This window comes from Mastigoproctus giganteus, chromosome 4 (assembly GCF_048544385.1).
Source record: "Mastigoproctus giganteus isolate SK-2022 chromosome 4, ASM4854438v1, whole genome shotgun sequence".
NCBI classification, from domain to species: Eukaryota; Metazoa; Arthropoda; class Arachnida; order Uropygi; family Thelyphonidae; genus Mastigoproctus; species Mastigoproctus giganteus.
In genome coordinates, this window is record NC_143578.1 from 16,672,414 (window position 1) to 16,744,502 (window position 72,089).

The window sequence follows — 72,089 nt, forward strand, 5'->3', positions numbered from 1 at the left end:
TTTCAACCTGCCAAGTAACTGTATCTTTCAGGACGACTCTGCTCCTTGTCATCGGGCGAAAAGTGTAAGTATGCACTTCTGTAGTTACTTTAGCTTCATTTCTGCATTAGAGGTTCGACAGTAATGTGTTTACATTTGTTACAGATGAAAAAATGGTTGAAAGAACGGTCCATTACAACTCAGTTGGCCAGGAAACAGCCCGGACCTGAATCATATAGAGAACTGTTGGCATCGTGTGGAATCTGCAGTTGCCAGAAAGAAACCAAAGACCCTTCGTGAACTTCAGGAAGCCATAATTCGTGTGTGTGGAACCATGAACCAACAGTTGATTATCTTCAGAAATTGATCTTGTCAATACCTCGACGGTGTGCTTCTGTCATCAGGGCCAGAGGCGGTTAAACTAAATATTAGTTTGTACCTGGCGAACTTTTCATTTTGTTTTCCATTTAAAATGGTAAATTGAAGTAAATTGAGTGCTTCTCTTAACATTTCAGCCATAATTGTCGTGTTCACCAAAATTGTTGTATAAAGGTTGCAAATGCTCATTTTGAAATATTTTGAGAGTACATGTCAAATATTACTTAGCTTTGCCTTAACTATTAATAAATATCTTTTGTTTATATTTCTATTTGCAATGCTAATCATTAATGTAACATACCATCACGAAAAATGGTTAGAAATATGAAATTCCTGGGTGATGCACTTTCTTTGAACACCGATGTAAATCATAAAAATTATGAATTGAGAAATATTAAGGAATTATATAGTTGAAGCAATAATATTTTCATATATCTAATCGCCATTCATCAAATTCCAAAAATACATATTGTAATTATGATAATTGTACAATTATAGAAATAAAGTTATAGAAATTAGAAAAAAAAAATGTAACCAATTTACTTACACTTAGTAAGATACTTGCGCTTGAGAACCTTTTACAAATTTTCAAAGTTAGCGGGAATAGAAGTTGTTGCTACCCTCAAGTTATTTTCTAAATGCGTGTTTGTGAATCTTGATCTTGTTTTAGACTTGGTGAATTGCATCCTTGAAACTAACTGTTCACATTTATAGGTACTTCCAAAAATTGAAGCATGTTTTCTAGCAAATTTTATCGTTTGTGGAAGCAATCTTACGGAAGAGAGGCATAGAATTCCAATAGAGAAACATCTTAAAATTTCTGTTGAAGAAGATCACTGCTTTTAAGTTCAATAGTTTCATTTGCAGCTCTTTTCTCGTCTGAAAAATATCTGTATCAAAAGGATTTGAAAATAGTGTGAAATCTGCATCTTTTGATTTGAAATCTTGAAATCTAACATCGAATTGTATGGTAATGGCTACTAACTCTTCAGCATATGAAATATACTCAGAACTATTGTGATTGACTAAAGTTGGAAAGTGATAAGTGTCACCATCTCTAAGTTGTCTTTCCCAAAGTTGCAGTTTTGTTTGAAAAGCTTTTATAAGAGCAAAAAGTTCATGAACTAACTGATTTTTACTCGGTTAAATGAGACGTGATATCAAGAAATGCAAGACCACGTCTCCATTCAATAGTTTCTAGTTCTGGAAGAGCTTTAGCTTTCATCTCCATAAAGATACAGACTTCTTCTCTAAGATTATAAAAGCACTGAAACATCTTTCCTTTGCATGACCAACGAACTTCACAGTAATGGACCATTGTTCCCTATTCATTCTGAAGTTCTTCAAGGAAAAGCTTGAATTGGCAATGGTTAAACCCCTTTGATTTTATAAAATTAATGGTTGAGACCACAACTTTCATCACATTTGCAAATTTAAGAGATTTAGCGCACAAGTCCTTCTGGTTATCAAACAGTGAAAAGCAGTAAAATCTTTTTCTTCCAACGTGAGGTAATGTATTTCTGATTTTATTTTGGAAATTAGAGCCACCTTATTTCCGATCATTGCTAGAACCTCATCTGTTGTCACAATTTCGATATTTTCAACTAACTAAAAGTTCGTTGAAAATATCGTCACCTGTGGTAGTATCATTCATACTTCGAAGGCAAAGCATTTTTTTCAGAAATAGAAAAGGCACTGTCAATCCCCACGAATAAAAATTGCCAGCTGGGCCGTATCCCATATAGCGGTGCTTTGATCAAGGGCCAACGATCAAGGGCAAGCCAGCATTTTTTTCTATATTTGCAGAAATTTCTTCAATGCGTATCGTAACCGTTCTTCAGGACAAGCTAATGGCATCGAACCCTTCATTCTTCTCTGAATACAAAATATTAACAACAGGGGTTAAGCACTCCTTGATAAATTCACCATCAGAGTAACTTTTTGGGTGCTTGGCAATTTTCTCTGATATTACTCGCAAGCAAAATGTTGTCAGAAAATTTCTGCTTTTTTTCAAAAAGAATGTAGTCAGGTTCTTAGTCTGTTTCATCAGTTTTTCTAGTTTCATCTTTCTAATTTCTCCTTGAAGTTTACGATATTCATTGTGTTTCGTATTGTAATACGCTTAATATTGTATTCCTTGAAGACAGAAACAGTTTCAGAACAGATTAAGCACAAGTTTGTTTTTTGATTCAATAAAAAAATATTCATTTGTCCACCGTTCTAGTAACCCTCTCGTAGGATAGCTTTCTTTTGTTTGACAAAGACGTAATGGTTATTGTTCATCAAAAATCAATGATCAAACTTATGAAGTAAACTCACAAACTCAGTAAGAACTAAGTACTGTACCACCAACGAAAATATTATGACTGCAGGAGTCAACAGGACTGCAGTTGCTGGTCTAAACACGTAACTCATTTACCCGAGTTGCCGATTAGTTCAAGTTTGCAAGAAAACATGAAATGCCACAAACTACCATACGGGAAAGTGAAATACTTTCCTGTAACGCTAATTAATTAAGTTAATTACTTAAATAGTTTAGAGCAAAGACCTTTGCATTCAGCAAAAATTTTAGGTTAAAAAAAAAAAAGCGAAAATATGAACAAAGTAAGATTTTTCCGACCCAACTGAATGAGTTGTCAGGAGAAAAAGTAAAAAACCTGTCAGCTGTTTAATGGAAATAAGAAAAAATGGCTGAGGGAAAGGATACGAAGGTAAACTTATCTAAAACAACGATTTGGACTTATACATGTCAAAATTGCGTCAAGTAGAACGAAGTCAATTTTGCCTAAATAGCTAACTTAATTTTATTTCATTTTAGGCAAATATATGAATTAACATTATACTATTTATTTTATTTAACCAAACACTTATAATTCTACAAAATTATAAAATTACCTTTCATAGCAGAATTTACACTTTGCAGTTTATTAAATATATTGTCTGTATTGGTTGCGTGCCACATCTGGCCCGAGGGCCCAAGGTTGCCCATATATGGTCTTCACATTGTGCATAGCGATTGTGCATCACATTGTGCATTATAATGGCTGTCCTTTCACACCGGGTGGAAAAAGGTCCGAGTTAAAATCCTGTTTATGGTACGAGAAATTTTTAGGAGTTTTTTCTACCAGTGATGGTTGCTTAGTTTTTCCTCCGTAAAACTCTGGTTTTTCATCTAGTAGACATCAAAACCACCGAAGAATACACGCAATTACAAGCACTATATAAGGATGTTTTGGGTATAGTTCCTTTGCTCTGCTTCTTGAGCACAGTATCGGAGTTTTTAATCCCTGAGATAAGTTATTTGATAATTGAACGCGTCAGAAATGTAGCGAAATGCGTTACGTTTCAGACATGTTTATTATTTAACTTGGTTTTTATATACTGCAGTAATAGCCATCGTCATACATAAAGAAAATAATAATAATAATCCTCTGCTGCAATCTCTTCCTAATGTCTGCTTTTCCTGCTGATGGCCTCACGAATGAACCAGACTGTCTAACTTGGTATCATCGGGGCTTAATCTTTCATTTCATTTGTTTTTCCTTCCTCAGTATATCTTGGGCATAAGCTAGCCACTAGGTAATGTTTTACATACGTTACAGGCGTGAAGCCACGCCTTAACTTTAACATATACATTCGCTATGGAATATGAACATTAACAAATGATTTCAGTTGAAGCATAAATTGCTGAAACAGCCAACAATTTCCCGTAAAAATAATTAAGTGCAGGTATGCGTCGACTTCGAGGTAGAGTATGTCTTTGCGTATTTATGGCAGATGTAAAATAAGCCTTTGGGTTGCACAATTGGTAGGATCACCGTCCTCCCCCACCGGGTGGAAAAGACCTGAGTTCTAGTCCATTCCATGACGGGAAGAATTTTTATGGGTCTCTTTCACAACGTGGCTGTGTTAGTCAGTTTCAGGCGAGGATAGCATGATTTTTTCTCCCGGAAACTCGAGTTTTTTGTTCAGCCAAAAAAGAAAATCGAGCTTACACGGAGCAATGTGGCTTAGTCAATAATATTTCCAAAACTCTACCACAATAACATATGTATTAGTAATTTCTTAGGGAAGTTCTTGAACTTTTTTTAACACAAAACCTTCTCGCCACAAGGTGGCATCATGTATCTGTTACGTGATAAGCCTAGCGTCTATAGATGATACTGCATCTTCCCATATTTTATGCATCACACGATTATCTCTGCCTTAGAATGATCAGATGTTTTTCGATCAAGGGACACAACTTGTTCCAGTTTTCTTTTTTTTTTTTTTTAAATACAATTTTCAACTAATACAGTGGAAGAGGCCCTTGCGATCTTAATTTAAAATTATTTAAATACATTTCTTTAAAAGTTACCTGAAATAAAATTTAAAAATCGTTTAATATAGGCGAATTTTTGTAAAAATGTATAAATATTTGTTATCCTGTTGGTTTTTCCCCTTCCGACGTCCATGACTGTGCCTACATCTATCTATCTATATATATATATGATTCTTATTCGTAATTTTTTCAAAAGTAATTTATGTAATTTATTTATTTGTTATAAATTAATTTTATTAATTTATTACAATTGCAGTGCAGTGTCCCTATAATTTTTGACATTTGCATGTAAACATTGTGTCTGCCAGTCGTTTCATATATTGTCATAGTTTTGACTCCTTCCTAATGGATCTGAAAAATAGATGAACTGAGCATAGTTTCGAGCATGTGACAACACAAATGTTGTCACAAACATACGCAAAAAGAAGATAATAATTGTGTTGCTTAAAAATTATTTTAAGAAATAAACAAATGAGTGAATCAAATTTTAATATTTACAGAACTTCAAGTTTTATGAGCGCTAGAAAGAAAAAAAATATATATATATTTAGTTCCTGACTACGAAAAAATCCTCTTAGGCAAATTAAATCCGGGAAAAAATAATTAACTTTTTTTCCAATAAAATTATTCAGGTACGTACTTAACAGGAAGTCATAATCGTGATTTCCCCAGAGCACATTTTGTTCTGTATAATTACTCCCGACATTAACAGTAACGACAGGACTTTGTCGTTACTGTTAATTACTCTATGATTACTCTTTTCTGTTTTAATATTTCAGTCTCAAAAATTCATTTTCACATTACTTTCTAAACTAGGACTATTTCTTGTAGATACAAGAAATAGTCCTCTCTTTGGGAAACGAAGTTATAAATACCTGATGAAATTCTGTACGTTTTATACCAATTGCTGGGATGCAGTGTTTGTCATCCTAGGTGAATGTAAATGTGGAAAACTTTTTTTTTTTTTTTTTTTCAGTTTATACTTACGCTACGAAGAATTTTTTAATGCTGTGAAAATCCTTTAAACACTTCTTGAAATCGCAATAAAAGAATTCGTTATAACGAATTTTCGTTACACTAACGTCTTTGGTGTAATAGTTATAATCCTTTAGGAAAGCATAGAGATTTAAATGCAGCTGCCATTTTGGTACGACAACTATAAGTGCCATTTCTGATTCAATAATTATGGTTTCGGTTGATCGCTTGGTTGCCTTAGCTCGTGCACCATCTGTACCCCTTAACGATCATAGTTCTAGGTACAGTATTTATTTATTTCCTGCGAACGCTTCCGCCGTCTACGACCACATTTGTTTCCTGTCGACATTCACCCTCCCTGGAAATACGATTGAACTCCAAAAGACTGCATGGTCATGTCGCGTTCATTTCCTGGGGGTGATGGGGGGGGGGAATATGTGTGTGGTGCGGTGTTTTCGATCACAGCCCCTCGACATACATGAGCTGCCCTCGTCCCCCAGGCGCACATTTAATGACCTCATCAATGTCCGTCTCCAGGTGTTTTGCGGTCACAAGAATTCGTTTGGGACAAGGAGATGAGGTGCCTATAGGGACTTTTCAGAATAATATCGCACTTAGCTGAGAGAGAAAATTTTTCCCCTAGACGGTTTTGACCACTTCATGATATATACTTGTTTATGTAATGATTAACGACTATAATCAGAGCCGTACACTTCAGGGCTGAAAATTTAGTTCCTTATAACACGCAATGTTAAAGCTCAAATGTCAAACGTTACACTAGACATTAAAATACGACATTTTGGAATCAGTGCGTACATGTGCAGCTCCTAAATGAGGTTGCATTAAAATTAGGTTATGATAACGTAGATCTATAATGTACTTTTATTGCATGAAATATGAGAGGTGGTCACAAAGATTTGCCTAAGTCTAACGTGGAAAATATTATGATTTAATGTTGTATTGCTAACGTATAAAAATAGAACCCCTTTTAGAATTTTAACTAAAGAGACCACAAGAACTGTTTATGAAGTAGTAAAGTGCATATTGACAGAAAAATTAAGTATGAAAAAATTCTCAGCAAGATAAAAATGGATGCGGCGTGTCCTCACGGGAAGTACAGTGCATATAAATTTCATTCTCTCCAGATTAGAACCACGTCTTTTCCACCAAGTGGTGGAAAAGACGCGGTTCTAATCCCATAAAAAAAGCGCGAGGAATTTTTATGGGCCGTTTTCACAACTTTACTAAGTTAGTCGTTCTTAGGAGAAAAGTATTTTTTTTTTTTTTTTTTTTTTTCTCTCAGAAACTCGGGTTTTTTGTCCAGGCAAATCGTACCGAAGAACACACAATTTACAGACATTATATATACGGTTCAATATTGTCTAAGTCGCTGATGTGCCTAAATCCAACAACAACATGGGACCCCCCGATTGTTGATACCCAATCAGTAATGATGAGAGTGAATATTTCAGGGGCAACCCTAACAAAGTTCAATATGGAACTTGGCTCGTTTTTGCAGACAATTTGTTACTTTGTATAAAACTTCACTTTGACTCCGAGGAAAAAGATCAATCAAAATCCTGGAAGCGTCCTGGATCAGCTCATTCTCGAAAGAAGTTTTGTGCTCAGCCAATGGCTGAATAAAAAGCTTCTTTATTTCCTATATTTTGAGATGCTAAGGGAATTTTATTGATTGACTGACCGACTATTTGGAGCATGGACCGACAGTATCAGGCAGTTATTATGCAAGTTGTGTCTAGAAACTTTCATAATATTTCAGAACTTTATTGCAATAATAAAGTGTATGTGGACATTAAAGAGGAGAGAAACGTTGTGGCAACATGAGTTGTTTCTTCTAGTTTAGTAGAGACAATACATCGCCGTCTGTCACTCGTTTGGAGATGTCTAGTTTCTGTTCCGTCGATCACTGGAGAAATTTGTTTACTGGGTGGCTGTAGGGCAGACGGGAGGGTTGTGGTTAATGGATATTCTTCATATTAGGTCCCCCAGTGATCGGTTCTTGGACCACTGTTGTTTCTGATTTTCATAAACGACACCGATGATTGGATAGATAGCTTGATGTCAAAATTTGTAGACGACGTAAAAATTGATAAAGTAGTTAATGATGAGTACCAAGCAGTGCTCCTTCAGGATGACTCGAACAGGCTGCAAGAATGGTCACAAAAGTGGCAGCTATGTTTTAATGTCTTACACTTTGGGGAATAGCAACCCAAAATAAATTATAAGCTTGGTGGGGTTGAATTAGAAATAGCACAGGAAGAAAGGGATCTAGAAGTTATGTTACGGGCAGCTATGAATTGTTCTTAGCAGCGTAAATAGGTAGCCAGGAAAGCCCATAGTGTCTTATAGATGATTTATCAAACATTATCCTGAAGTCATAGTAAGTCATAGCTCCCCAGTATTAAGGCAATCGTAATACTGTGTTCAACTGTGGAGATCGCACCTAAAAAAATCGGTCAACTGCTGAGTGCCGAGCACACAGGATGAAGGGTTCGTAGTCACGAATGGTCGTTAGTGTAGTATCTCAAATAGAGAGCTTTTTTCAGTTACAATAAAGTAACTCTCCTTTTTGTTATCACAAAAAGGAGAGTTACTTAGTACAAAGAAGGGCGCTATCGAATTGCAACAAAAAATTGTTTTTTTTTAAATTTTAACACAAAAAGTAAATGATAGATTTCAATCGGAATAGTTTTCCCTTGATAAGCATCGAATAACGCATAGTTAATGTGATTTTTAAATTTTTATCTCCATTATATTTAAACCCACTCGTTGTGCCCTTTCCACATTTTACCCCCCCCCCCCCATTTCTCAGACAAATTTTTGTCAACAACGATCAATATGGCGTTATGTTGGCCCACACGATGTACAAACCCATGCAAAATTTTAAGTCGATAGGTTGAGTGGTTCCAGAGATACAATGCTGTGACAGACAGACGGACAGATAGACAACCGAGTGACATTTTAAGGGTCTTTCGTTAGATTACGGACCCTAAAAAGACCGAGTTTTCTGAAAGGGTCCAAAGACGGGCAACATGCATGGTGGATCGGCAAAAGGACGACTACGGGGAAAGACTCCAATTGTGGGCTACAGAGCTTGACAGCTAGGCACCTCAGAAATCGCCTGATTGAGGTTTATAAGGTCTGAGAGGGGTTAGTACAGTGTTTCCCAACCTTTTTTTTACCATGCTCCACCTAAGTCTTTCTAAAATTCTGATGCCCCCTATGTAACGTTGGGAAACACCGATATACATATTTTTTATATTCAAAAATTGAATTATTCCCTAAATGAAGCCTAATTACAACTTGTTCAGGACACAAAACTTAGGTTTTAGGAAGAAATCATTAGGAAATTATTAAGAAAAAAACAGTAAGTAAATTTTCAAAACATATAATGGACAACTAAAATTCAAGTGCAAAATAATTTATATGAAAGATTTTTTTATAATATTTTAATTTTTAGTAATTATTATTTAATTGTTTAATAATTTCAACATTCCATGTGAAGTCACTTCTAGATGAGTGCACTAAATTTAGTGAGACCCTTGTGCTTGATGCTTGCCGCAGAGAGATTTTATATTGGGCTCCAATTTAGTCAGCTTCAGTCTCAAGTCTCCCCGTTTTGTGATATCCAGTCGATTTCTTTTCTTTAGGAACAAATCATTTATGGCACTAAATCCACATTCAGCTAAATATGAAGATGGAAACGGTAACAATAGCTCTCTTGCAAAGTTGGTTGAATTTGGGTATTTAATTTCTGTTTCATCACAAAGCCATGCCATCGCTCCTTTTATATTGAATAAAGTTTTAACTGACTCATCATTTTGCATTTCTGAGAGTTCTTCTTGGTACTGCATTGATACATCAGACAAATCCACTAACATTGGTTGCATCATCCAGGTTGGAAAATCAATTTGTTTTAAATCAGAAAACCTTTCTTTTAAATCAGCGGACAGAATTTTCAGATGATCGACAATAACAAGTACAGCGGTATCAGTCACTTCACATTTTTGCAGCCAACGAAACTGTTCAAAATTTTTGTTACAAATATATTTTTGACATAATTCAATAAATGTAATGAAACCAAATATCTTCGCTTTTGCATCGACGAGAGTTTTATTTGTTCCTTGAAGTTGTTTATTTAATATATTTAGTTTTTCAAAGATATCGGCTAAATAACTCACAAATGCTTTACCATCGACCGTTAACAGATGCTTCATTTCAGGTTTGTCACTTAAAAAGTCACTGATAGTATCAAATAGTTCCATGAATCTTTTCAAGCAGTTCCCTTTCGAGAGCCACCTTACTTCAGTGTGAAGTAAAAGTCTCACATGGTCTCCATTTTGTTCTTCACAAAAAAGCTTGAAGAGACGCTCACATTTGGCATTAGCTTTAATAGCATTGACACATTTTATAACTGATTTTAGTACTTCATGAAGAACAGGCGAAATATTTTTAGCTACCAAGTTTTCCCTATGAATAACACAATGCACAAGAAGCATTTCTGGATTCTCATCTTTCATCAATTTTAAGCAGCCATTTTTCTTGCCCATCATATTAGGAGCACCATCTGAAGCGCAAGATGTTATATTTTTCATTGGTATATTATTGTCATCTAAGTAATTTTTTAGCTTATTATATATATCTTTGGAGGTAGTGGTGCTCTCTAATGATTTACAGAATAACATTTCTTCAGCAAAATTACCTTTATCAATATATCTCACATAAGTTATCAGTACGGCTTCACTGTCTCTCAAAGTTGATTCATCCATTTGCACTGAGAATTTTCTTGTTTTCAGCTTTCCAACAAGTTGTATTTCAATATCTTCACTCATTTCATCTATTCTTCCGCTAACAGTATTGTTATTGAGTGGCATAGCTTTCACGTCTTTGTCATCTTTTTCCAGAACTGTTTTAAGAAATGCTGATATTGATGGTTTGATTAAATTCTCTCCTATAGTATGATTTTTCCCAGATTTAGCAATGAGTAAAGAAATTTCATAACTAGCCTCAAGAGTACGATTGACAGTTGCAGTATGAGCAATAAACAGAGACTTTAATGTTGCTCTTTTTTCAAAATTCTTCTTTAAAGTTTGAAAGTAATCTAAATCTGAATTTACATGAGCATTATGTTTCGCCTTCAAATGCGCCTCAAGACGACCTCGCTTCATTGATTCGTTGGTCAAGCATTGTTGGCATAAAAGACAAAAAGGTGACCTTTGATCGTGGATAGCGGGTATGAAACCAAATTTTAAGTATTCCTCTGAATACTGACGAACTTTTTTTTTACTTGCACTACTCATTTTACTGCGCAACTGAAAGAAATAAATATAAGATAAATCAAAAACTAAAAATAAACTATGCATTAAAGTTAATTTAATTTTATTTTAATATATCAAAATTAATTATTAGTACGCTTTTTGAATGAATAAATCACACGAATTACTGAATTCGGGCTATTAAATCTGTGGTCTCTGTGAACAAGCAGATAAGTCTAATTTGTCAAAAATGAGATAAGTGCACTATAATAAAGTATTTATTATTTACTATTATGTGACACGCAGCTATCTTCGTTATTGTAGTTTTAGCGTGAGTAATAAATATTTGTATATTCGAATATATGCGTGTTTATATGAGAGTGTGAAGTTTATTTTTCCTCTCCTGCAAATTCGAGTTTTTGGACTTATTTGCTTATTTACTGAGACCACAGAAATACATATATGACAAATACATACCATTGTATATCACGGTTCTTCATTAATAATAATTCTGTGCGTGGACAAAGTAATTTTTATTTTAATCTGAGATCGTCAAACCTATCCAAATGTACAGTCACGATGCCCAAACGAGCGTTTGTATGAAAGGAATTACCTATTTCATATAACATGCTGAGTTTGCGGTAGGCTACAGTAGACAACCACTTTGCTTGCACATTGCATATGCCATAAGCAATCGTCCAATACAGTATGTACTATTCCTTCACTAGGCATAGTAAGCAATACTCTCCGAGCAAACTGTAGTTGATATTACTCCAAACTTTCAAGTGCAGCTCTATAGAAAGTACAACATTTAACGAATGCTTATTTAAAATTGAGATACCAACAATTCTTCTTTTGTACAAGTTAAATCATAGTAGGCGGTTGTTTTAAACTCTAGACGAGCAATTTTTGAATTGCCCCCCTGAACAATCAAATTGCCCCCATGTGGGGCGTGGGACCCACGTTGGGAAACACTGGGTTAGTAGAATGAAAGAAGGCGGAATTTTCACTGTTATAAAGAATTCCAGAACTAGGGGTCATAAATTCAAATTACAGGGGTTGAGGTTTAGATTAGATTGTAGGACGTTTTCTTTTAATCAGCGAGTCGTTGATTGCTGGAACAGGTTGCCTTCTCGGGTAGTTGAGGTTGACAGTTTGAATAAATTCATAGGTCAACTGGACAGTTACTTATGTGAGGAAGGAAGCAAATAATTTGTATTTTCTTATCTACTCGTTTTTGTTTTTTTTAGGCCAGTGCAGCAAAAGCCTGTGGCTTCCTTGCACTATATGCCTCTTACTATTTCTAAAATCCTCTTAAGTCGAAGCTATAATTAGCCGATTGGATTTTTCCTGGTGAGCTATTCTGAGGGTTTCAGTTCATACAACAGGTAAATCGGCCTGAACACACACACGCACACAGCACCCACGGCGCCTCCGTAGCCAGGTGGGTAGGAGCAGCAGTGCGTAGCTCACGCTTCTTGAATAGACCGGGGTTCGAGCCCGTGACCACCAAATACGGAGGATGCGGAAAGGTCAGGGAATGACCACCGCATATCCCCGGAGCAATATGGCCTTAGTTGCTAATGCTCCTAAAAACCAAATAACTACAACAACAGCACCCATGCCTTTGGAATTGCATGTTAATTGGAAGAACCAAATATTGTTATTGAGATGCCTGTCAGTATAACCCATACGCTTATTATTATTAATGCTGCAGTTCAAAAAAATCTCGGGTTGCAAGTAGCTGCCATTCATAAGGCCGTATTTGAAATCGTCGATCAACCGGCTTGTTTATCACTTTTGGCGCTCAACAGCTTTTGTTTCCTCAATTAAAGGATCGCGTGCGTGGGCAAAAATTTCAGTGATGATAATGTTGATACCTTCTGTAAGTGAATGGTTTCAGGGCCTTGTTTTTTTTTTTTTTTTTTTGAAGGGATAAAAATGCTACACCGCCGGGAGAAGAGTGCATTGAACTTTTAGGGGATTATATTAGGAAATAAAAATATTTTCATTATTGCTTATTAGCTGCTTCAATATTGGGATTAGAACTTTTTAATAAGCAAGTATATGCGCCTAAAGCTGAAATTACACGAAGCCTTTGTATATAGACTGTTACCGTCAGGAATAATATACACTGATTGTGTTATTCGGAATTAACACCAAGACAGCTAAAACTGAGCATCAGCGGTTGTGAATTGCATAGTTGCCATAGCGGGTTTCTTTTTCCAGGACGAAAAACTCGAATTTCTGGAAGAAAACTTTTCCCCTCATATTCACTTGCATATCCAGACACTAGGGCAAATATACTGTACACTGAAAATGGGCAAACTTCACAGATTTTTCGGTTTAGATGATCCAATAAAAGTTCTGTTGGGTTTAAGCAGGTGATTGGGGTGACCACACTATAATTTTCAATACCTCATCGTCCTGCTGTTTAGTTGCTGGATAGTCCATGCACAGCTTAGAGACAACAAGACAATGACTGGTTCGCTATGCTTCGAGTCATTGTCTTGTAATATAAAATTTCTTTCACAAAGTCGAAATCCAGAGGATATTGCATTATGTTCAAGAATAGTTTTATTTCCTTCTTTTCTTAAAATTCCTTCAATTCAGACGATGTCACCCACTCCAGGAAAACAGAAAAAATCCCCAGATCATGATGGAGCCACAACTGTGTTTCATTGTTGGCACTAAACAGTGCGGCACCATTTTCTCTTCGGTTAATCGTTTCACATACACTGGTGTTCCAAGAAAGTGCATCACCTAAGAATTTCACATTTCTAACCCTTTTTCGCAATAGTATGTTATATTAATGACTAGCATCACAAATAGAAATATAAACAAAAGATATTTATTAATAGTTAAAGCAAAGCTAACTAATATTTGACAGGTGCTCTCAAAATATTCCAAAATGAGCATTTGCAACCTTTATGCAACAGGTTTGGTAAACACGACAGTTGAAAACACGACAATGGCTGATATGTTATCAGAAGCATTCAGTTTGCTCCAGTTTATCATTTTAAATGGAAAACAAAATGAAAAGTTCACCAGGTGCAAACTAATATTTAGTTGAACCGCCTCTGGCCCTGATGGCAGCAGCACACCGTCGAGGCATTGATAAGTTCAATTTCTGAAGATAATGAACTGATAGTTCGTGGTTCCAAACACGAATTATGGCTTCCTAAAGTTCACAAAGGGTTTTTGGTTTCTTTCTGGCAATTGCAGATTCCACACGGTGCCAATAGTTCTCTATACGGTTCAGGTCCAGACTGTTTCCTGGCCAGCTGAATTGTAATGGACCATTCTTCCAACCATTTTTTCACCTGTAACAAATGTAAACATATTGCTGTCGAACCTCCAATGCAGGAATGAAACTAAAGTAACTACAGAAGCGCCTACTTACACTTTTCGTTCGATGACAAGGAGCTGAGTCGTCCTGAAAGATGCAGTTACTTGGCAGGTTTAAATGGTCTCTAATGGTTGGCAGCAATTTGCCTTCCAATATAGCCAGGTATCATTGGCATTTACTGAACCTTTTATAAAGTGCAGGTGACCTACTCCGCGATACGAAATGCACCCCATATCATTTGGCTGGTAGAGAATATCACTGTAGACACCATACAGTCTGGATGGTATTCTTCACCACGTCTACGTCGAATCGTTTGTCTCCCATCAGAGAGCCATGCAGGTTGAATTTCTTCTCATCCGAGAAAATAACTGACTTCACTGCTCGGGGATCCACTTGACATGCTCCTTACACCAAATTAATCGGGCCTTTTTCATTTTTTGTGTGAGGAGGGGCTTCTTCTTAGGACGACAGGCTACAAGTCCATTTTTGAAGAGGCATCTTCTGACTGTTACTGCACTTGCTACCAATCCTGTATGTTCTTCCCATTCTGTTTACAGCTCAGACGAAGAAGCTTTATGGTTTTTAAGGCATAAGTGCTTGAAAACGCGATCCTGTTTTGGCGTAGAGACTCGTTTGCGTCTGGTTCTTTTTTTCCTATCAGCAGAACAAGTATTCTTGAATTTGGAAAGAAATCTACTCACTGTCGATTGATTACAAGACACTCAATAAGCAATATGACGGGAAGAACATCCTTCCTCACGTAAAGCAACAATAGCACTCTTTCTTCGTAGTGTCAACTGCACGTAACTCGCCATCCTGACATAAGCAAGGAATGACTGCAACTCTTGCAGAGCGTGCTTATATAGCTGAAAGAAACAGCTGATGCAATATTACGTCATCACCTACGCGTGTCAATCTTATCTGTTGCAATCTGTAAGAAATATTGCCATATACTTACGTTATTCGGACGACAATTGCAATTTTAAGGGGTAATGCACTTTCTTCAAACACCACTGTAAACTCTACGCTTGGATTCATCTGTCCACAGTAGCTTTTTTCTGCTCCTCCAATATACAATGATGACGGCTCTTAGCTCAAGCTAACAGTGTCTTTCGATATTTCTGTTTTTTAAGGGTTTTCGGACTGCTACACGATTATAAAGTACTGTTTGTTTAAGACGAAGTTTTACAGTGGACATAGACACGGGAGATTATCTGTTCCTGTTGAACTCAGCTCGGATTTCAGGTGCAGTAAGTCGTTGATTGTGTTAGATATCAGTGTTATGGTCTTATCTTGTGCTTCCGTTGTTACGGGCGGTTGTTCTGATCGTGGGTTGCTCTTTAAACTGTCAGTCACCTTGAATCGTCGAATGGTAGTTTTTGTACTCCTTTATATGAAATACCCCGTTTTTTTTTTTTTAACCAATACTTCTCATGGAATAGCTTTCTTTATACAGAGTTATAGTAGCGCTTCTTTTTTCAACACCCAATTCCTTATTTCTTGCGATGCTTATCACGAACCACACAAAACTTACACTATACTCTCTTTCTGAATGACGAGTGTTCGATTTTACAAGTTACAGCTCTTATTCCTCAATTTATATTCTAGAATGATCTACAATCCTCTATCATATTGAAACAATACTCCCACTTTCTAGAATTCATCTACAACGTCCTACTACATTCAGGAATCTTCTACAATGTTCCATCGCATGCAGGAGTCTTCTACACCTTTTCTGGAATATTCTCCAATATTATTTAATTTAAAAAATATTATACACAATATAAAATATTTTAATAAAAATTGATATACAAGTTGGTTCTATTTTAAGAAAAACTTTTTTAAATAAAAAAAATAAACGTGATTCCAAACTTTTAGGCGGGAGTGTATATTCTCCCCCTACTGAATCAATTTTTGTCTATGCTATATTGAGTTTGCCAGGCAAGCGCTGGGTATTTGGGCAAGTATATAAAAATGAAACCACTCAATTTTTCTTAAATAAAATACCATTCGAAACACTACTTCAAAATTAGATTTGCATTTCTTGATATAGCACAAGGTAGCCGGGACGCGATCAAACCGCCATCTGGTGGTCTTTTCGCACGCGATTCAAAAAAGATCTCGAACTGTTACGTATTTTTTCTTTTTTCTTTTCTTTTTTTTTTTACATCTTACGGAGGCGATGCGAACGCCAGTGACGCACAGCAGTCGCGTGTGAACAACTGCATAACTTTCTCGAGCCTCTCAGCGTTCTAAGAAAGCTAGTCACGTGGTCTTACTTTTTTTCCCCCGCAAAAAAGCCTTGCCAAGTGACGTCAACTTAGAAGGTCCATTCCTTTAACGACTACCAAAGTGTGCTTACGATGGAAGGTCGTTCCTAGAACGCTCCAACACTCGCTCGTTATCTGTCGGTCTCGGAGTGTATCAGGTTTAAAAACCCCCCAAATTACCGCATTCTTTTAATTTTACACCGCCCTCCACCATGCGTGACCAGGAAATGCGTAAATAACGCGGCGTTGGAACGCCTGAGAATGACATAAAGTGGGATGCTTTACGTACATAAACAACTTAAACCTCCCCCGCCTCCCTCGCTTTGCGCGAACCTAAGGGGGGGAGGTGCACCTATTCACGGTTTGAAATCTGAATCTTGCCTAAAAGTTTGATTTCACCTGGGTGACTGACCGGCAACAGAAAACTAAGGCACTGCTCTTTTTTACATTGATTCGCATATGGACAAGAAGATAAAGACATAGAGAAATAGTCGAAAGAAAAAAAAAAATTAGAAATCTTCTAAAGGCAAAGTAAGGTGTGAAATAAAATTTCAAAAAAAAAGTTAGTGTACAGGCGTTACATTTTAGGCGCGTTAGCAAATAGCATAACTCATGATTTATATATTAAAAAAGAACAAAATGCAAAGATTTTTTTTTTTTTTTGCACGAACCGAGAACATTTCATTTCCCCGCATCCATCTTATTGGCAGTTCATTCCTCCATTCAGTGCAAAGAATACGGACCGAACAACAAGCAATAGCCACCATCTCATTTAAAGACATGCCAATATCCACCGCTTCAACTGCAAAATATGTGAATAATTTCAGAATTTCTATTGGTGCGAGTTTAATGAAATTCGGGAAAGCGCTACAAATCATTCTAAAAGTGCCAAATATAAAATTTGTTGAAAACCCACCCACTAAAGATCGAGTTATTGCATGCGGACGGACGTGATGAAGAAAAATAGGCGCTTTGCGCATGTATTGTAATGCGCCTCAAAAATCGAGTTTGGGCAATGAAGACTTCTTACACGAAAAGATTAAGTAAATGCAGAGGTAACAGTAGACGTCCTTTATATATAAAAAAAGTATTTGTTAGCTGCAAATAAAATTTAATTCCTTAGTAGGTAAAATACAAATTTTCCAGGGGTGCCACGTAATTTGGGTTTAAGTTACTTAAACTTATTATTATTTTTTTAATTTATATGTTTATTTCATTATAAAAAGGTATACAGTATCTTTTTAATTTTGTGGTGATCTGTAATTGATGCTTACTTAGTACCTCTGTATAAAGAATAAAATTATATATTGTACATTTATAATTTGTATTATGAAATGTAATTTTTATAATTATATTATTGTAATAAATATCATATAACATATATATTTTTTAATATATATATACAGGGAGAGAGAATTGGATCTACCGGACAGAAAATTGAGTAGGGGTGCCGCAAAATAAAATAAATTACTTAGGGGTGCCGTTATTAAAAAAAAAGCTTGAAAACACTGGTCTAATGCATTATAATATAATTTAGATTTGGCTTTTAATCAGTCTTATATTACAGAGTGTTCAAAAAACCATAAGCTTTCAATGAATATGAGTAAATAAAGATTAACTCAAAAAAAATTTGTAGTTGGGGGCGGGGTTATATTATAAATATTGTGTACAGAGCTATTGAAGTTACTGCTTTGCCAGATAATGAAGTAGTTGCCTCCATTTAACCATATCTTCACTAAAAACATAGAAGGTGACTTGTTTAGGAAGGAACTCATTTTCAGCTAGAGTTTGTTCCAGTAGAAAGAATGAACGGAAAAAGCCATTTTATTAAGCACTCCCGGCAGACTATATGCAAAGCAGAAAACAATTTTAAGAAGTGTATCATAGAAAATTTGAGTCCGGATGGTTGTAAGATAATAAAAATTAAATTAATTCAAAAATTAGCTACAATGAAATTGTAATACAAGTAAAGTTTCTTGACCTGGGTGTAAGAGGTGAACGGGATGATACCCAAAAATAGAGAGGACCTTCAGAAGCAGCATGGGATAACGTGGAAAAACCGCTGTTGTAACGTTATTCAAAGTCTAGGCAGTATACGTTGATCAGCCAGTGGTACGTCTATTCCATGGGGTCGGTAGGAAGATCATAGCGCATCAGCTCATTTTATTTACTTTTTTGTGAAAATCTCAAACCCGAAAGGTATTAGAACCTATAGTACTCGGTATATATATGGGTTGAACGCTGAGAAGACAGAAGATACTTGTTCATATTACAGTTGAATTTCTGTAGAATAAATAATTTCGTTCCAGAAAACAGAAGCAGGCAGGATAAATGAGGAAGAGAAACAGTTGGTTCTGTGCGCTTGAAATTGAACAGTGAAAGGATGCTGGCTGGTTGCGGCATGGGTTCGGACTAGTTTTTAAAAGTTGATGTAATCATAGATGCCAATTCAAAAGAACAGTGCCCGTGGAAGTATCTGTAGAAAAGGCATGCAGCATAAACTGAACTTCTGTGAGATAGAGAATGGAGAAACTTTGTAAGAGATGGATTACTATAAGCTTGAGAGATGTTTGGGGTCATTAATTAACGTGACTGCCCTCTTTTGAATGGAGTCTTGAAGTTCGAGAAAGGCTTCGGGACACCATCTTCTTTTAAGATGTGCGAACAATATTCCATGGTTGGGCAGATAGTTTAGAAGAAAAGTAACTCCGAGAAGGAAAATGAAAACCCAGTATTTTGTTTTTTTTTTTGTTTATTTGTTTTATGTAGAGGAATTCATATATGTGATGTGCTTATGAAGAGAAAGATTAGAAGCCAGAGTAAATCCTAACAGAGATATATGATTTTGTCCTAAAAATCTGAGTGCCATGGAATAGGAGCAGTATATTTTCTGAGAAATAAGACATATGGTACTAGATAAGATCTTTATATAGTGTATTATGTCTATAGATGTATGCATTCACAGGATATTTCGAATATTATGCTCGGGAACAGCTCGCTGTGGGCAAATACTACCTTCTCCTTCACTTGAGATGGGCTAAGTCCTGATTTGAACTGTACAAAAGAGAATTCGTAAAGGGAGGCTTTTAAGAATTACTCGTGTCCGATATTCCAACCCAGAAATCTCGACATGAATGAAAGGTGGCGAACCTGCTATACTGTCAAGAATTGTAGGTGGGGGAAAGTAGAAGGGTTAAAGCAAGTCATATATTATTATTAAAAATGCTATAAATTGCTGCGTCATTTCTTTTCAAAAATTATAGGAGTTTACTTATAATACATTGATTTATTAAGCGATTTTTTACACAACTTTCATATTGATAAGTTAACTACCTCTTTTAAGTATTAGTAGACAAATCCCACTTCATGGTTACCAATCTCCCTCCATAACGGTATTAGTGGTTTGTTTCACCAATTGTCACGAGTTTGGAGAGGGCTGGGATGGAATCCCATCGGAGACCTCAAGAACTTTTGAAGATATCTTAAATTGGGACTGTAGTTAGTCGATCTTAAGAAAGAGTGTCCCCCTTCAGTATTTGGTGTTTTTCAGCATGCACAACATCAAATTAGCTGTGAAAACACACTTCTACAGGTATATTACCACTAGATTATCATACGAAATGGCGAATTATGACCTTGAGTAGACGAAGCGCAAAAAATTCTCAAGAACAAGGGCTAAATAGAGGCTACTGACCACATTAACACATAGCATCACGTGACATCCATACGATTAGCAGCCTTGATCTTGTTCACGTGATCGGTAAGCAGGATGGCGCTCCTCATTATTCTGTTGCTGGATGAAAGTTATTTATTTATTTGGGTTTTTTGGGTTTTTTTTTTAGGATCATTAGCAACTAAGGCCATATTGCTCCGGGAATATGCGGTGGTCATTCCCTTGACCTTTCCGCATCCTCCGTATTTGGTGGTGACGGGCTCGAACCCCGGTCTAATCAAGAAGCGTGTGCTCCTTCCCATCTGGCTACTGAGGCGCCGACTGGATGAAAGATATAACCAGAAAGGTAGGCCGCTGGGGACTTGTCGAATGGCCACCGACTTCACAGATTTAAAGCCCTCTCCAGCAGTTTATTTTATTTTATTTGTTTCTGTGAGATTATGTGAATCTAATGTGAGATTTTCTTTGAGATTATCTGAATCCAGTATGGCCCGCCAGTAGCACACTAATTACAATCTCTGGAAAAGAGACTTGAGTTTGAATTCTATCAAGATAGAAGGTTTTTTGAAAAAGCCTTTTTTCTTACCATCGTTGAATTAGTCGGTGTCTAGAGAAGCTTGCCTGTTCCTTCCACCCGAAAAGTCTGGTTTTTTATCTAGCAAAATAGGCAACCATACAATATATAAGAGAGGAGATAAGTTACTAGCATCTCAGAAAAGGAGAGGATTTTTGATACGTATGTGTATATATATTTTTTTCAATAATTTGAACTTTTATACGACCGCATGCAAAGTTATAGTTCATAACTTAGAACACTTTTTTATTTATTTATTATTTTTTTTACGTCGTTGCACTTTGACCCTGCATAAATAAAAAATTAAAAAAAATTAATATCGAGCCTCAAAAAATCTTTGCAAAAAGATATCGAACAAGGATATTTTTGGTAAATACATTAAGAGAATCTGACCCATTATAGGTAGCTCAGGATTGGGTGACTAAATTTAAATGAGGTAGAACCAGCATCTAAGATGAACAGCCCAGCGGACGTCCACATACAGCAATCATTCCAAAAAAGACATTAAACTTTATGACATAGATTAGCTACGAGTCACTTTTAGAGAAATGATAGAGGTTACAGGCATCTCAATTTCAAGGGTACAAAAAATTTTGTCAAATGAATTAAATATATCAAAAGTTTCTGCAAGATGAATTAGATATGGCAAAGGTTTCTGCACTGCAGGATGAATTAGATATGCCAAAGGTCTCCCTCCCTCCTTTTGATACTCGATCAGAAACGTATTCGATTCAAAATCAATTTTTTTTTTGCAACTTTTCGATTAAAAACTTCATCAAAGCAACTTTTTTCAAGTTATCAGGCAGATCCTGAAAACTTTCTTTACTTACTATCGCCGGATATGTAACTATGAATGAAACATGACTTCTTCACTACCAACCATGGAGTCAAAACTACAATCAAAACAATGGAAGCGTGCTGAATCACCATCTCCAAAGTCAGTTCCATCAGTATATCAGCATCTCTTCTGCGATTCAAAAGTGATAATTAATTATGTAGATTATTTTCCAAAGGGATAAATGGACAATGCCATGCTAACAATAACTAAATTACGAGATACAAACAAGATAGAGACCAGAAAAACTGACTAAATGTTTTTTTGTTTTGCCAGTACAATGCACCCATTCATACATCGGCTATTGCCATGGCTGTGATTCATCAGACTTTTTTTTTCTTCTTCTTTTTTTTTTTTTTTTATGAAAACCCCAGTAGGTATTAGAACCTACAGCACTTAGTACTATGCGCGGGTTGAAGATTAGAAGACAGAAGAAGATCCTGAAAAACAGGAGGGACCTTCAAGGAAGGAATTACAAAACTGGCATCATGAATCTGGAACATTGATGGAAAAAATGCATTGAGTTACAAGAGGACCACAATTGAGTGTAAAGTCAACATTAGATAGCTCTTTCCATGTGTAAGCTAGACTCTTATCAAACAATCCTCGTACACTAAATTTTCAGATGATAATGACAGTTCATATTTGCTTTGTGCAAATCAGTAACAACCACCCCAATGTATTAAATCTTTCCAAAATGCAGTTAAAAGATGTGTTTCTTTATTGAGACAAATAACCGTCATTTTGATATGTATGTGGTTTAACACAGTTGGTAGAATCGCCGTCCTCGCCACACCAGGTGGAGACTTGAGTTCAATCCCGTCGATGACGTGATGAATTTTAATTAGTCTTTTTCACAATGTGGCCAAGTTAGTCTGTCTCGGGCGAGGGTATCATGGTTTTTTCCTCCCGGAAACTCTGGTTTTTCGTATAGCAAACAGAAAATCGACCAAAGAACACACTCAATTTACAGACAGTATACACGGAATAATATGACCTTGGTTGCTGATACTCCTAAAACCCTACAACAACAACAATCGTCGTTTTGAGAATTAATCATAGTAACTTTAGATTATTATAAAATGTTAACTGAATTTTTGCGTAGATAGACGCATCTTGTATAATGGCCGTTAAGAAAACACCCATTTGATTACCCCATTAATTACTGACATCTACAATATAAGTTGTAATAAATTATTATTAAGTATTACACAGCTTTATTACAATTAACTGTGCATAGTAATTGAAATATTTAAACCAAATCCAGATTATAATTTACAGGTTATAATTATTGCACAGTAATTATAACCTGTAAATTATAATCTTCGAAGAATCAGTCAGAGTGACAATTCATACATAACTTTTATTGGATTCCTTCTTGCACTGGCACGATTCGGCATACACTTCAGACTAGTCAAGTAAGTTGAATGAATATTGTTTAGAACTTCCACTGTTGATAGCACAGGTTTAAAATTCGGCGTTGGTTGCAAAATTTGGTTGCTTTTTCTCATTCACTGAAAGCTTTAAATTTATTAGATGACCTTTAGGTATTTTCTGTTGAAGTCTTGTAATTCTCTAGTTGACGCTAGGGATATTTGCAGCTTGCCTTGCATAACCTTCCACATGATTGTAAAGGGCAGTAGGTAACATTGGGTACTTCGCACCCCTCTTGCCTATATGAAGTAATTGGAGGCAGTATTCTCTAGGATAATTAATATGCATGCCCAGAAGGTTGTAGGATTTTATGTGTATTAGCAGCTTAGACCATGTCGTGGTATATATAATATTTATATAAATTGCTTATGTTGTGTGGTCCGTTTGCTGGACGAAAAACCAGAGTTTCCGGGATAAGAAACCATGTTACTTTCGCCTGAGACCAATTAACTCAGACACCTTGTGAAAAAGACCCATAAAAATTCCTCACATCATTGACGGATTCGAACTCAGGCCGTTTCTACCCGGTGTGAGGAGGACAACTGTGCTACCTAGATGGGCGGAATAATCTAATACAATCTAAAGGACACTGTGAAAAGTGTCCTGTATACAATCTTTCAATGTCTAATCTTTAAATCGTCTGCGAACAGGGTTTGAACAGATCGGTAGAGATTATTCCTACCTTTTTAACAGTGGTATCAAATATTTTTAATAATGGAATCAGCATATTGACCAGTAGTTGCGGATAACTACTGTTTAGAGAATTAGCAAATATTTACTCCAAAAATAAGGAACGTCTTTTTATCATCCAGCACTCTGCAATGAAGTTCGCAAAATGCAGCGTATTGAGCAGCACTCTGCAGTCTTCTTGACAGCACAATCTATTTGCTGTCAAGAAGATCATGCCATTGAAGAAACCATCATGACAGCCATGCAGCAGGTCAGGATGTATTAATTCCACATATTTTAGTTATTTCTCTGATTTGCCATGTCCATTTAAGTGACCGTTTCCTGATCTCCCAAGTTGTGCCATGAACATCAAAAAAGGCACAGAACAAACTTTCAAAGTTGGTCTTAACCTGCAAGGCTCGTGTTTTCCTTATGGCTAAGTTGCTGCTTTTGAGCTGATAATGGCAAAAATCTTTTCATTTGGTCCCAAATAGCAAATGACTCAACGTTGCCCACATCGAAGCTGTATATTAATAAACTATTGCCAACACTGTAATACAGTAAGGAGTAATAAATACTGCGTTTGCACTTTTAAGTTTTTTTGATATACAGTATTTAGATGTTTAACTTTTATAACTTTTTTGTCTTGATCAGTAGCTCAGGGTTTACCTGTGCGATTCAGAGCTGTATCACACAGGTGAAAAACTAATTGCTATAAACTTGCACATAATTTTGATTTTTGAAACTCATGCGAAGCTGGATTCTTTATCTGGTTTAAAACAAATAAATATCTGGTATAAGATAATAAACGAAAGAACGGGAGACATTTCATGATTGGTTTGATTCTAAATCGTTTCTCCATGCTTCCCCATCCTCACTTATTCGTTTCCAGGGGTCACTCTGTAGTTTAATATTATTATTGCTGAATTATTACTACCCTCTGTTTGCTGTCTTTCAGCCAACTCCTGATTCATCTAGGGATCTTCTTAGTAATCTGAGCTCGTTCCATTTTATACAATACCTTCTCGGAGGAGACAGTATAGAAAACTTACGTTTTCTACATTTGTGAACTCTGCTAGTGCAGAGTTGCTGGGGGGGGATATGTCGTCGAGGTAGAGATTAAACAATAGTGGGAGGAGTTTCATATTCAGAATATGGCGACGAGAATCGAATCCAGGCCTTTTTCAAAAGGTGTGTGACAGAACAGCGACGCCAACCGCTACGGCAAATTTAGAGGAACTCGTTTTCGAAATGGCTGCTGGTTGTTATGGCAACCAACTCAGTGTCTGGTGTGGAACATTCAAAAGTTCTCTCGAGTTTGATTTTATTGGTGTTATGTGGGCAGATTTTGTTTTCTTTATTGACGACGATTTTGAAGAAACGCCCATCATCTTTATCAAATAAAATGTCATAGAGTAAGTCAACAACAATAACACTTTTCCACTCCTTTTAAGTGTGTTGTGCGTCGGCCATTCAGAGAAATCTCTAGAAAAGATTCCGAATAGCGCGCGAACGCCAAATACCCATCAACCAGTTCGTTTTAATGAGTCAGATGGAGTTTTTTTAAACTAGGCGGTCAAAGGGGCTCGAAGCCAACTTTTAAGTGTCGAGATGGAAGGAATTTTTGTCTCTTACATTGTCGTTGAATGACGCAAGTCGGTGACGCTAGTACATGCTCTATAAGTGTACACACATCATTCATTGGGATAAAAAGGGTAAGCAAAGTAAGCCTTGTCAAATCAGAGCAACAGACTTAACTTGTGAGAGTATATTTAGACAGTTTACAAGATCAGACTGGAGTACAGTTTGGCAAAATAAGAGTACTTACTCACCAGTTCGTGCGTATATTTGTATGTGTGTGTGCGTGTGTGTGTTGGCCCACGCTAATACATGTGTTTCTAGTCCAATGCCAACCCACGCGAGTCAACGATCACTACTGAAAATTCAAAGCAAGAATTTATTTCAGTTCCTGTTTTCCCGGAATAATTCATATTCCTAGTTGCTAAGGCAATGTACTTTCATATCTTTAAATATGGATCGATATAGTAACAGAAAAACCCTCAGAGATAATAAATAGAAATCTATATATAGAAAGACAAAAAAAAGAAAGAAAAAAAAGAAAATCTGTATATCAGTATAGTCGTGAGAGAAAGGCCAAAACTATTAGGCAACCACCATTGGGCGTAAATTCAAAATATAACTTTCAGACTTCTTTTCTTTCAGATTTCTCAACCGTCTCCTCAGTGCGTGAAATCTTTGTCTCGCAGATTTCCCTTAAACATCTCTTGGGGGCATTCAGCTTCTACGATTATTTACACGGTCGTTCCAGTTTGGTATAGTTTCCTGATAACTAAACTCCGCATTAATAACACCCATATTTAAAAAGGGAGTCACTTTGGATCCAAAATAATATAGGCCAATCATAAATGAAACGTTCTGTCTAAAATAATGGAGTCAGTATAAAAATAATTGATTTTTATGCTAAAGAACAAACTTGATTATAACCACCATAATTTCATTCCAAATAAATCAAAAATAACCATCTATTAACATTGGAAAATTATCTAAGATCCCATCCGAATTTAATGGAATCTTAAGTAATTATAGGGTAATTCTTTTTATTCATCATTATAAAAGAAAAACTCGAAGGCAATATTGCGAACAAACATATATTTAGGAACTATTTTGTCAGTGTATAATTGGTTTGGCCCACTTGAAATAATTAGATACTGACATCACGATAAACTGAATCCGATCTAGGTTCGTTGTTGTAGATGCATCAGCTACTTAGACCTTATATAATATCTGTAAATTGCTTGTGTTTTGTGGGCGATTTACTGTTTGCTGGACGAAGAACCGAGTTTCCAGGGAAAAAAAAAAAAAAAAAACATGCTAACCTCGCCTGAGACCGACTAACTAAAGCCATGTTGTGAAAAAAGACCCATAAAAATTCCTCGCGTGATTGGCGAAATTTGAACTCGGGTCTTTTCCACCTGGTGTGGGGGTGGACGGTGATTATACCAACTATGCTATTCACAAGGGCAAGTTGATCTGAGAACTGTCTTCACAGTTCTCAGATCAACTTGCAAGAGAACTGTCTTCACAGTTCTCTTGGCACTACACTGGTGAAATTTATCCATAGTACTGCTGTAAATACTACAAATATTTCTGTAAATATTGCATTAATCGAAAACTGTTTCTGGTCTTTCAATCTATAAGGAAGCCACTCATCTATCTTAGCGCCATTGAAATTCTGTGTGTACTCGAACCATGAATCATCACTTTAGTTTGCTAGTATATCAGGATATCTTTTTTGGAATGGCCCGTATTTCCTAGAAATCTAGAAAAAGATGGTGAGCTGCCGCTCCTAGGAGACTATTCCGAAGACACAAGCTCGAAAGCCATGCCTCTGATATCATAGCCTTGGGATCAGGCGCTGAATTCTGAAAGGAGTGGCCTCCACGGAAGCTGATTTGGTTAAGATGCTTTACAGTTGTCTTCAATAAAAGGTAGACTTTTGCAAAAGTTTTAACTTTTTGTTCACAGAAGTTCAGATCTGTAATAACATTCATAGCTCTCATCTGACCTGTAAAGCATCTCTGATGTTGGATGAGGACTTCCCTTCGTATCCGCTTCCTTTGAGCTATGGGTGTAAACTTTGTAATTTTTATGTCAATTATTTATATTATTTTTTTATTTTTAGTACAGTATATTGCTGTATTAAGAATTTTCACCGCTAGATTTGATTTAATTGACCTTGACATGGTTCTGGGTGGACTTCCCATTTTCCTCTTAGTCGCATTTTTATTTATGATAAGGATTACGACGAATTCAGTTGCTGCGAATAGCCTTGCTTCTCATTGGAATTTTTCATGAAGAGTCGAAGGTCCGAGGTCATTTTTAATCTGGATTTTATTACAAATGAGATCTATTACCACCAACGTTATCACGAGTTATAAACGATATGTTGATATTTGTCCTACGTGTGACTGCACGTATTCACGGTCCCTTTTTTTGGTGATAACAAATCAACAAACTTTTGTCAAGTATGCTGGTGGAGAATCATCTTTAACTTCTTGAGCTAACCCACCTCTTCGGCCATAGTATATTAGGCTGCTGATAATTGCTCAGCAATTCCCTGAATACTGCTGAAGATCCCACTTCTTGGAATCTGAAAGGAGATATAACAAGCGGTTCTTGTAAACCTCTTCTAAAAATTTACATTTGTCACGTAATGTGAAACCTGATGATACTAGTGTTACTTTATCAACTGCACCACTCATTGCAACAAATACCATACACTTATTTAACTGTCTTAAATTGTACGATGCAATAATCGACGTGAAGAAGAAAGGCAATATTTGGACTCTTAACGTGCTAAAGCTTCTGTAAACGTAATTATTTGACTTAACTGTAGCATTAACGCTTGAAAGTCGAATAATTGAATTAACATTAAGTTTACATAAATTAATATGAACTTTAGATGAACTGTAGCGTACGACAGATAGTGTCGTGTCTTGCTAATTAAATCTAAAATTTTCTTTTTAGACATGATGGATATATTGTAACAACCAATTTTGCACAAATGCTGAAAGCTATTACGCTAAGGTTTTGCTCTTTCTCACGGATAGCTAGTGTATTTGCGTGCATCGCAGATGCAGGTAACTGGTGGGAAAAAGGACAGGAAAAGCTTTCGGCCACAAGGGATCAAGCGATCCGTAACAACGAATCCCCAATCACCCAGCTGCTGTTCTGAGAGCCTTTCCCCCTGGGGGTGTGGCGTTCATATTTCCGAAACTGCTCGATGTTTCCATTTATACTATCTCTTCCTGCCCTGTGAGCACCCCTTTCCCGGAACACTACCCGAAACCTCCGTGCGTCTATCGGGAACATTTCAGTGCTGAGAAGGAGTATGGGCCACTTACAGCGAAATCTCTAAGTGAGTTGTCAGTTCAGTAAACATTTAGCGCGAACCCAATGCACTATTTTCACAGCCGTTCCCGGCGGTTTATCAGTGGGTGAACCTCGACAAATTTCCTTCCCAGGACAAATTGAACACGTTCTACATAATATTTCAACTCCTCCTTCCTCAGGAAAAGGATAAAACATTTATAGGAAAACTTGATGTAAACATTATTCTCCAGATAATGTTGCATCATCTTTCTATTTCCTTCACATATTTTAATTTCCTATTTGCAACAAGGGCGGGGTAAGCTTTTCATTATAGTGAACTCCCCTAGACCTCAAGTTAAATAACTATTATTATTAAATTCCCTTGTGGGTCACTCCTGGGCAATTTTTGGTGAAATTTTGCAATTGGAGTTTTTAATCTTTGGATTGTCCATCATTTTAATAATAAGCTGAGCCAGAGTGTATAGGTTCCTTGTAATTATTAGTTACTTCAACAGGTTGTTCAAATTGGGGAAAAGAATGTCGCTGTATGTAGACAATAAGGTGAATACAATTCGAGATGAATTGTATTCACCTCGAAGTTCAGTGCACTTATTGCATTTAATCTGCAAAGAGTGATCCTTAAAATAAAAAAACAATAATAAAATACGAGCTTTCAGAGATTAAACAACTATACGTGGTTGGGGGAGTAGTTTGATTTTTCTAATCTATATTCATGAATTTTAGCTTGTGCAACCCGTGTTTTGTGTGCTGTTGTTACCCGAATTGCGGCTTTTAACTTTGGCATAATGTTCCCCTGTTATTGTGGTTTTAGGTTCAAGGTAAACGATTAGCAACAATACTTTTGTGTCCCAAAATATTGAGGTCATCACTTTTCCAGCTTATGTTTGGGTTCGAAACTTTTTCGGAATTGGAAATCCCTTGTGCTTCCACTGCATGCTTTCTAATTTGGATTGAGATTCATAAAAATGTCGCCAAGTTTCGTCACTAGTCGACAAACGGGATACTGTTTTGATTAGTAAGAATTAACTTTAAATTCTCTTTTGATGACTTACTCTTTGCTGTTGTCATAAATGAAAAACATCAGAGGGTTTCTGGGAACCCATCATGTCCAAACTTTGGGCATTCCAAAATGCTCCTGTATTATTGTTAAAATGCTTCCACTTGAAATGTAAAGTACTTTTTCAAGTTCAGATACTTTGATTCTTCTAATTCCTCAATAACTAAAGGATGGCATTGATGTTGGAGAACAGGACGGCCATAGATGTTGTAAATACTGCTTGCATGTACACTAATGCTAGAAGTATAGTAAATAAAATTGATGAAATTGAAGTGCTGATCAAGACATCAAAGGCAGTTATTTTTTTTATTTAGGGCCTGTGTGCCCTGTGTGTGAGAAACGTGTATATAAATAAATAAATAAATATAGTTGGGATATCAGAGACGTGGTGTCACACAGATATAAGCAGTGCAGAATTGGAATTTGGGGAGTACAATGTGTACAGAAAGGACAGACAGGGTAGGAAGTAAGGAGGGGTTAGGCTGTTGGTTAAGAAACAAAAAATCTAAGGAAGTGTATCCAGTTGACACGAGTGGACAGTGCAATGTTGAATCTGTTTGGTGTGACGTAAACACTGGGAACGGGAAAATGACAGTACGAATATGTTATAGGCCTAATGACTCTGATGAGTACAATGAACAGTTGTGTAGAGAAATATAACGGGCCAGTAAATTTCGTGATGGGGGATTTTAACTTTCCAGGTATTGACTGAAACTTGTGGGTTGGTCACTCGCACGCTAGCAAGATTTTGTGGATTTATTGGAGGATTGTTTTCTACAGCAACATGTTCGAGGGGCAACCAGAGGGAGTAATACCCTTGATCTGATTATCAGCAGTGATTATTCATGCATTAAGAATTTGCAGATAAAGGAACCACTAGGTTCCTTTATCTGCAAATCACAGTGATCACAGTATACTGAAGTAGGATTTACTTAAAGATGTAACTACCATCAAGGGTAAAGGGAAGGGTTTTTGTTTTCGTAAAGGTGACTACAGTGGTCTCAGACAGTTTTTAAATTCTATACAGTGGGATCAACTGATGAAGTTACCAACGGTGAATTCTAAATGGGAAGCCTTCAGGGACTTAATCTTGGAGGCTACTAGGCTTTTCATACCAACTAACAAATACTGCTCAAGGTTCAGGCCTAAATGGATGTCAGATGAACTAATGAAGCTCGTGGCAGAGAAGAAAAATGAATCGGATGCATATCATCCGATTCATTTTTCATTCATTTTAAGTAAAGTATCAGGTGACACAGAAGCCTATGGCATATATAAACTAGTCTGTAATCAAGTCACAAAGGAGGTTAGGCAGGCGAAGGCAGATTACGAGAACTCTTTGGCAAAGGACGCAAAGAAAAACAGCAAAGAGTTCTTTAATTATGCAAACTCTAGAAGGAAGGGGATAAATCAGATTGGTCCACTTAACATAGATGGTTCGACTATTAATGGTTCTGCTCAAGTAGCTAATAAACTGAATGAGTATTTGGCATCTACATTCACACATGAGGAGTTATTCAAGGAGGGGAATGCCAGAAGTTTATCATTCTCTAACAGGGAGCTGAGTGATTTTGTAATAACTGAGAGCAAAGTGGAGGAGAAATTGTTGAAGTTAAACATAAAAAAGGGAACCTGGGGCAGATGGAATCAATCCAGTTATAATGAAGGAGGCAGCAAGGGAAGTAAGCAAACCCTTAGCCATATTTATGAGAGCATTCTTAGAGTCAGGGGAGATCCCCATGGACTGGAGACGTGCAAATGTATCCCCAGTTCACAAAGGGGGTTCAAAGGGTGACACAAATAATTATAGACCTGTTAGTTTAACTTCTCTTCCGGAGAAAATAATGGAGTCACTGGTTAAAGAGGTGATACAGGATCATCTAGACAAGACAGCAGTAATAGCTCAGACACAGCATGGGTATGTTAAGGGGAAGTCTTGTCTGCCCAATTTGATTGGATACTACGATGTGGTCACAAAGGAACTGGATGCAAAAAATAATTTTGATGTCATATACTTCGATTTCAGGAAAGCTTTTGATACTATTGCACATTAGCATTAGTAGAGGCATTTGATGCAAGAAAGCAAGCTTATGCAGCATCAGCCAAAAAAAAAAAAACCACTTCCACTTCACCCCTCTGTTCGTTCAAAATACCTGTCCAGCTGAGCCTTAAACTTATTTAGGTTATCAACTTCCACGACAAGGGATGGAAGTCTGTTCCACCAACCAACTACCAGCTGGCTAAAGGCAAATTTCCACATGTCTATCCTACATCTATCTTTCCTCAGTTTGAATTTATGCCCTCTCAGGTGATTATTCTGAGCAAGAGGAAGAATCCCATCAGCATTGAGCATGCTCAAACCATTCAAGGCTTTATACACCTCTATCAGATCACCTCGCTGGTGCCTAGTCTCCAGACACTGTAATTTGCAAAACTTAAGCCTTTCTTCGTAAGAGCACCCCTTTGTTCCATTCACTAATCTTGTTGCCCTTCTCTGTACTCGTTCCAGCAGCTCTACATCCTTCTTGAAATGAGGCCTCCAGACCTGTATACAGTACTCTAGGTGTGGCCTGACCATTGCCTTATACAAGGGAATAATCACCTCCTTATCCCTGCTAGAAAAATTCCTATATATCATTGACAATACAGCATGAGCTACTCTTGCAGCCCGTCTGCACTGCTCAGGAAGACTGCTGTACAAATTGGAGCGGTATGGCATTAAGGGCAAGTTACTGCAATGGATAAAGGAATGGTTGAGTGGGAGACGGCAGAGAGTGGTGATAAATGGACACTGCTCTACCTGGACTGATGTTATTAGCGGAGTCCCCCAGGGCTCGGTGCTGGACCCATTGTTGTTTTGTGTATTTATCTATGATATCGATGAAGGTATATCAGGCTTAATATCCAAGTTTGCAGATGATACAAAGGTTGGCGAGGTTGTTAATGACAGTAAAGACAGTATGCTACTGCAACAGGATCTAGAAAAGTTTAGGCAGATTGGCAACTGAAGTTTAACATTGACAAATTGAAAGTACACCATATGGGTAGCAGTAACCCAAGAGAAACGTACCAACTCTGTGGTACTACACAGGGAGGTAGTGAATGAAAAAGACCTGGGGGTAATTGTGCAGTCAGATATGAAGTTCTCCGAGCAGTGCAGACGGGCTGCCAGAGCAGGTCATGGAGTTTTGTCAATGAAATATAGGAATTTTGCTAGCAGAAACAAGGAGGTGATTATCCCTTTGTATAAGGTAATGGTCAGTCCACACCTTGAGGTCTAGAATGGTCAGTCCACACCTTGAGGTATTAAGGTCTAGAAGCCTCAATTTAGGAAGAATGTAGAGTTGCTAGAACGAGTACAGAGAAGGGCAACAAGATTGGTGAAAGGAACAAAGGGGTGCGCTTAAGAACTTAAGAACTTAAGCCTTTCTTACGAAGAAAGGCTTAAGTTCTGCAAATTGCTGCATCTGGAAACTAGGCACCTGCGAGGTGATCTGATCGAGGTGTATCAGGCTTTAAATGGTTTGAGCAGGCTCAATGCTGACGCTATACTTCCGCTTGCTGAGATTAAGAACCTGAACCTGAAGGGGCATAGCTTCACATTGAGGAAAGACAGTTGTAGAATAGATGTGCGGAAGTTTACCTTTAGCCAGCGGATAGTTAATCGCTGGAACAGCCTTCCATCTGTTGTTGTGGAAGTTGAAAGCTTAAATAAATTTAAGGCTGAACTCGACAAACATTTGGAGTGACCGGATGGGTGAAATGGGAAGGGTTTTTTTTTTTTTGCTGATGCTGAATAAGTTTGCTTTCTTGCACCATATGCCTCAACTAAATGCTAATGCTAATAGTTTCCTTGCCATCCTGTTCATCCACTTCATTTGTCAAAATTCAAGACCCATGAAATGAGATGAAGAAAGGGCTTCCTACAACTTTATTCGGCTTATTTCAGTAGCCAGTACTACTCGGGAAGGTTTTAAGAAGCTTACATTGGGAAATTTTATTACCTTTTCACGCAAATACCTGAGGAGTGGAGTGGGACATATGCCGTGTCCTTCAAATAGCTCATAAGGACAAAATATTTTTACTGGTAGATCGTAATTGATTTATTTAACTCGCGCTCCTCCAGTTCAGATGTACCCAACAGGAGGATGAGAAGGAGAGAGTTGATTCAAATACACGCGCGAGAGTCCTGTACATAGCATCGTATAACTCAGTTCATTATCCCACGTGTTCGGCAGTTTACTGCTGTCGAGATGTTTCAGCTGTCCGGACATTGCCAAGAGCGATATAAATCTTTCGCACTGATGCGGTCTTTTCAAGGAAGTCCTTCGAGGTCGGGAACTTCGCCAAACTGTGCGAAAAGTTATGGGTCACGTGACATGTGTGCCAAGTGCTGAGGCCACCATTTTATTATGAACATTCGGCCACCGAAAGGTGGGTAGTGGTTCAATATATAGTTCTAACTAGACGAGACTCTTTCTTTCCATTCAACCGATTATTATACGAAGAATATTAAGGTTATCTTTCTAGATCTGTCCCTCTATTAAACTTGCTTTCTCAAACCAGACAAAAAAAAAAAGTTATTTGTGTTTGTTGACAGCTCCACAGATACGGAATGTTACCTCATCGATAAGTGAGGCCACACACACAAGAACTTAAGGTTCTTGTGTGTGTGTGTGTGTGTGTGGCCTCAGAATGATCATGATACAATTCAACGAACAGAACAGAGTCTGAACAGTATTCGTTGTTCGAGTTGAAACACATGAAGATGATATACGAGGTGTGGCGATAAAGTTCCTGAAGAACCTGAAGGTGTAATAAAAAGAACACAAAGTGAGTGAACTCAAAAATGATTGTACAGTACATACTTTAATTCACAGTAATCACCGCCTGATTGAATGTATTTATTACACCGTTCTAAAAGTTTCAGAAAAGAGTCAGGAGGACGTCCAAAGAGTTGGTGTTTAGTTTGAGGGTTACGTTTTTTATGTCCTGAACATTCCGAAATCTGTTTCTTTTGAGGGCAATTTTCACCTTGGGTAAGAGGAAGAAGTCTGCTAGTGCTGATCGGGCAAGTAGGGTGGATGTTTGATCTCTACAGTGCCATATTTCTTCAGAAATGTCTTCACAATAACTGGGGATGGGCAGGTATTGTCGTGCAAGAACCAACCACCTTTCTTACGAAATTGCGGTCTCACCCGGGAAATGCTCTTCAATAGTCTTTGAAGCAAGCAGCATTAACTCTCTTTCCTTTAATTACAAATTCCATGTGAATTACACCCTCTTTATCGAAAAACATGACCAGCATTGTCTCGATCCTGGACTTCTATAAACCAAACTTTTTGGGCCTTGGTAATGATTTTGAGATTCTGAAGTCCACTGCATGCCTTTGGCCATACATGAAATACTCAACACTCATATCTGGTATAAATACAGTCGAGGAAATTAGGATCCTTGACAAGTGTAAGTGTAAGTGTTTTCAGTGTCAAACGGCACCAGGGGTTTCCCCCATCTCCGCGTTGCTTTTATTGTGGGTGTACCAGTTCACTGGGAAGGCCAGAGATTTAAAAGTGTATGGATTATGGAAGTGTGGTGTTTTGTACCGTTGTTCCTCTGGCCATTTAGCCGCTGGACCTCTTCTGAGGCCCAACGTTGTCCCACTTACGCCCCGTGGAGGCAGACCAGGTACCCGATAGTCTTTAGTTCACTCTGGCAGGTCCTGCCACCTAATTTCCTGAGATTTCAGTGGCTAGGACCTTAAAAAAAAAAAAAAAAAAAAAAAAATTTTTTTTTTTTTACACATATATGTATAGATACATGTGTGATATCTCTCGATTGCGTAGGGTGATGTCGCTTGAATAGGGATAGACCGAAATATGGGCGTCAGTTAATTTGGATTCATTGAATTTATGTGTGTGGGGGAATTCGCTTGTGTAAAGATAGAGAAGGGGGAGAGAATGAAGACTGGGGGGTTAAAGGAGGAAGGATAAGGCCAATAGAGTAGGAGGCCTCAATTTGGTGTCAGCAGGGCATGCCCATGCCCTGCCAGAAGGAAGAATGGGGGTGGCGTGGAGGAGAGGAAACAGTATGACCGTCTCCTCCCCCCTGCCGGGATGGGATAGAAAGGGCCGGACAAGGGAGCCGGCACAGGTCGCCAATATGGCGTGTGTGCAGCCTGGCTGCAGAGTGGTGGCTAGGCCAGCAGGTTCAGGACAGCATCATAACACTGGCCCCACCAGGAGGTACATACAGGGACAAGGTCCCTACCGACTTGTTCAGAGATCGGTTGAATGCCGGCGTTGGTCATGGGATCAAGGTCTCATCCAGTTTGGTCGTGGTCATGGTCCTTCTATTTCCATTTTGGGTGGTCATTCTTGGTATGTGGTCACTTTCACTGTTTGTTCTGTTATCTGGGCGTCGATGCAGTGTTGTCACTCCTGCATATGGTGATTGTCACATTCTAGGGTAGTTCGTTGGGTAAATTACATGCGCTGTCGGTCCAGTTGACAGGGTGTCCGTGTTTGATTGTGATGTTCGTGGGAGCAAAGTCCCGTCCGATATCGTGGTACTTTGAGCTTTCTGGTACAGTTGACAAAGTAATGGCACTCATGAGAGCAGAGTCCCGTCCGATGAGTTGTAGTTGTAGTCAGGTCCTGCATCAAGCCTGGGGAGGTTGGGTCATTGCCCTTAGCCGGGTAAACAGCTCATGTGCAAAGCACGAGAGGGCCTTGTAGTGCTCCTCCTCATGTAATATAAGGTGCTCCCGTTCCTTCGGATTAAAGCGTATCTTTGTGATGAAATGACATCTGATGTCCTCAAAGAGGGGACAATCGTGCATTAGGTGTGACCATGTTTGGTTTTCTCCGCAGTGGCATAATGGGGAATCCCTGATGCCGAAGGTTGACAGCTTGGCATTAAAAGAGCCATGCCCTGTTAGAAGAAAGGTGGTGTAGAGCCCCGGTGAGAACCAGTTTGGCTGTTCGGGATACACTTGGGTAATGTCCGGGATGAACTTCCGGGTTATCTCACCTTTAGTTGAGTCTGCCCATCGGGACTGCCAGGTTTGTTGAAGATATTTGGTTAGTCGTTTCTTTTCTGCGTTGCTGTTGTTGGTCGGGTCTGTGGTGAAGCCAATGCAAGTTACACTGTTCCCTCTTGATAGTTGATATAGCATGCCACAGCGGACAATCTCCAGGTCCAAGGGTAGGAGCCCTACAAGGGCCTGCAGTGCGTGTGAGCTGACCGTGCAGCATGCTCTGGAGACAGTGAGTAAGATGCTGCGCTGTATCGTTTCTAGCTTTCTTTTATTGACTGCGGTGGTTGCTTTTTTAAACCAGATCCCTGCTGCATAGCTGATGGCTGGAATGAAGAAAGCCTTGTAAAAGAGGATCAGGGTTCTTTTCCTTAAGCCCCAATCCTTTCGCGAGACTCTTGCTATGAGGGCTGAGTAGTTTTTGATCTTTTTTTGTAGATATACGAGGTGTGGGGTGAATGAAAGATTTTTGTCAAGGATGATTCCTAGGTATTTTAATTCCGTGGTCAGTTTTATGGTTTTTCCTTCTATTTTTATCTGAGGTGGCCTCCTGATATCAAGGGAGCCTTTTAAAAGTATTGAGGATGTCTTATAAGGTGATATTCTTAAGTGATGATTTTTTGACCATTCTTGGAGGGTATCTATGGCCCTGTTTGCAATAGCCTCAAGTTGTGCACGATTGTCCGCCTCCAGCATCAGGACCAGGTCATCTGCGAAGGCTTGAGCATCTGCTCCGTTTAGATCCTGGTTGAGGAAGCCGTCCAACACCAAGTTCCAGAAGAGAGGCCCCAGGACTGATCCCTGTGGGCATCCCCGGAACACCGGCCGGGTGAGTTGGCTATAGGGTGTAGATACTGAGATCCTTCTGTCCGAAAGATAGGTTTTGATGCATTGGTATAAGTTGCTGGGAATGTTTGCCTCCCGGAGTCTGCCGAGGACACTTGGCCACCAAAGTGAGTCAAATGCCCCGGCAAAGTCAATGGAGATAATAAGGAAGTATTTACTATTGCTGTGTGTAGCTGCATTTATTATACGTTCCAGGGCATCCACGGTGGAACATCCTCGTCGAAAGCCAAATTGCTTGGGAGAGGGGAGGCCTGCTTCTTGGTAGTGAGCTTGTATCCTGCTGTGTAGTAGGTGTTCATACAATTTACTTAGTACTGGCAGTAGGGCTATGGGTCTGTATGACTCCGGGAGTTCCTGTGGTTTCTTCGGGTTCTTCAGTATTAGTCTAATTCGTGCTGCTCTCCAATCATGGGGAAAATATCCTGCAGATAGGCAGTGGTTATATAAGTTTAATATAGTTGTTGGGATATATTCCACGGTCTTTTTTACAATTTCTGGCTCCAGGTAGTCTTCGCCGGGTGTTCGCTTATTTCTTATTTTTGCTGTTGCCAGATGGAGGTCTTCAAGTGTGAACGGGTCCTCCCGATGTGCTGGGCAGTAGTTAGTATTTTCCTCACAGAGCAGAAGTTGCTCAGGAGTGTGGTCTGAGGGCAGTTTCTGGAAGATAGTATTCAGAATATTGTCTATAGATTGGTGCCAGGATGTGGTATAGTGGCCATCGGGTGTCTTTGTTGAAGATATTACTTCTCCTTTTGGTAATTTATTAGTTGCCACTTTGTATACAACCCCCCAGGGGTCCTTATTCCCTGTTGTTGAGACTAGTGTCTCCCATGAACTTTTTTTCCGGGTTCTTATTAGGGCTGTGTATTTGTTTCTGACCTCACGGTATTGTTGTCTGAGGACTTCTACCTCTGCCGCCGGCCAGGATCTTCTTGCTCGCTGGAAGCTTTTACGGCGTGTATTTACTTCATTCCGCAGTCTCTGAAGCTCAGGGCACCACCATGGGACTGAACCTGCAGATGGTTTCTTTCTTTTTATAGCTATGTTTGAAGCCTCTGTGATTAGACTTACTATAGCACGCTGGTGCTGGTCTGGGGTGAGGTTTGTGCTATCGAATGCTTCAACAGAGTATGTCAGTGACATACTCTGTTGAAGCATTCAACAGATCCCAGACTTGTCAAGGATGTCAGTGACATCCTTGACAAGTCTGGGATCTGGATGAAATCTTCGCATGATTACACTTTTCATTGCTTCTACTCATTCGTGTGTGGCGGAAATATTGCAGATTTCCGCCACACACTAATTGACGAATCGTATCCCCATTCATATCCAACTGATCAGCCATTATTCTGAGGATGCAGTGACGATCTTTTGCCAAAATTTCCCAAACATTTCCAACTCTCGCTTTCCTCATTTCGCGAGGTTGACCGACTCCCACTTCTTGAGTCATCGCGAACATCCTCACGTCAGTATTTGAACCGCTTATACCATTCTCACTGGTAAACTTAACATTTCATCATCATAAACAGTTTTTAACATTTCATAATTTCTATTGCAGATTTTCCCATTTTAAAGCAAAATTTGATATTCTTTCGTTGCTACATTGCAAAATCGTGACAGTGAACGTTAACGCTACTAACGAAACTGGTTGTTACTTGCAACCTGTCCGCCTACTGGACAATCTCTGTACTACCTTCTTTTGAGGAAAGTTTGAACTACAACATACCACTTCTATTTGTTTTCAAACCCATCGAAAACGACAGCAACAGCACCAGTCCGGGAACTTTATTGCCGCAATTCGTAGATAGTAATAATACTGTATTAGTATGGCGAATAAATAATGCAAGAAAGTAGACTTTTCTTTTTTCTAAAAAAGGAACTATCTAATTCCTTTTTCTAAAGGTTACAACCACAAAATTTTTACTTAAGGTACTCTTTATTGATGAGAGTAGATTCAGTCTCAGCAGCGATTCTGGACGTCAGCTAATCTGGCGAGATATTGGCACACGGTATCACCACTCCAGTACGTACACAACTCCAGATACTGAAAGGCGGTACTGTAACCTGTGCACGCTACTGTACTGAGGTAATCCTTCCCATTTTGCGTCTGTTCCGAGGTACCATTGGCCGAGTTCGTGTTTATGGATGATAACGCCACACCTCATCGCACTGCAGCTGTTGATATGCTTTTGAAAAGTGAGGACATTGATCGTATGGATTGGCCTGCCCGTTCCTCCGTCGATTTAATTCCCATCGAACACATATGGGACGCTCTGGGGAGACGCCTAGCGGCATGTCCACACCCACCAGAAAATGTTCACCAGTTGAAGATGGCGCTGACAGAGGAATGGACGATGTTACCGCAAGAACTTATCAACAACATTGTTCTAAGTATGGACAGGCAGTGCAAAGCCTACATCGACATTAGGGGTGGCATGTCTCCTGCTGAGGACCACCTCTTCCCTTTGTTTCATCTTTGGCAGTGATGCATCGGTATCATGGCAGCCAGTGCTATGTTGCCATTTTTGAATAAAGTCCCTCTGTACCGTTTTGTTTTCGTCGTTGTGTAGGTGTTGTTTCCTTCTTCATTTCTGTACCTCACGAGGTTCCTTGGTATGCTTTTCCCATATCCAGGCCACTCCTATGAGAAGCTACAGGTGAAAACCTGACTGTTCCTTAAATTTTGCACACCGGTGTACTTTGAACTTTAAATTAGCAAACTCTCTACATCGACCAGCGTAGCAGGCAATTCAGTCCTGTAACCTACAATACACTGCCCGAAGGTAAACTTCTCGAGATCCAGCTTTCTGTAATTCCCTCAGGTTTTATATTTATGTCCCCAAGCTCGTGTTTCTTCTATCAGTGAAAATATACCTCCCCTCATTCCTTTTTATAGATTCCATTGGAGGTTTGTATATCTCAGTCAGGTATATTTTAAGATGTATAGTTCCAATCTTCGCAGTCCGCATAATATTAGCTGTTCTTCATATGGACATCGATTAGCACTCCCTCACCAATCTTTTTCCCCTTCTGTGAGACTTTCTTAGGTCTATAGAAATAATGGGTAATCAGAGCAAACTGTCATATTAGAGCGAACCTGAGAATTATATCATCTATCCGTGTGTATTATGCCTGTAAGGTGCGCGTGGTCTTTGGTCGATTTGCCTGTTTTGCTCTGCAAGAAACTTGAGTTTCCGGGATTAAAAAACCTTGTTATTCACACCGCGAACTAAGAAGAACCCATAAATCCTCTCGTCACTGGTCAGATTCGACCCTGGGCCTTTTCTACCCGGTGTGGAGAGTTGGTGTTGTTGAGGGTTTTAGGGGCATCAGTGACTAAGGTCATATTGCTCCGCACATATTGGCTGTAAATTGCGTCTGTTCTGAGGTCGATTTTCTGTTTTCTGGGCGAAAAACTCTAGTTTCTGGGAGAAAAAAACCCGTGCTACCGACTGAGACCGACTAACTCAGCCACGTTGTGAAAAAGGCCTATAACAAGTCCTCACGTCATCGACGGCACTCGAACTCAGGTCTTTCTATCTGGTGTGGGGAGGACGGCGATCCTACCAACTGTTCTAACCACGAGGGCCGGTGAAGAGGTAGACAGTATCAAAAAAGAAAAAGAAACATGAGCATGTGCTGCGGAAACTCATTCTGATGAAAATGTAGGAAGAAAACAGAGTTCATGAGGAGAGGGAGTCACGGGTTGTTTAAAAATTAAGCGAATGCAGGAAGTTGCATACGACATTACTAGAAAATTCTTGTGTGAAATTATATTTCATCACCGCATTTTTAGTAGCATCAAGCATCAGTTTTAGCGATAAAGCTAGGTGTAAATGTAAGAAGTAGTTCCACGAAATTTGTTGTGCAGGACTTCTAGTGAAAACAGGATTTGCGCAATATGTCAATTTTACTAATTGTGATAATGAATAAGGACCGAAGAGAATGTGTGTGTGTATGTATATATATATATATATCATGTTTATATTCTTTATAATTTAAAACTAATTTCTGCTTAGCTATGTGAGTTTTTTTTGATATATGTATTTTCACGAAATTTCATATTTGAAATTTTGTGAGAACGATTTATTGACACATTTCCTAAATTCATTAAAAGCAGGTTAAGAGAAATCCAGCAATTATTATAATCATTTCTTTTTGTGTACATGTCGCATAAATATCCATATACACTGATGTTAAAGAAAGTGCATCACCTAGGAATTTCACATTTCTAACCCTTTTTCGCGATGGTATTTTACATTAATGACTAGCATCACAAATAGAAATATAAACAAAAGATATTTATTAATAGTTAAGGCAAAGCTAAGTAATGTTTGACAGGTGCTCTCAAAATATTTCAAATTGAGCATTTGCAACCTTTATATAACAGTTTTGGTAAACACGACAATTATGGCTGAAATGTTATCATAAGCACTCAATTTGCTTCAGTTTATCATTTTAAATGGAAAACAAAATGAAGAATTCACCAGATGCAAACTAATATTTAGTTGAACCGCCGCTATCCCTAATGACAGCAGCACACCATCGAGGCATTGACAAGATCAATTTCTGAAGATAGTCAACTGATAGTTCATGGTTTCAAACACGAATTATGGCTTCCTGAAGTTCACGAAATGGTCTTTGGTTTCTTTCTGGCAACTGCAGATTCCACACGATGCCAACAGTTCTCTATACGGTTCAGGTCTGGGCTGTTTCCTGACCAACTGAGATGTAATGGACCGTTCTTCCAACCATTTTTTCACCTGTAACAAATGTACACACATTACTGTCGAACCTCTAACGCAGGAATGAAGCTAAAGTAACTACAGAAGTGCCTATTTACACTTTTCGCCCAATGCCAAGGAGCAGAGTCGTCCTGAAAAATGCAGTTACTTGGCAGGTTGAAATGGTCTCTAATGGTTGGCAGCAATTTGCCTTCCAATATAGCCAGGTATCCATTAGCATTTACTGAACCTTTTATAAACTGCAGGTGACCTACTCCGCGATACGAAATGCACCCCATATCATTTGGCTGGTAGGGAATTTCATTGTAGCACCATACAGCCTGGATGGTATTCTTCACCACGTCTACGGCGAATCGTTTCTCTCCCATCAGAGCCATGCAGGTTGAATTTCTTCTCATCCGAGAAAATAACTGACTTCCAGTGCTGGGGTGTCCATTTTACATGCTCCTTACAAAAAATTAATCGGGCCTTTTTCATTTTTTGTGTGAGAAGGGACTTCTTCTTAGGACGACGAGCTACAAGTCCATCTTTGAAGAGGCATCTTCTGACTGTTACTGCACTTGCTACCACGCCTGTATGTTCTTCCCATTCTCTTTTCAGCTCAGACGAAGAGGCTTTACGGTTTTTAAGACATAAGCGCTTCAAAACACGGTCCTGTTTTGACGTAGAGACTCGTTTGCGGCGTCCGGTTCCTTTTTTTCCTATCAGCAAAACCAGTATTCTTGAGTTTGGAAAGAAATCTACTCGCTGTTGACTGATTACAAGACACTCTATAAGCAATATGATGAGAAGAACATCGTTCCTCACGTAAAGCAACAATAGCACTGTTTCTTCGCGCCGTAAACTGCACGTAACTCGCATCCTGACACAAGAAAGAATGACTGCAACTCTTGCAGAGCGTGCCTATATAGCTGAAAGTAACAGCTGGTGCAATATTGCGTCATCACCTACGCGTGTTAATCTTATCTGATGCAATCTGTAAGAAATATTGCCATATACACTCGTGCGCAAAATTTAAGAAACAGTCAGGTCTTCTTCACTGGGGGACAGCCATGTCTCTGTGATACAAATGATGTCATACAACCTTGACAAGAGAAGGATTTCCATTGTCAAGTTTATTTCTCAGACTTCTAGCGTTTTGATAGAAAATTGTGCACATTAAAGAAGTTTGGATGCATGCCCTTGTTGGAGCTCTGATCACCTTCATCAATCGTCTATGGAGGTAGTTCTCCCCTCAACAATCGTCATCAATCGGTTCTGGAGGTAGTTCTCCCCTCAACCTTCATATGTCTTCCCTCAGGCGTTAGTGGTGGGTGATCATGTCGCTGGCAAGCTTCTGTGAGAGTGTTTGAAACTTTAAGAAGGTCCTATTCAGTATAACTGGAATGTTCCTCCCCAAATTTAGACTTAATGGCAGGTCTGAGTCAGGTTTTCCTTTCATTATTTGTAGTTTCAATCCGTTGGGGATACCGCATCCTGGTAGAGGTTTCCTTTGTAGTGTAGAAGTGTTTCACTAGTGCCCCTGCAGGCCAAGATGATGCAATGCTGAGTAATTTGTAGTTAGATTCTGCTGTAGTGATTTTTGAATGATGCATAGTATGGTTGTTTGGTCGCGAGCCTGGTAACGTCTGTGTCTACACCTAAGTCTTCATTCAAATAAGACCACATCTGTTCAACAGTTGTCTGTAGAGATAGCCTGGAGACAAAAATTAATTTTTCATGTGAAGAGATTTTCAGCGGAATCGCATATATTTTCGTTGAGTTAGCAGTCCAGACTGTGGGCTTCATGTTGTAGTTTGGCTTTCTGGTGCAGTTACTTGGTTTTTTGTGTATTTCTGCTTCACTTTGCACGGTGTCATCATCTTAGGAAATTTTGGGTGTCCTGGTTTGGTTGTTTCTTCTATGTGGTGGCGAGATGAATAATTTCGGGATGATTTGCTGTGGTGCAGAAATTTCCGGGTGCGATTTGGTTGATAGAGAGGCTCCGGTGCCTCAGATTGTTGACTTTGCACGCCAGGAATTGGTTGCTCCTCTTCCTCCGTCCGGACGCCTTGGAAGAATGCCCCAGCTTACGAATCCTCGTGACCCGTAAGATGGGGGCATTCTTCCAAGGTATTCGGACGGTCGAATGATTAGATTTAAGGACATCTGCAAATGTAGCACATCGGTTTACTTCTGAGCCTTGGACGGAATAGTTTTGTACCCGAGACGGGAGAAAATGGGTGGTGCTGTCCTTCTGTGATTGATGTCAGGAGGTTTGGAGTTCAGACGCTGGTTCTCCAGAAGGGAGAAATCGTTCATTGCGTTGAAAACTCTTATTCGCTCCTAATGTTTGTTCCTTGAATAGCTTGGTATTGATCCTGAGTAGGGGATGATATTCATCATTTGTCTTTTCCTCTGACCGAGAATGGTTTTTTCCTTGGGAAGAACACTGTTCGTCACTGAAGAGGGCTGCTGGAGACCAGTGGATTCGGCCTAATAAGGGATGTCGATCGAGGCCTCAGCGGAGTCGCTTCTTCTGGGATTTGTAGGGGAAGGAACATGACTAGATTCGTTTTACACTCAGGACAAATTAACACGATATTGGTCTTTTTATAATTTTTATAAATCTTAATAAGGTCCTGCGCGTTGAGAAGGTTGGAAAGCTCTCTAGAATCCTCGGACTTATTCAGTTCGATTTTATTGTAGAAGTCTAGAAGAATAAACTTGATGTCCTTGTTACATTGGTGCAGTAATGTGACGTTATCATGCAGTTCTGCGAGGTTCGCTTTCATCATACTGAAGCCGAATTCCATTTTCGAAATGACGTCGGATGAGGTCTCCTGGAGGTTCCTTAGCTCGTTTTCCATGAAGTTGACTCTTGACATCACAATTTCGGAACTGCTGACGAACGCATCCATGACGGTGGAATTACTTTCCGTTGTCATATTATGCTGATGTTCGAGTTTTGCGACTACATTCTCTGTCAGACGCATGTGAGCATCTTTTAACTGATCTAGTCCAGATATCAATTCCGTAACCGCGACTTGAATTGGGTTCACAAGTATTCTCAGCTCATCACAACCAATGGGACCAGTCTGTTCCGAATGTTTTCTGTAAAAGGTGGGATGCGCTGTGTCAACTTTATCGCTGTCATTATTGATCGTTTTGCAGACATCACATTTCCATGCAAGTTTAATTTTCTTTGCAAGCTTTTTGACATCCGAATATGGGCTACAAGGTCCGCAGAGACATACCTGCTTACAGGAAGAACATACAAATAGAAAATCTGCTTGCTTGAGACATCCGGTACACACCAAATTTTCGCCCATGCTGAATAAACTGAAATGTAATATCAAAGCGGGCTTAACAGGGTCGGTGATAGATTAAAATACCTTCCGCGTTTTTACGTTAAACTGAGTAAACGGTAAGAAGGTCACTTCGAAAGTGTGCCCTGGGGCGGCTAGCATTAAGCAGAGAGCAGAAGACAATCAACGGGGGGGGTTGCGCTGACTTTGTCGGCAACTGAAGCTGGCGAGAGTGACTTTCTTTGTCAGAGGTGGAAACAACGATAAAAAGTATAAAAATTATCTTGAATGCAGCATGTCCAGATCTAGAGATCCTCTGTGAGTTTAGTCCCTGGTAGACGAAAATCACCATTGAATAGCTTAACAAAACCATTTAAAACTGATAAATTTCAGGAGCACCTTCGAAGACATGTTCACCACGGTACGCTCATGCGCAAAGGCCTATCTATTAAAAATATCTATTAATTGCGCGTGTTCTGTGGTCGATTTTCCGTTTGCTAGACAAAAATCTGAGTTTCCGGGAGGAAAAAAAACCATGCTACCCTCGTGTAGATCGACTAACTTAGTCACGTTGTGAAAAAAGCCCATAAAAATTCTTTTCATGATCGACGAGACTCGAACTTGGGTCTTTTTCACCCGTTGCGGGGAGGACAGCGATTTTACCAACTCTGCTACCCACGAGGGTTAAGAAATTATGCAGTACCCAATATCAGAACCATGTTTTCAGATATGATGGTGTTTTTTCAATAGTATAGGTACCGCCACATTTTCATGCTGCTGTCCATGACTTGGGACAGGGAATTTCATGAACAATGGATAGGTTGCAGGGGAAGTGCCTTTGAATACCATCCAAGGTCTCCAGATCTCAGACCCTTGGTTTTTTCGTTTTTTTTTTTTTTTTTGCATGGGGATATTCTAAAGATAAGGTGTACATTCAGAAACCAAAAACACTGGAGAATCTGAGATGGCTGTAGCAGGAAACACGCAGAAATTCATTGACTTCTGCACCGTTGTATGTAGGAGCGCTGAAAAAAGGTGTCTTTGGGTATATATGCATGAAGAGGACATTTTGAACATCTTAAATGTTTATTTTTCTTTTAAATACACGTAATTGAGCTATTAAACAAAAAAAAATAATAATAAATAATAAAAAAAAGAGAAGTTAAATTTATTAGATTCACAAATTATGGTTTGCTAACTGTGTCCATAATTCTAATTCACGGTGTATATATTTAAGAATTTCAAAAATGTGTTCTGTGTTCTTGAAAGGAATTGTTAAATGAAATTGGTGGCATATTAGATCCCCCTTTACTCTATATTGATTCCGTATTATATTTGGTGATCGTCCATACTTGGAATCCAGGCGTCAAACAACTCTCGCTGATTCGCCCAAGAGCCTCATCAAAAGGATGCTTTGTCGCTTAAGAGATCTGTGTTATAAAATTGGTGTAAATTTTATAAATATTTTTCAGTTCTCTTTCTTTGGTTTCTCTTGTAACAGTTGCCCAACATTCTACAGAATGTCTGAAAATTGTCCGTGGTTAGATGACCGTACTTAAGCAGCTATCAGCTTTAGGGAAATATCAAAGAATTTTTACACAAAACGCTTCTGACATCATTTCCAGCCACTTCCATCTTTAACGGTCGGCGAAAGTAATCAAGTTTCAAATTCTCTCTCGCTCACCAACATGATCGTTATCTGGTGAAACCGCTGTCATCAATTCTCAGAATAGAGGCTTGTTAGTCAATGGTTTGGTTACATCTTTGATGCAGTTAGACAACACTTAACATTGCGTAGGCTTCGGCTTTCCATGTCTAGCACACAAAAAAAGAAAACGCGCATCTTCAAAAGATTCTCAGCTCCAGTCTCTTACATTACCAGTCAATTTAATATTAACGTCTACTTTTCTTGAATTGTAGTCTACTCCGAATAATTATTCTAGAAAGTAAACGTTAATATTAACTGATTTCTGTACTGCTTGCTGCTGGTAATGAAAAACTCTATGAACTGTGAAGATTTTTTTTTTTTTTCTTGTTCTGGAAATAAACAAAAATCCAGAATGTTTTATGTGTATAGCATACAGGGTGTTTTAAAATTGCACAGTGGAAGACATGCAGAGATATATTCTTTAGCTAAAAAAATTCTATATATATATATCTAAAACGTCTTTATTTTAGTAGTATTAGTGGTATTAGTATTGGCCGCATGGTGCAAGAAAGCCTATGGCTTATGCTGCACTAGCCAAAAAAAAAAAAAAAAAACGAATAAAACAATGATAAAAAAAATAATAATAAATAATAATAATTAATAAAAGAAAAGGAAATTAAACCTATCATCCTATGTGCTTCCCTGACCCGAAGGTACTATCCAGATGACCTTTGAATTTCTCCAAACTGTCACTTCACATGAAGGCAACTTATTCCAGTAATTTATAACTCGCTGGCTAAAATAAAACTTCCTGCAGTCCAATCTAAACATTTCCCCCCGTAACTTGAATTAATGTCCCCTAGTTCTAGCATCATTTATAATATTGAAATTTTCGTCCTCATTCATTTTACTGATGCCTCTCAGAGCCTTAAACACCGCAATCAAATCTCCTCTAAGGCGTCTAGTTTCCAAACCCTGCAACCCACATATTCGAAGTCTTTCTTCGTAAGGACGCCCTTTTGCCGATCTCACCAGGCGAGTTACCCGTTTTTGCACTCTTTCAAGAAGCTCGATGTCTTTCTTTAGGTGCGGTCTCCATACTTGAACACAGTATTCCAAGTGTGTTCTAACAAAAGCCTTATATAATGGGATTATCACGTCTGTATCTCTACGTGCAAAAGTTCGATAGATCATCGATAGGACACCATGGGCCTTCCTTGCAACCTGTTTACAATGCTGAGAGAATTTCATGTCTGACCGTATCGTAACACCCAAGTCCCTTTCCTCCAGTATTGGGTTTAGTTGAATTCCACCAAGTGAATAAGTTATTTTGGGATTACTGTTTCCCAGGTGTAATACTTTACACTTTGTGGATTAGCTGCCATTTTTCTGACCATTCCTGAAGTCTATCTAGGTCTCACTGAAGAAGCTCAGCTTGACAGTAATCATTAACTACTCTACCAATTTTAATATCATCTGCAAATTTAGACATCACGCCCTCTATCCCTTCATCAATGTCGTTTATGAAAATTAAAAACAACAGTGGTCCTAATACTGATCCTTGGGGAACCCCGCTTCTTACATCAACCCAATCTGAGGAATAGCCATTTATCACAACCTTCTGCCCTAAAGCCATCCTGGTGTCCATCTAAGGATTTTCCCAGTGATTCCAATCTGTTCCAGCTTATAAAGCAACCGCTCATGTGGGACTGAGTCAAAACCTTTGCTGAAATCTAAATAAACAATGTCGAAATTATTTCCTAAATACAGCACACGAGTGACTATTTCAAAATAGCGAACCAGATTTGTTAAACAAGATTTTCCCTTTACAAAACCATGCTGAGTATCCTTGAGAATTTCAATTCGATCCAATGATCCTGAATTCCACCCTTGATCATTGCCTCCATGATTTTCCCTACTACTGAAGTCAGACTGACAGGTCGATAATTTCCAACTTCACTTTTAGAGTCACCCTTATGTATGGGAGATACATTGCCACTTTTCCAATCCAAGGGAATCTCCCCAGAGTCTAATGATGCTTGCATAATTAGACCCAGTGGTTCAATGCCCTCACTTGCCGCCTCCCTTAAGATTATAGGGTATATTCCATCAACTCCAGGAGTCTTACTGGCCTGTAGGCTCGAAAGTTTTTTCATTAAATAATCTTTCGAAATTTCAATATCATTAATTACATATTTTTCAACTTCGCTCCCACAATTTCCCATTGCCACAAAAGGTTTTTCATTTGTAAATATCGATGCAAAATAACCGTTGAGTTCATCTGCAACGGCAGCTGGTGTATTTATTACTATCCCCTTTCCCTTACGTAAAGGTCCGATCTGGTTTGCCCTGTTCTTCTTGGCATTTATATATGTGAAGAATTCCTTATCCCCCCTTTTCCGAGATATTAGACATTAATCATAAATTACAGAACATAGAGAGAAACTGAAATAAACTCTAAAAGATAAACATCTAAAGCAGCTGCTAAAAATGACTTACATTTTATTCAATGCGGCAGTCAGCGCAACGAATCCATGATTCCCTGACATGTGGTCATTTCAAGACTTACTCTTAATGGTTCATCAACTTCGAAAATGTGATTTCCCAGTTCAACTTGTGTGTTAATAGGAGTAGAATAAACCAGGGATACATTTATTTATTTATTTTTTTATTAACAACAAGATACACAACAAGTAATCTGGGGCGGCTAGGTTACTTGTTGTGTATATCTGAGAGCAGAATAATGAACACAATTGTTAACAATAACATGAAATCCAACAGGGAGATAAATATTGACATAGATTTAAAAATTAAAATCATATGTACAAAAGAGGATTGCATTAAGTTAAGTTACCGGTAAAGTAAATAATTAATTAGTTAGAGAATAGAAAAATAATTAAAAAAAAAATAAAAATAAACTACAATAATTAGATGAGAGCTAGTCATTTTGCATTTGAAGAGAAGAGGCAAACTTGCGGATGGAGTTCATCAGTGATTGGGAGTTATCAAAGAAGTCGATGAGAGAGTCATTTGCTGATTCTGTTCAGTGGACTTAACCTCATAAAGTCCGTAGTGGCAGGGTCAAGGCGAAACAGTGTAAGGTTCCTAACTTGTCTACAAGGAGCATTGAAGTTTATTTTACTAAGGATATCAGATGCTTCATAAGTTCCAGTGATTACTTTGGCTAGAAGGGTAATGTCAGCAATAACTCTGCAATAACACAGAGGCAATAACTCGGCAATAACACAGAGGCCTCAGATGAAAGTAATCACACAGCAATTCATAGTACACTGTGTGATAAAATAGAGGATTACGGAACTTAAGGTAACGGACAAAATTTTTTTTGGACTCCTTCAATTTTGTTAATTAAAGTTTTCGTGTGAGAATTCCAGATGGGTGAGCTGAATTCCACGATTGGGAGAACTATAGTTTTATAAAGGATGACAGCATATCTGTAGTTTTTCAACTTGTAGGTGTTCCGTTTGATAAATCCCAGTGTTTTGAATGCTTTGCTGGTGATTTTAAGGACATGGACATCAAATTTAGCACTGCTGGAGAAGAGAATCCCCAAGTCGTTAACTTGGTCACACCTTTCGATGATCACAGAGTTAATAGTGTACTCCGTATTTATTAGTTGTGGAGATCTGCAGGATGAGAAAGAGTTTACTTTGCACTTCGAGGGGTTAGCAGACAAGCCATTCAGAGATAGCCACAGAGAGAATTTATTGAGGGCGCATTGAAGCTGTTGAGAATCCGTTGTCTCCTTCACTGCTGAGTAGATCTTAAGATCATCTGCATAGAGAGCAACTTGAATATTGGAGGTGCAGATGAAAGAAGGAAGATCATTTATGAAAACAATGAAAAGTAGAGGACCTAGGGGAGAGCCTTGAGGTACTCCACTTAGTGGTATGAAACGGTCTGAGTTCACTTGGCTGACGATAACGCTCAAGGAACGATGCGTAATATAGCTCCGTATCCATGAGAGCAAAGGGTCACGGATACCATATAGCTTAAGTTTTTCCATAAGTTGTTCGTGCGGGACTTTATCAAATGCCTTAGATATATCTGTGTAGACTGCATCAACTTGAAGGTTGTTATCAAGGACTTCAGAGGTGTATTGCCAGAAAGGAAGCAAATTTGTGACTACTGACTTGCCACATGGTTGATTTATAACGGAAACATGGTTGATCATACAGAATGAATCACTGACAAAAGTTTGTGTTTATTCATATCTTGTGGCAAGAATTCTTGTATAGGCTTGCTGAGAAATAGATACAGTAGTTTCCTCTAATTTAAGTAGTTTCCTCTGAATGCTTGCAGATGAAACTTTTATGTGACCCGACAACTTTCGCCCTCGTGGGTAGCAGAGTTGGTAGGATCGCCGTCCTTCCCACACCGGGTGGAAAAGACCTGAGTTCGAGTCCCGTGAATGACGCGAGGAATTTTTATGGGGCCTTCTTTCACAACGTGGCTGTGTTGGTCAGTCTCAGGCGAAGTTAGCATGGTTTTTCCTCCCGGAAACTCGGGTTTTTCGTCCAGAAAACAGAAAATCGACCGCAGAATACAAGCAATTTGCAAACTATACACGGAGCAATATGGCCTTATTGGCTATTGCTCCTAACACCGTACAACAACTGACAACTCATCTGTTCTTCCCCCTCTAATTATATGTCTCATTCTTTTTCAAATATATTCAAATTTCCCACTTCCACAACAGTAGATGGTAGCTTGTTCATGGTTACCAACAATAGATGGTAACTTCCACAACAGTAGATGGTAGCTTGTTTTAATAATCAAAAAAATGAAAGCGAATTTCCTGATACCATCCTGCAACCATCCTTTTCCAGTTTAAATTTGTGTCCTCTTAAGCATATAAGGAAAGAGTAAGGATCCCATCAGTATTTAGTTTACTCGATCCATTTAAAGTTTTAAACACTTCAGTTAGGTCTCCTTGCAGATGTGTTGTATGGTGATTAAGAGCTTCAAAGGCAAAATAAGACATTGTGTACTAATTTCAGAAAATGAGCGTACTCCTACGGGGCTTTTTCTTTTCCTTCCACGGAATATTCCAAGTTAGTGGCCTCTATTATATTTAAGGAGAATTTGAAGACCGAATGTTCATCCGCCTGTTGGTAGTTGGTAGTAAAGCCTGATGATGCGACTTGACAAAACATCTTGACGAATTTTCTCCAGAAGCAAATTAAGAGAAAGTTTTTTCAATTGCACGTGGAGTATGCAGGAAGAAAATATCACCACATTCATTGACAATTTCTTCAATAATTTTTTAAGGGTTTTTTTTAGTTCTGGGACTAGACACGTCTCATTATCTGTTTATAATTGTCGATTTTATACTTGTAGTTGGTACTTGAAACTCTGAACATTTATTTTCTTGCAGAGAATCTCTTGCAATTTAAGCGCAGCTTCCGGCCTGGAGCAAATAACATTACCGCAATTGCCCAGTTTTCTCTGTGTTGCCTCCCATGAAGTAAATCTGCAGAAATTTAGGTTCTTTATTTGGTAACGGCTGCAGATGCCAGCCCATGATAAACCTGTCCCTGAATTGTGGGCATGTAGCCAGATTCTTGGATCTCTTTTGTGGTGCCAAAAGATGTCATATAGATGCAAGTTACATTTTCTATTATTATTTTGGCAATGTCCTGAATTTGGAATGATGTCTGTGAACAATTTGCAGCTACTCTAAATGAATGATCCTCGACAGCTGAACCTTGTCACCCTGGAGTTTCCCGTTTTCATTGCATAGTTGTGGTTGCAAGAATTTGACATTGAAGAACTGCAGTTAATGGGGCAGAACCAGTTATGGTTCTGCTCCATTAACTGGTTCCTGGCTGCAGCCATTTTGGTTAATCTTGTAGCCGTTGAAACCGATCTTTTCCAGAATAGAAGCCAGTGACCTCAATAATGAGGATGTAAACATTATTATTTGCCGAGTGGACTGAGTGCGAACGTATAATCCGCAAACTGAAGTTTTCTTTTAATTTTAACAACCCATTTCATTTATAGCATCAAAATTAAATAAAATCTTAAATTTTCAAAGTAAAGTTTTTTTCAAAATTCTTGTTTCGAAGAACATGATTTGTTTCATTTATTGATAGAAAAAATCATTTTGATTCGTTTATAATAATATTGACATTAATTAATATCACAAAATTCTCAGGCAATTCGTTTTTAAAACTTAGCTCAGAATTGCGAATTTTTGAGAGATAAAATGATTACTAATATTAAGATTGCTTTTCTAAACGCGTTACCATATATGCACAATACATATATTGTCTTCTTCATGTGACAACAACTCAACTCACAGATTTTTGAACAGATTGAACAGATTTTTACGGAATTTTATATTTGAGGTTTTAATGAGCGTTTGTCGAGCTGTTCCAAATTTTATGAAATTCGGAGCAATAGAAATCTGACAGTTATTAAAAATATTATTATTTTGGTTCTCATGTAACAACTCGACTGAATCCATTCACTGAACCCTAGTGCGTGGATTTTCATTAAATTTTATATTTGGCCTTTTTAGAAAGATTTGTTTCCCTATTCCAAATTCAATAGAAATCCGACAATTTTTATTTCATTGTCCGCATATTTTTATATTTCTTTCTTTTAGAACGATTTTTCGAGCCTTCCCAAATTTCATTAAAATCGGACCAATAGAAATCCGGCAATTTTCATTTATTATTATTATTTTCCGGAAGCAAAGCAGCGTTTGTAAAGTTGCATTTACCCTTCTTTGACAAACATTGATGGAAATTTATACGGTGGAAGGCTTCTCGTTCCAGTTAAGAAAATGTCACACTTCAGGAGATAAGCTCTGAAGGGAGTATCCAGGGTATGCACCGAACGTATTGTTCATTGGCATGTCGGGGAGTGAAAAGACTTGACAAACAGTTCTTGCAAGCTAATCAGTTTGAATTAGCGCACTTACCCTTAGGTGTATTCGCTCAGGTGGGAAATGAAGTCGGACTGTCTATAGATTCAGATGTCCCACAGAGTCAGTAAAATTATCTAGAAACCTTGAAAGAGGGAACTCCTTTTGACAGGATCTGCAATGCGTGACTCAGCAGGGATCAAATACCCCTTTGTCTCTTTTGATTACAGGACGGTCTTGTACCTCGCATTCCAACTACAGTGTGGGACCTACTTCTGCAAGAAACAAAGACAAAGGTATTAACCACATCTTGATTTCACTGGACTTGGTAGCTTTGTTAACGGTATCGTGTGTCACACCAAGGCTGGGGTTAGTAGAATTACGAGGTGTGAACTGAGTACACGATTTTTCTCAGAAATCTGTCAGACCTTCTCAAGAATTTGCTTTGAGTTACGATGTCCGCACATCTGCTAATAGAATTAATCTTACTGCGAGATTTTCACACGTATATGCCATTATCTCAAAGAAAATAATTGAATTAAAGTGGCAAGTCGGTTATCCGAAAAATTGGCAGATAATACTACCAGTATTATTTTCTCCCGTTTGTTTTACATCTGTTAAAATAATTTGACAGTAAAGAAGATTAATTTGTGCTAATGAGATTGCTAGATAAGCACCATCAGGTGAAACCCCCCCAAATGTGAAGGGTTTTTATTTTATTTTAAGAGCAGCTGCGTGAATTTCTGAATTAATCTACAGTAATTTTTATTATTATTGTTATTATCATTATGGGTTAGAAAAGTGTTGTTATTATGGATTGTATGCACAAAGTAATTTTGTTATTAATTCTCTCCTTCTGTCAGCGTCTTAAGAGGTATCAGTAGAGATACTTGTTTTTCATCCTTTCCTTCTCAGATTTATTTAATTAACTCATTTATTTCAATAGTTTAAAAATTGTAATCTAGCTACAAAATTTATTTCGTTTGTATTTTTTGGTCTTTAGCTTTGCGAATCTTTTCGTTTTTGCAAGTATAGATAAAAATGATTAATCTTTTCTTTTCTTTTTTTTTTAAATTATTTTCCCCCCTAATAAGCGGTGCAAAACTGGATCACCGAGATAAACCATTGGTAGATTATCTGACGTTTCAAATAAAAATTCCATGATTATATTTTTTTTTATTTTATTGAAACAAGATATGGAAATTTTATATTTCTGTTAACTATTAACAGTGCATCTGAGAAGTGCAGAACAGTGAACAAGAGTGGACAACAACAATAAGAGAGGAATCCAAAAGGAAAATAAACCATTAAAAGGGTTTAAACATTAAAATCGTATGTACACTGAGTGGACAGAAATCTTGAGATACCTGCCTCGTAACTGGTAGGCCCGCCTTTTGCCCGGATAAGGGCAGTCACACGGCGAGGCATTGAGTCCATTAGTTCACGAAAGCGTTCCACAGGTATTTCCATCCATGCTTCCCGCACCGCTGTCCATAATTCGGTCGCATTCCTGGGCGGAGAATCAAAAGCTCGAACGAACCTTTCCACGGCATCCCAAAGTTGCTTCACAGGATCACACGTCTGGTGAACGGGGAGGTCATTCCATGGTGGTAAAATCTGCGGAATGCTCTTCGAACCATGCTATAGTCATCTCGGATCTGTGGAGAGGCGCATTGTCCTGCTGGAAGAGTCCATTTTCCTGCGGGCGCACGATGGCCATGAAGGGATGCAGATAATCCGCAAGGATGGACACGTAACATGGACCGTTCAGAGATGCGTCTAAATGTACCAGAGGTACCAAAGCGTGCCAGTTGAACATGCCCCAGAGCATTACCGACCGTCCACCTTCCTGAACAGTTTCATGTTGATATGACGGGTGCATAGCTTCATGCGAACCAGAAGACCCATTTCCAATCATCCAAGGTCCAGTGCCGATGTTCCTTCGTCGAGTTGAGGCGTAGAGTCCTGTGTCATGATATTAGCAATGGGACTCTGGTGGGTCGGCAGCAACGATAACCTATTGCGGCTAATGAGATCGCCTGATGGTCTTGGTGGAGATGTTTCTGGCACCTCCGTCGTTGAAGTCGGCGGTGATTTGTGCTAGTGTCGCTCTCCGGTTGGCTGAAACAATGCGATACACACGTCGACGGCCACGTTCATTCACCACCTTTCTCCGCCCACAGCCTGTCCATGATGAGTTGTTATTCCGGAAATGTCGTATTCCCGATACTCTTGATACTATCGAACGGGAGTGCAACTTCTGTACCACCTCTGCGATAGAATGACCCATGCTTCGGGCACCCACTATCATCCCTCTTTCAAAGTTGGTTAACTCACGACGTTTATCCATACTGACATCGAATTACCGTCTACATGAATGCAGTGTACCTGTATACTTGCCAAGCGGTGGGTTCGTCCACTAGTGAGAGGGGTGACAGCGTCGCGTTGTCCAGGAACCAGGTATCCATAAATTCTGCCTTTCAGTATACAAAAAGACGTGTACAGCAAGTTTAGTTACCGGTTGAAGAAATAATAAAGTAAACTAAAAAGAAAAGAAAAGAAAAACAGATAAAAAAACAAATAAAAATAAACCACAAAGATTGTATGAGAACTAATCACTGCAGTCCAAAAGATGAGGCATACTTGTGGACAGAGTTCACCAGAGATTGAAAATTGTCAAAAAAGTCAATGAGGGTGTCATTTGATATGATAATTTTGTTTATTGGACTGAACTTTATAAAGTTCGTGTTGGCATTGTCAAGGCGAAACAGTGTAAGATTCCTGACTTGTTTAGAAGGAGCTTGTTTGTTTTTTAAGGGTTTTAAGACACAAGGGCATCAAAGGCCATGATGGCCTTTGACATCTTGGCAAAGACCAAATCGGATTTGCCGAATGAAATTAAACAGTTCATCTAGATTTGCAAAGTTACCTAATATCAGTTGAAGGATAAGTGTATTCTGATTATTTCATAAACTCTGGAAGAAGAAGAAGCTGGAATGTCTTACTGAAAGCTGAACTTGAATAGGAGGAGCATGGAAGTTGATTTTTCTTAGGATATCAGTTGCTTCATAGGTTCCAGTGATTACTTTGGTAAGAAGGATAATGTCAGTAATGCCGTAGCCTAGTGGCCAGGCGCGCGGTGCATAAGTACACGTGCCTCGAGTGACCGGGGTTCAAGCCTATGACTGCTGAATATGATGCTGTTTCTTGTATTCTGTCTATCTTGTGAACTCCTCTGACCGTTTGGTCGTCCCGGAGTATAAGCAGAAAATTTTATTTAATTTAATTCTTCTAGTGCTAAGAGGTGTCCGATGAAAGTAATCGCACTGCGATTCAGATATAAACTGAATGATAAAATAGAGGGTTACGGAATGTGAGATAGTGAACGAAACTTTTTCGGACTGGTTCTATTTTTTAACAAAAATGGATTGAATTTCGGACTGCTTCCATTTTATTTTAAAAGAGTTTTGGACTGCTTCCAGTTTTGAACAAGAGTTTCGGACTGCTACTGATGTTTTGTGTATATTATCTTGAAAATTGCCAGCTAATGTACAAAATATCAGTAGCTACTGTTCAACAGGCCCTAGTTATACCAAGAAGAGTTATACCTCTGTGCAGAGAGGATCCGATGAACATGAGATGAGAGTTTTCAAGCTCCAGCCTTTTCCCCAAGTAGTTGGCATGTGCCAAAAACATTAGTTGCTCTTCAAGGTAAACTCTCAAGTATAACATCTTCCGGCCTACTCGAAGAGAGCAATCCCCAGAGCGGCAAACTGTTGGCGACATCCAGCTGAGGTAGCCCCTTCAGCAACAGCCAAAGACTTATGTTCGGAAACCTGTAACTTATGCAATGAGGCCCAAGATAACAATTGGGTCAAGCAGGCTTGCGCCCGCTCCTCGGGCTCCTTGCAGGAGTTCCCCCTCCCCCACATGGAACACAAATTACCCGCATAAGCCACGATGGTAGCTCCCTCAACATTGTGAGAAACCAGGTATTCATCGAGCACACAGTTCCAAAGGACCGACCCCTTCATGAGAGACAGCAAACAAGACATTTAGCGATAGCCACATAGAGGATTTAATGATGACACAATGAAGCTGCTGAGAATCGGTTATCTCCGTTATCGGTTCACATCCGAGTAGATCTTGAGGTCATCTGCGTAAAGAGCAACTTGAACGTCTGAGGTGTTGGTGAAAGAAGGAAGATCATTAATGAAGTTATGAAAAGCAGAGGACCAAGGAGGGAGGGGGAATCTTGAGATATTCGACTTAGAGAGATAAAATGGTTCCTGTTCACTTGGTTGATGATAACGCCCAGAGAACGTTACATAATAAAGCTCGCCAGCCACGAGAACAATGGATCACAGATACCATATATCCTAAGTTTTTTAATTATTCGTTCACGAGGGACTTTATCAAACAGATTAGAGAAGTCTGTGTAAAGTTGTGATATTCATCTTCAATTTATGAGCGTCAACTTGAAGCTGAATAGCAAGAGATTCAGAAGCAAATTGGTAATCACAGACTTTCCACGGCATAAACCATGCTGATTCTCATCAATGAAAGGCCTGAAGAATTCGAAGAGATATTTGTGTACTACTGTGTCAATGAGTTTGGAAAGGTTGTTTTGCAATGATATGAGTCTGTAATCGGATACAGCACTTTTATAACCTTTTTTGGAATACTGGAAATATGGGAACCTGCTTGAAGTGCTTCGGATCCTTACTATGCCTGAGAGATAAGTTGAAAATCGAAATATGATTTGTTTAAGAGTAATGGCAGTCTTTTTCCAAAATACGGCTATTATGTTATCGGGGCCTTTCGTGTAGTCTTTAAGCATCAAATGAAATATGAAAGAAATTAAAAAAAAATTAAAAAAGTGTTGTGAAGAAATAGCATGATGATTACTTAAATTCGGATTTACTTTCATTATTGTTAAAAATGAGCAAACGCCCATAATGTGTTTCTTGTAAAGTGTTGCCCAACGAGAGCCGGCTAAACTTTTGAGGCATTTAAAAACGAAACAATCTACAAGGTCAAAAGAAACCGGTCGAATTTTTCGTAAGAAATTAAAATATTAAAAAATACTAGAAAAAAAGATGTTAATTGAAAACTACCGCACTCTGTCAGCATAGTTTAATTTAGTTTCTTTAATCATATACCCCCACGAAATACGGTATTATACTTAATATACACTGAGTGATCATTGAATTATGACCACCCCTATGAAAACTGAATCAAAATGGTCAAAATGGTCAAACAATAACCCGACGGCAAAATTGCAAAGGTCAGCGAAAGGTTGATGTTAGAGTTGAGCACCGGGTCCGACGACTCGTACAGGCGAACAGGCGCAGCACTGTTGAAGAGTTGACTACTCAATACAACATGGGCGAACCCGGAACAATATCTAGCATGACCATGCGTCGCACGTATCGACTATACCAGCAGACGACTCCTACGGCATCCTCTCCTAACCAAGGTTCATCGACGTAAAAGACTCGCCTGGTGCAAAGAGCATGCACATTGGACGTTAGAAGACTGGAAGAAGATGTGCTGGTCGGATGAGTCACGTTATTTACTCCACACCGTGGATGGTCGTGTACGGATTTGGCGTCAACAACACGAGGCTCTTGATCCATCATGCATGGTATCAAAAGTGCAGGCCGGTGGAGGCGGTTGTATGGTGTGGGGCATGTTTCACTGGCAGGAACTTGGACCCTTGGTACATGTAGAACAACGTATCAGTGGTCTCCGCTATCGGCAACTGCTTTCTGACTGTGTACACCCCGCTATACACTTTTTTCCCGAATGGCGATGGTATCTTCCAAGATGACAATGCACCGAACCATCGGGAACTTGTTGTGCAGGAATGGTTTGAGGAACACAGTTCTGACTTCCAGCATATCGAATGGCCTCCGAATTCCACCGATATCAATCCCATAAAGCACTTGTTGGACGCTATGGAAAGGCATATTAGGCGTCTGGATACACCAATCACCTCCATACCTGCATTGCTGACTGCATTACACACAGCTTGGTTGTCCCTACCTACCAAACGCTTCCGACAACTTACTTAATTTAGTAAAGTGTAAAGGTAGCAAAATAAGCTGTTAAACAGAATAAAACGTCCTCACCTGTAAAGAAGTTTAATTCGTGGGGAAGTTAGTCAATGGCTGATGGTTAGTTAGTTTCGTGAAAGGTTTCATGGTTTCCATTTCCAAAAGCTTGATTTTTCATCCTACACAGTAGACAAACCGATCATAGCATTCGAAGTGTGATCCAAAAGTTCGGGGATTGACTTTCTATCGTGAAATTTCGGCTTCGTATTTAGTTCGGTGTTCATCTAGATTTAGTAACTCGTGGATCATTCGTTTTTCTGCAGTCAGCCTCAACTGGCACTCGTTGAATATAACGTATTTTATGTTTCTTCGCATTTTAAAATAGGCGATTTTATTAAGCACCAAATTGAGCAGCGAAAATCTCACGATAACAGCTTTTGGAGAAGACGATATGCGTCATTCGAAGACTTTTCACTGTACAAGAGGATCATGGCTCTAATCATGCTCCAATCAGGAGTGATCAGGGTTTAACTACCACGAATTTGCTAGTTAAATTAGTATTTCTTATGTATTTCTCGTGTCAAAATTTTAACACAAGATTTGAGAATGCGGTTAGTGTCAGCCAAATTTGTGCCTCGCATCCTCATTGTTGATCACAGAGAACGACGAGTTCTCGCATGTCAGGATCTCTCTCAACGTGCTGCTGACCCACACTCAGTGTTTTCCATCATTACTGTTACGAATCATGGGTATATGGATATGACCCGGAAACAAAGACCTAGTCCTCTTAATGGAAGAAGACTGTCTTTTCCATGAACCAAAAAAAAAAAAAAAAAAAAAAGGGAAGATAATCTTGATGAAATGTGAAGATCATGCTCGTTATATTTTTGGATTCACAGAAAATTGCTGGTTATGAATTTGTTGCGCTTGGTCAAACAGTGATTCAGGAATACCACAAAACAGTTCTGCGACGGTTGATAATGTTTGGAGAAAATGGCCGGAAAAGTGGGCTTCAGGGAATTGTTGTTTACATGAACTGCACACCCGATACATTCCAGTCAAAAATTTCTTGCAAAGCACTCCATCACCGTGGAACCTCATCTGCCATACTCACCGAATTTACCTGCTCCCTGTTTTGTTTTCTTTTGTTTTGTTGCCTGAGAATTTAACACAGGAAATATTATAAATTCCAAAATAAGCTTATTAGGAAGGCTTCCATTTGCAGAAGCGTTAGAATCGGTGTGGACAGTGTCAAGGAGCCTACTGGGATAGAGATTCATCCGAATAGCCCGCAAACTTCACTTTCTACAAACCCCGAAATTTTTGATCCCACCACATACACGCAATTTACAAACATGGTGTGTTGATCCCTCAAGTTCATAACTATCTTGGCGCGAATCAATAGCCAAATCAATCTCTAAACCAAACGATTTGGACGATTTTGCTAACTTCGTAGATGAATTGCATAATGGGAGAATAACCTTGTGCAGTATGAAATATGTGCCACGAAGCCATCATCGTCCACGACCACTTAGAAATGTTAAGACGAATGCATCCCAATTAATCGACTATAAATGTATGGCCCTTCGCTTTGCGAATTTCTAACCTTCACACAATTTTACACGGAGCGACATTGCTGTCACATTACTATGACAAGTGAGTGAGGCGTGACCGACAGAGAGAATGCATATCCAGAACTGCACAAATTAGCGTTGTTGTATGAAACGAATCTTTCCTCACTATGGTTGCCAACTAACTGACTGGCGACTTCTCAAAATGCACACGCCTCCGCTTGAAAGATTACAGCGCCTTCTGGATCTGAAGTTGTCGTTTGGGAGACGTTGGACGTAGCACCTGATGCGCCACATGTAGATTTGTGTGAAAGGACTACGAGCCATTGAATCTTATTATTATAGTAGATTCGATAATCCGAGACTTATTAATCCGATATTCGCTTAATTTGAGTTCGCCTTATTAGAAAAAAGAAAAGAAGAGAATTAATATGCACTTATATATTTGTTAATTAATGAAAAAAAGTTATTACCTTTTTTTCATTGATTTAATGTTTTTTTTCTTTACACTTCACTTCGGATTATAGAGACTACTGTATTATTATTTATTCGTTAGTCTGTTAAACGCGACTGTTACAACAATCTTAAACAGTATGTGAGCTTATAAATCACCCCCTTGTACAGTTTGCAAGCCAGAGGTGGGGGTTGGCTGTAATTTAAAATAATTTGAACTTTGCTAGGAGAATACGTAAGGCGCCTTACAAGAACAAAAGTATTCAAAAAGACAACGGTAGTCATTGCCTACCGTTGTCTTTTTGACAACGATAGGCAATGACAAAGATAAAAATGACAAAAAACAAAAACAGCATTATGAAACCGTTCATATTGAAAGGTTTGAACACTGGAGTGATGGATCCATGGCAGTGATGGACAGGTCCTAGGGAGCAGGTTCTAATGTCCTGTGACGTGGTCCTGGGAAGGAAGTCGACCGAGTACGTTCTGCCTATATTTCTGTACTGCGAACTTGTAGAGGTCGCCGTCCAAGGAGTGTATGTACTGCAGCATTTGCACCGGTAAGAACCGATCAGATAATTTTAACCGGTTTGGAATGGCCTGAAGGATTGGATTGGCCCTAAGGCTTGGGACTGGAATCCTCTATCTGCAGTTAGCCCAGAAATCTGGTACTGAAATAATGCCGACCATCATTTTGACGTCAAAGACGAATCTTCTCTCGTGAATGATGGCAGGAAGACGTCTCATGTTGAGAGCTGCCGCCATCTGGGTGGTCCTTGGTGCAGGGGGAAGCCAAAATTTCCATATGGCCCACTTCAATAGCCAGAATTCCCCCGCGAAAATCCGTCTCAGATGGGTCGTACTAGTTGAAGTCCAGACTTCGGCGCCACAGAGTATGACCGGATAAACACACGTGTTAACAAATCTGCACCCAACAGCCTGGTCATGGATGGGCATAAGTTGTTGTTTAATCATCCACCGGAATCGACAGAACTTTATTTGCAGGTGGTCTGTGTGTGGTAGAAAGGAGAGCTTTTGATCAAAAATAACGCCCAGATCTGTATGTTGTTGGACGGCAGAAATCGCGGATCCTCTTAAAATGGGTTGCACTATTGTTGGGTTCCGTTTAAGAGAGAAAGTCAACTGTGTTTTGACTTCTCAGGATTGATGTGAAGCCCGAAACAGGAGAGGAAGGGCCTCAAGGTTCCGGATTTTCTGAAGGATTAAGGCATTAATGTATTCAGCAGTGTCTCCAGGGCTGATAGTAGTAAACAGTTTTATGTCATCATCAAAGGTGATATCAGTTCGGCCCGTCACGAACGGCACAAGAACAGCTGAGAACAAGATTCCGGACAGGACCCCGCCTTATGGGACTCCAGCTGTAACAGTCCTGGTGTAACGCAGATTGTCATTGCGAACAATAATGGTCCTGTTCTCAAGCATTGTCTGAATTAACCAGAGCACGTCTCCACCAATGAGGTAATACTCACGTAGTAGCCTTGCCAACGCGTGAACGGATATGGAATCAAATGCTGCCTGGACGTCGATATACGTAACGGTGATTTCCGAACAGTGCTCAAATGCCTCGAGGATCTTAGTAGTGGTGGCGACTAGATTTGTAGCTGTGGATCTTAACGGGTAGCATGGTGGACTGGCGGAAGCTGTTGTGGCATAATTTGGGTGGTTAACGTTCTCAGAAGAGATTTCTCAAAGAGCTTTAATAGGCTTGATGCAGAAGAAATTGGACGGAAGTGACTGGGCTGAGAAGCAGAGCGTATTTTCGGCAGATAGACATGCCACACAGGAGGGAAGAATTTTTGATTAAGGATCTTGTTAAATAATGACAGGATAGGATCAACAACAAATGTACTGAGGCATTTCAGCATAAATTGAGGAATTCCGTCGGCACCGGATGTGGCTGTAGGTGCTAAGCTGTTTATTGCATCGATCAGCTGGTATTTGGTGAGGTGAACTGAATTTAAGGGGTCTATTGAAATCGGATTGGTTGGGAATTCCATTGGTGTAGTGGATTCTGGCTGAGCGGTGAACCTAGTTATGTGGTCGAGCCAACTGCTCAGGTTGAGTGAGTCAACGGTGTCCTCTGATTGGCTTCTATGGAAGGGCTTCCTCTTATTTATGGTAGCCTCTAGGTGAAGTTTTATCGCCTTCCTCTTGTTCCTAATAAAAGGCGCCCTAGCTCGGGAGAAGGCAGTTCTGTCCGAGCCGGGTGAGTAGGAGTTCTTCCACTTTTTGTGCAAAATCTGTTTAACATGGAAGCTTTCAGAGACTTTTGGATTCCACCAGGCCTTTGAATTTTATGGTAAAGGGCAGACATCCTTGGTGTAAATTGTAACGAGTGAGGACCTGGTTTGAACTGGAATGACTGGCTCAGATCACTGATCTTATTCCAATTGGGCATATGTGGAATGAACTGGAAACTTTGCGAAATTGAGCATGAAGAACAACTTCACAAATTGAATCAAAAGATTTACTGTCTGAGGCCCGGTGAAATATTTCTGTTGAAACTTTCCAAATCATAAGAGCATAAATATAACTTCAGTGAGAGGCCACCAGAAAGACAAGGCTAGGGATGAGAACCCTCGATTCCGACATTAGAATTATTCCTGCTCATAAAGAATCATTTCTTTTTGTTTATTTTACCAGGTGGAGTTTATTTCATATAAATCCAGTATAATAACGCTTTGCTAGATATTCAGTAGTGGACTTAATTCTGGATACTTAAAATATATCTAAATTTCACGTGTAATCAATGTTTGCGGCTTTATTTTAATTCAAAGTTTTTTAAAAATTATTTTTTAAAAGAAACAAATGTCATATTAATTGCAATTTAAAAATATATTTTTGAAAATAACTTGGGGATATGAGACCGGAATATAAAAATCCTTAATTCAGTAGTTAAGCGTAAAATTTTATTTACGTTAACATTTTGTTGGGAATCTTCTATCTTTATATGTACGAAAAAACAGAAACAATCCATTGGTTAGATTTAAATGAAATTTGGGAAGGCTGGACAAATCGCTCTAAAAGAGCCATATAAAATATTGCAAAAAAGAGAAAAGAAAATCCATCCATTGACTATTGAGTTATGACATAAGGATGGACATATGGACAAAGAAATTTTAATTGCCAGATTTCTTTAGTATCGTATGATTTTAAGGAATTTTGGAATGATGGATAAGTTCCCCAAACAGAGCTAAATATAAAATTTCATGAAAATTCATCTACTAGGAGCCAAATTATTACATGCGGACGAACGGCCATGGTGAAGACATTTGTGGGATTGCTTAGTATGTCTGAAAAAAGTTAATTCCACTAAAATATTTTCGCCCAACATATCCGCCTAACGGCTCCAATGAAAATTGCCCTATACTGCACGCGGACAAAGCTAGCGGACGTGAAGAGCATGCAAAGCTACCTCCATTAATTCGAGAACAGGAAAGAACTTAGAATAATTAACTATCAGATGAAGATTGGGAGCAGTGGAACCAGTAAATGCAAATAGATGTACGCCATTGACAAAGTGATGTATGCAACGTAGGGGAGGGAAGGAAGAAACTTTCTTCTGCTTACAGATACTCTTATTGATGAGGTCCCTCCCTGTCCCTCTCTTATACAATGTATCATAATTCAAATCTTGAAAAAAAAACACTGCCTACCAACCTGTTTTGTATGCCAACAGGTTTTTATCAAATCAGAACTTCCCATTGGTGTCTTCTGCAGTTAGTCATACTTGTACATATTCGGATTCAGAAGAATTTAACATCGACAACAGTATTAGATGGTCATCTGGGTTAGTTGATTCTCTTTGCCTTTTGCATTTAGCTTATCCAGCTTATAATAAAGAAAGATATGGCGTCATCTGGTTGACGAAATCCTTAATATGTGCTCACAGTTTTATGTTAGAACAACAACTACAGTTTTACGTTTGCAATTCGTTTCGAAGATGTATTTCTCCGTACGATGGCGCTGGAAGTGACACAATGCTGAGTTTGCGCATTCCTGTACTCGCCAAGTTGTTGAAACATGAGGAGGTGGTGATGGCGAAAGTCAGATTCAAGGAAATTGGCGATGTCGCAGTTACCGATAAAAAAAAAGACCACACAAACAAGTGACAGAAGATGAAACGGAGATGGTAACATCCCAGAAATCAGAGGCATATTTCATCAGCTTCGTAATAACACGTTTAAAAAATAATAAATTAATATGTTCTCAACTGTGCAAATACTGATGGGGCAAAAAGGTTCTGTTTTACCTCGAAGGATTCTTTTCTGCACGCAATTTAAGGGAATATTAAATCGTCTCTTTAACTGTCTATATAACTATACCACCTAACACTTATACGTTAAAAGAGATTGATGTTAGATATCGAGACATTTGAAATAAAGCAGAGACTTAGATTGTGCAATTAAATGATTTTTTAAAATGATTTTTCTTAGAATTCTTTTTGTATCTGTACCACCGCCATCTTCTTTGCTAATCTGAGAGGGAAAGTACGTGTTCAGAATTCTTGGTATTTCTATTCCATTCAAATTGGGTTATCTAGCTTATTATTCGAAGTCAAACAGGCATACAGCCTTTCTGCGCTATTTACTTTCACCCCACTCACGTTCTCCCTCCCTCTTCCCTTAATACATCTACAGGACTTCTCCGTGACCAAAGTTTTAAAAAAATAAGAAAAGAATCACCGTCACGGCGTTCAAACCTGACAAAAATTCCCATACTCAGGTCAACGACACACGCACGTAGCAGTTCTCCCACAGAGCTGAACAAGGGATGGGGTGGGGTGGTTACATTATCTCTGTCCCCCTTTAGTTCACCCCCGATAGTTGTGCAGCCTGCTATTACTTTTCAACCCTGGCGGACAATGACAGCATCTCTAATAGACGGACTCTATCATCCCCGCCATCTGGCGGCTTACCGAGAAAGTCACTGACCTAACTACAGGGTGATTAGGATTCTTTCCTTAACGGGGTCGTTCCCGCATTTACCCACAATGCTCCGGTTCAACCGTCATCATTATAGTCCGCAGTGGGCTTGACGTACATCATTTTGGTGCGTTCCTATCTCTAACCTCCCCTTCCCCCCTTTCCCCAAAGCAAGCTTCATTTCTCTCACTCGGTTCTGTCTGCCCGTATTCTCAAGCATTACGAAGGTGGGTCCATCCAAGGGGCGAAAGGGGAGATTATTAATGGGGAATCTACACGGAAAGACTTAAAGACGTTGCTGTGAAGAAAAGTGTTAAGTCTTGTAATAGTGACTCATCTGGTTACGCGAAGGAATAAATAGTTTCTGTCAGACTCTCACTAAGGAAAGTGTCAATTCTTTAAACAAGGAAGCATATTCTTATACACACTGTCCAAAAAAATATATGAACCTTTGTATTAAGACAGTCACAGACTGAAGAAATGCAAAGAAAACTGGATGACGTATTGCCTTGTTTGAGAATAAAGACTGCATAGGCTGTTCGACTGCAGTAATCCGAAGACAGAATTTGGAAAACGCGTTATCTATCAGACTTTGAAAAAGGTCTTATCGTTATCGTGGGTGCACGTTTAGCAGGAGCCACGGTTCAAGAAATGAAAGACATAACTGGCTTCTCAAAAGCACCCATCTCAAAGGTTTTTAATGGCTTCAAAGCAAGTGGTTCTTCCACGCCCCAAAGGCGTAAATGTGGCAGAAAAATGATACTTCAATAGCGAAGCCGTCTTACTCTAAGGAGGATTGTACGAAAAAATAGGAAATCCTGTGCGCAGCAAATAACATCTGAATTCAACCAAGCCCAGACTGCCCTATTTCAACCATGCGCGGGGAATTTAAGAAATTGGGTATTGACAGTCGGATGACACTTGTTTCAGAGAAAAACAGAAAAATCCGCTTGCAGTGGTGTGGTGCTAAGAACGTCGTAATTAGTCAGTGAAACAATCGAAGAAAGCAGTGTGGTCAGAACGACTCAGACGAACCATGACTAATGGTAGGCAGACAGTGTGGCGAAAATCTCACGAAGTGATGGACCCTGCTTGCCTTGTTAAGACAACCCTTTGATCTGGAGGTGGTATCATGCTATGGAGAGTTTTTTCTTGGTACGGGCTGTGTCCATATCGGTGGAAGGTCGAATGCCATCGAGGGAGTACCTGAATTTTGTATCAGATCTACTGCTCCCTGTAGTGTTATATTTTAATCCCGAACGTGATGAAAACCTTATGGATGACAGTGCAACAACTCATCGTGCAAGGATAGTTCGGAGAACATGACACGGATGTCCATTATCTTCCCTGGTCCCCACATTCATTTGATCTCAATCCTATCGAGAATGTGTGGCATATGCTGGAGAGAGTTATTCAGCAACGAAGTCCTCATCCTTTAGCTTTGTCACAGCTACGCGATATTTTGCTGTAAGGATGGCTACAATTAGACCAAAACACCTTATAGTATCCATGCCGCGCCAAATACTTGATGTTATTCGAAACAAAGGCGACCAGATTCGATACTGAATACTGGTTCGTATTTTTTTGGCCAGTGTATGTATATTTCCATTGCGAATTGATGAAAAAGTTGGATTTTGCAAAGAGAAAATATATCGAAATATTGTTATGGTAACCATAAGTACTGACTACAGGGTAGGGGCAAGGGGCCATCGTCTCCCTCTATCTCTTGGGAGTGAGAAAATATTATTTTGTTTAAGCATAAATAGGTGTACTTGTTCAACCTTTTATGGCCAGCAGAGAGTAGCATAAAAAAAAGGCGCAATTTATTAATATTCTTGTATAAGACAATATTCTAATAGAACAATAAACATTAATCTCATTTTATTTATTGTTTTAATGTGATTCTCGTATCGGATTTTATCATCTGGCTTTAGTGTTTTTAGCTAAACACTCATATTTCGCTTCAGTTATCTTATATTGTATTGACATTTCAACTGGGTGTCACTGACTGGTATCTTAATTTTCGTATTATTAAAGCCAGAGCTGCTTAAAAACTGAACCAAAGCATGAGTTCGGTCTATAAGATTTGTTGTTTTACAAATAAGTGCTAAAGACTATTTATTTATTTTTCTCTGGCAATGGAAGAGATATTCTTCAATAGAATATCTCTTCCATTGCTACTTGGAAACATTCGAAGTATGACATGACTGGTGGTATTTCTAATCTTTCTTTCGAAAGGGTTTTAAATGAATGCTACCATACATTTTCAATTTCTTTGGATTCAAGGCATTCAACATAAACATTTGGTTCGAATAATGTTTCGTCCTCCTTTCGAAGAAAATAAAGGTAAGAGAATATCACTACAGATCTCACTCATCCAGAGGTTGCATTTTTTTTTATATAAAAGCATCAACTGAATGCCTTTTGAAAAGGAATTAAGTTAGTCGGTCACAGGTGAAGGTAGGTCTGTACTAAATTGGAGATAGTGGATTTTTCGATTTTCTTGGGTCCTCGCGTGTAGCACAGTTGGTATAATCGCCAGACTGGGTTAAAAATATCTGAGTTCGAATCCCATCAATGAAGCCAGGAATTTCTATGGGCTTTTTTCACAACGTAGCTGAGTTAGCATGGCTTTTTTTTTCTCCTGGAAACTCGGGTTTTTTGTTATATAAGACACAATATGGTGTCTTATATTGTGTCTTATATAACCATATTGTGTCTTATATTATATAAGACACAATATGGCCTAATTTGCTGATGCACCTAAAACCCTGTAACAACAATACCGATTTTTTTGAGATATTCACCATGTGTCTTTTTTGAAAAAAACTTTCATCTCCACCCGGGAACGACTAACTTAGCCCATTTTGGCAAGGTCGAATCAGTTACTCTCTTCATTGAGCGGATTCAATTGGGATCTGTTGTTTTAATTTGATCATCTAGACAAAACTGCAGCAATAATTCAGACACAGCATGGGTTTGTTAAGGGAAAGTCTTGTCTGACAAATTTGATAGTATATTATGATGTGGTTACAAAGGAACTGGATGCAAAAAATTATTTTGATATCATATATTTGGATTTCAGGAAAGCTTTTGACACTGCTGCGCATGGTAGACTATTGTACAAATTGGAGCAGAATGGTATTAAGGGTAAGTTGCTACAATGGATAAAAGGATGGTTGAGTGGGAGAAGATAGAGGGTGGTGCTGATCATTAGGTGCTGCTCTTCGTGGACTAATGTTATTAGTGGAGTCCCACAGGGTTCGGTGTGTTGGGTTCACTGTTGTTTTGTATATTTATCAATGAAGTATATCATCATAACTAGAAACATCTTAACTCTGGCAAAGCTACCAACGGAGAGAATAGATGCGCCAAAAGTGGGAAACGTGATCACTCGCCCTCGGATGATACGACCGAGTATAAACAGAGAAGAACCAAGTCTCAAGTGCCAGTTGACTCATTTGGACTCTCTGGGGAGATTTTTACCAGCAAATACTGTAAATTATTTTAATAATTTAAATATAGATCCAGAGAAACTATGTACAGACAAAATGTATAGGACAGAAATCTTTGGTAATGTGTACCGGCAGGTACAAATATAATAAGAAGACTAATTTAATAATTTATATAATAATATTTAACATTTAACAACCATTCGCAATTAATTAAACCAACTTAACAATTAATCTATTAACCACATACTCTGTGTTTTTTCATCTCCAAATTTTGTAAATAAGTTCATGTAAATATGGTTATAAATACTGATATAATGCAACCACACTCTAGCCACGTGCTGTCTATGTGTGTCTCGAAAGAGAAATAAACAGATAATAATAATAATAATAATAATAATAATAATAATAATAATAATAATAATATTGATGAAGGTATATCAGGCTTAGTGTCGAAGTTTGCAGATGATACAAAGGTTGGCAGGTTGTTAATGACAGTAATGGCAATGTGCTACTGCAACAGGATCTAGATAATTTGGGCAGATGGGCTAAGAAGTGGCAACTGAAGTTTAACCTTGACAAATGCAAAGTACTACATATGGGTAGAAGTAACCCCAGAGAAACGTACCAACTGTGTGGTACTACACTTAAGGTGGTAAAAAATGAAAAAGACCTGGGAGTAATTGTGCAGTCAGATATGAAGTTTTCTGAGCAATGCAGACAGGCTGCCAGGGCAGGTCATGTGGTTTTGTCAATAATATATAGGAAGTTTGCTAGCAGGGAGAAGAAGGTGATTGTCCCTCTGTATAAGGCAATGGTCAGGCCACGCCATGAGTACTGCGTACAGATCTGGAGGCCTCATTTTAGGAACGATGTAGATTTACTTGAGCGTGTACAGAGAAGGGCAACAAGATTGGTGAGGGGAATGAAGGGATCCTCTTACCAAGAGAGGCTTAAGTTCTGCAAATTGCAGTGGCTGGAAACTAGGCACCTGCGCGGTGATCTGATTGAGGTGTATAAGGCCTTGAATGGGTTGAGCACGCTGAATTCTGATGGGATCCTTCCACTTGTTCAGATAACGAACCTAAGGGGGCATAAATTCAAATTAAGAAAAGACAGATGTAGAATAGATGTGTGGAAATTTGCCTTTAGCCAGCGGTTGGTTAATTGCTGGAACAAACTTCCATCTGTCTTTGTGGAAGTTGATAGGTTAAACAAATTTGAGGAGGAACTGGACAGGCATTTGGAGGGAATGGTGTGATTTTTTTTTTGGCTGATGCTGCATAAGCTCATACGCTTGCTTTCTTGCATCACATGTCATTACTACTACTACTACTTGGCATGGAATCAACAAGGCTTCGAAAAGTGGCACGAGGAACATTGGAACGCAATACAAAGATATTAAATAGAAAGTGTGTGTGTGTGTGTGTGTGTGTGTGTGTGTGTGTGTGTGTGT